Source organism: Nomascus leucogenys, chromosome 8, assembly GCF_006542625.1.
Source record: "Nomascus leucogenys isolate Asia chromosome 8, Asia_NLE_v1, whole genome shotgun sequence".
NCBI lineage: Eukaryota > Metazoa > Chordata > Mammalia > Primates > Hylobatidae > Nomascus > Nomascus leucogenys.
This window is the reverse complement of record NC_044388.1, coordinates 42,942,795-43,011,899: the sequence shown is the minus strand read 5'-3', so window position 1 is coordinate 43,011,899 and position 69,105 is coordinate 42,942,795. Positions and strand designations below refer to the sequence as shown.

At 45.8% G+C, this 69,105-nt stretch overlaps 2 protein-coding genes and 1 non-coding gene across 4 annotated transcripts; 1 reads left to right on the top strand and 2 right to left on the bottom strand.

Moving 5' to 3' along the window:
- The first annotated feature begins 11,918 nt into the window (after positions 1-11,918).
- On the top strand, positions 11,919-19,947 carry STAR (steroidogenic acute regulatory protein). Its single transcript, XM_030817112.1, has 7 exons — positions 11,919-12,419; positions 14,512-14,625; positions 14,939-15,066; positions 17,136-17,294; positions 17,436-17,620; positions 18,277-18,370; positions 19,209-19,947. Exons 1-7 carry the CDS (start codon positions 12,356-12,358, stop codon positions 19,320-19,322), a joined length of 858 nt encoding a protein of 285 aa, XP_030672972.1. The 5' UTR covers positions 11,919-12,355; the 3' UTR covers positions 19,323-19,947.
- A 3,919-nt stretch (positions 19,948-23,866) lies between these two features.
- Positions 23,867-57,367, bottom strand: ASH2L (ASH2 like, histone lysine methyltransferase complex subunit). 2 transcript variants are annotated; one of them, XM_030817111.1, is made up of 17 exons: positions 57,129-57,367; positions 56,426-56,492; positions 55,721-55,866; positions 52,430-52,518; positions 52,064-52,158; positions 48,607-48,702; positions 47,888-47,983; positions 46,167-46,242; positions 45,421-45,438; positions 43,524-43,617; positions 41,778-41,995; positions 34,483-34,650; positions 33,990-34,183; positions 29,438-29,530; positions 27,750-27,848; positions 24,694-24,753; positions 23,867-24,605 (listed from the first exon to the last, which is right to left on the bottom strand). In XM_030817111.1, exons 1-17 carry the CDS (start codon positions 57,314-57,316, stop codon positions 24,498-24,500), a joined length of 1,905 nt encoding a protein of 634 aa, XP_030672971.1. In that variant the 5' UTR covers positions 57,317-57,367; the 3' UTR covers positions 23,867-24,497. The 2 variants fall into 2 exon arrangements, with proteins under 2 accessions (XP_030672971.1, XP_003269625.1); XM_003269577.4 differs by lacking the exon at positions 45,421-45,438.
- Positions 40,458-40,564, bottom strand: LOC115836435. The gene has a single exon (XR_004031519.1). It is a non-coding gene; the product is annotated as a U6 spliceosomal RNA (small nuclear RNA).
- Positions 57,368-69,105: the final 11,738 nt, after the last annotated feature.

Sequence of the window (69,105 nt, the reverse complement as noted above, 5' to 3'; positions counted from 1 at the left end):
GGTCGGGAGTTGAAGACCAGCCTGACCAACATGGAGAAACCCTGTCTCTACTAAAAATACAAAATTACCTGGGCGTGGTGGCGCACGTCTGTAATCCCAGCTACTTGGGAGGCTGAGGCAGGAGAATCGCTTGAACCTGGAAGGCAGAGGTTGCGGTGAGCCGAGATTGCACCATTGCGCTCCAGCCTGGGCAACAAGCGAAACTCTGTCTCAAAAAAAAAAAAAGAGATACAAATGTTCAGGTGTGAGGAGGGAGCTTTCAGCTGTTTCCCAGTTACTGGTTACTGCAGAAGACTCGTGTTTGAGAAACGACATCACGGTTGCTCTTGCTGCTGCTTTGCCCATGGCTATTCCAAACTAAGTCCCCATGAGACCCAACGTGTTCTTACGGTGGCTTGTTCTCCAGGTTTTCTGCTAATTTAATTAGGTGTTCTAGTCTTTTGAATTGAGTCTTGAGTATCTTACGTTCTCATCAAAAAGGAACATAAATGGTATTGTAGTGACTGAAAGCCCATAGTGAAGGCACTTTGTGTGATTGTTGAAGAGTAAGGATTGCATAAAAAGCTTAACAGATTTGTACTTGAAGAAGGAAGCATGGGCCGGGTGCGGTGGCTCACAACTGTAATCCCAGCACCTTGGGAGGCAGAGGCAGGTGGTTCACCTGAGGTCAGGAGTTCAAGGCCAGTCTGGCCAACATGGTGAAACGCCATCTCTACTAAAAATACAAAAATTAGCATGGTGGTGCATGCCTGTAATCTCAGCTACTCGGGAGGCTGAGGCAGGAGAATTGCTTGAACCCAGGAGGCAGAGGTTGCAGTGAGCTGAGATTGTACCACTGTAGTCCATCCTGGGCGACAGAGTGAGACTCCATGTCTAAATAAATAATAAATGAAAGAAAGGAATCGTGGTTTAGTAGACAGTAGGCTCAACTAGGAGTTAGTTAGGAGACGTCGTGTAAAATTGGCAATTATTGGCAGATGAGGCTTGAGTAAGTCATCCTCTGATTCTCAGTAATTTTAACTATGATTATTCCAGGTAGTTCCTTTTTATATTCTGTTAAGCAAAGATGTTATTTTCATAAATTTTATATCTAATTTGTATGTGTGTGATTTTTTATTTATTTATTTATTTTTTTGAGACAGAGTCTTGCTCTGTCGCCCAGGCTGAAGTGCAGAGGTGCGATCTTGGCTCGCTGCAACCTGCACCTCCCAGGTTCCCCGAGTAGCTGAGATTATAGGCACGCACGACCACACCCCTGTTTAATTTTTGTACTTTTAGTAGGGACGGGGTTTCATCATGTTGGTGTGGCGGGTTCCCGAACTCCTGACCTCAAGTGATACTCTGGCCTTGGCCTCCCAAAGTGCTGGGATTACAGGCATGAGCCACCACACTTGGCCTGTATGTGTGTGAATTATTTTATAGTATTAACATTTTATGAGCTAAGGGGTTTTTAAAACTGCCCAAAAGGCCTACAAACCATTTGACTTCTGAACTGTTCATCATTGGGCTGATTTTATAGTAGATAATTTATGAGGAAACTATTGCACTTAATGGCTTATCTAATGTTTTGCCCATAATCTTACTGTTTAATAGAATGTATTATTAACTAACCCACATAAAGAGAATAAATACCAACTTTTGAAAAACATGTCTGACTACAGTAAGATACTCTGAATTTCAGCAGAATGACAGCATCTGTTTTTCAGAGCCCCACTGCTTCAAAACGTGACACCTCCAAGAAATGTGAATTCATTACAGTTATCTTGTGTTTTCAACATCCATCAATTCCCACTGTAATGGCAAGAGTTATGATTTACTCTTAACGTTAAATTCCAAGAATTTCCAAGCCATGGCAAGGTTTCAGTCATTGTGTGTAATGTCTTGCCTTAGACCTTTATCATACAACCAACAGCCAAGACTTGGACCTAAAGGATGAAACTCTCCGGACTATCTGCAGCATTCTCAGTTCCTCGACTGCCCAGTGTGATGGTTTGCCCTCACCTTACCCAAGCCAGTCTTTGCAGATACTGAAAGCTAGTGCTTTCTTCCCCAACCATTGCTGGACTCTTGTATTATTAGGCTTCAGAATCAGTCCCATTTCATACTTCTGTTTTATCTTTTTTTTTTTTTTTTTTTTTTTTGAGATGGAGTTTTGCTCTTGTTGCCCAGGCTGGAGTGCAATGGCACGATCTTAGCTCACTGCAACCTCCACCTCCCGGGTTCAAGCAATTCTCCTGTCTCAGCCTCCTGAGTAGCTGGGATTACGGGCATGCCCCACCACGCCCGGCTAATTTTTTGTATTTATAGTAGAGACGGGGTTTCTCAATGTTGGTCAGGCTGGTCTCGAACTCCCGACCTCAGGTGATCCACCTGCCTTGGCCTCCCAAAGTGCTGGGATTACAGGCGTGAGCCACTGCGCCCAGCCTATGTTTTATCTTTAATAGTTTCTTCTAGGCCAGTGGCTCACGCCTGTAATCCCAGCACTTTGGGAGGCCAAGGCAGGCAGATCCCTTGAGGTCAGGATTTCAAGCCCAGCCTGGTCAACATGGTGAAACCCTGTCTCTACTAAAAATATAAAAATTAGCTGGGCATGGTAGCAGGTGCCTGTAATCCCAGCTACTCAGGAGGCTGAGGCAGGAGAATTGCTTGAACCCAGCAGATGGAGGTTGCAGTGAGCTGAGATCACACCACTGCACTCCAGCCTGGGTGACAGAGTGAGACTCTGTCTCCAAAAAAAAAAAAAAAAAAAAAAAAAAGGCCAGGCATGGTGGGTCAATGCCTGTAATCCCAGCACTTTGGGAGGCTGAGGCAGGTGGATCACCTGAGGTCGGGAGTTCGAGACCAGCCTCACCAACATGGAGAAACCCCTTCTCTACTAAAAATACAAAATTAGCTGGGTGTGGTGGTGCATGCCTGTAATCCCAGGTACTCGGGAGGCTGTGGTACGAGAATCACTTGAACCCGGGAGGTGGAGTTTGCGGTGAGCTGAGATCGTGCCATTGCACTACAGCCTGGACAACAAGAGTGAAACTCCATCTCAAAAAAAAAAAAAAAAAAGTTCTTCCAATTGGGGCTTCCCTTGAGACTGCTTTCAGGGTAGAAAAATAAATAAGGAAGATCTACCAAAGCCCCCTTTTTGGCCATCTTTTTTTCTGAAATAATTGAGTACAGCAACATATCTCTTACTCTTCTTTTTTCACCCTTAGCCCTTGACCTTCTTAGACTGCATGCTCTTAGCTAAGTTTAAACCGCAGTAACTGCTCCCTTCCCTGCTCTGATAAAATCCAAACAAGCTCTGGATACTTGGTGGAGCCAAGTACCCTCATACTGTCCATTATGGAGGCTCAGGGAAGCCAGGTCAGGATGAGTCCCAGTGATATCACAGGTGAAGAAGGCTGGAAAGTATCATTTTCCTCATAGGAATGTGAGTGGGCCAGGATGGGGAGGCCAAGCACAGTGCAGACAGCAGAAGGAGTAGGCCAGGAGGCAGAGTAGGCACTCCTGCCCAAGATGACTGACTGCACGTGGCCCAGAATTTCTTTTTTGAGTGGACTAGAATAGAAAATAGAGTGCAGGTGGCTCACGCCTGTAATCCCAGCAGTTGGGGAGGCCGAGGTGGGTGAATCACTTGAGCTCAGGAGTTCGAGACCAGCCTGGGCAACATGGCAAAATATCATCTCTACCAAAAATACAAAAAATTAGCCAGGTGTGGTGGCATGCGCCTGTTGTCCCACCTACTCAGGAGCAGACTGGGTGACAGTGATACTCCGTCTCAAAAAAAGAAAAAAAAAGAGGCCGGGCGTGGTGGCTCACACCTGTAATCCCAGCACTTTGGGAGGCCGAGGTGGGTAGATCACCTGAGGTCAGGAGTAAGACCAGCCTGACCAACATGGAAAAATCCCGTCTCTACTAAAAATACAAAATTAGCAGGTCGTGGTGGCACATGCCTGTAATCCCAGCTACTCGGGAGGCTGAGGCAGGAGAATCGCTTGAATCTGGGAGGCGGAGGTTGCAGTGAGCCGAGATCGCACCATTGCACTCCAGCCTGGGTAAGAAGAGTGAAACTGTCAAAAAAAAAAAAAAGAAAGAAATCAAAGCGCATCACACATAATAAAGTTAGGCCATGTGTGAAACTTGTTATCTGCATGTATGCAGATATTGGAGATGTAAAATAAATTTGTTACTGTGGCTGGCTGTCAGAAACATTTGAAAAATACTACCTTAATTTATAGTAAATTTGTATGTGCTTATTTCAACTAGGAAGGAAAAGAGTATTTGCATCCATTGAGGTACAGAAAAAAAAATTTAAGTCCACGTTCATTTTCACATCTTTCTTCTCAACTCCTGAAAATCACCTGTGCCCTGGATGGGGCTGAATCCGTTGATCTCTGGGCTTAACACATGCTATTCCCCGAAATCTGCATGACTCCTTCTCTCACTATCTTCAGATCGCTATCACATTCCCCTCCCTTGACTGCGCCTTTAAAATAGCACCCCTGGCTGGGTGCAGTGGCTCATGCCTGTAATCCCAGCACTTTGGGAGGCCGAGACAGGCGGATCACCTGAGGTCAGGAGTTCGAGACCAGCCTGGCCAACATGGTAAACCCCCATCTCTACTGAAAATACAAAAATTAGCCGGGCATGGTGGCGCACGCCTGTAATCCCAGCTACTTGGGAGGCTGAGGCAGGAGAATCGCTTGAATACGGGAGACAGAGGGTACAGCGAGCTGAGATCGCACCACTGCACTCCAGCCTGGGCTACAGAATGAGACTCTGTCTTAAAAAAAAAAAAAAATTAGCTGGGTGTGGTGGCAGGCGCCTGTAATCCCAGCTACTCGGGAGGCTGAGGCAGGAGAATCGCTGGATCCCAGCAGGTGGAGGTTGCAGTGAGCCGAGATCACACCACTGCACTCCAGCCTGGGTGACAGAGTGAGACTCAGTCTCAAGAAAAAAAAAAAAAAAAGCACCCCTACCCCCATCTGTAACTTTCCAGCTTTTCACCCTAGCAAGTATTGCCATCTGACACATATTTTACCTGTTTACTGTCTGCTCCCCTCCCTCACTTGAATGTAAACCCTTAAGGATGGATTTCTGTCTTGTTCACTCTTGTATCCCCAGCATCTAGAATGATGCCTAATGTGCATTAAGTCTCAGTATGTATTTGTTGAATTGAAGGATGGATGGATGGATGGATGGATGGATGGATGGATGGAAGCATGAAGTAAGTTCAGGCTGACTTACCAATATGCTTCAGAGACCAGTACGACCCCAAAAGGTGAAGACAGCTGGAACCACTGAGCAGCCAGGAGTGGGATAATTAGTAGTGATCAGTCCTTACATTGAATATGGAGATGTTCCCCTACTGTGGAGGCAGCCTTTAGTGCAGGCCATAGCCCTTCAGGTGTGAAGAGTTTGGAGGTAATTGGTGTTAAAAAAAATTCTAAGACCCGGCGTGGTGGCTCACGCCTGTAATCCCAGCACTTTGGGAGGCCAAGATGGGCGGATCACCTGAGGTCAGGAGTTCAAGACCAGCCTGACCAATATGATGAAACCCCATCTCTACTAAAAATACAAGAATTAGCTGGGCATGGTGGCACACGCCTGTAATCCCAGCTACTCGGGAGGCTGAGACAGGAGAAATGCTTGAACCTGGGAGGCAGAGGTTGCAGTGAGCCGAGATCGTGCCATTATACTCTAGCCTGGGCAACAAGAGTGAAACTCCCTCTCAAAAAAAAAAAAAAAAATATCTGGAAAAGCGTCCTAGGAAAACATGGGGGTGAGGGTTGGACAGGGAGCTGGGTGCCTGTCAGCGTTGCTGGAAATAAAGATTTTCTTCTACCTGTTATCCTCCTAATTGCCCTCCAGGCAGATGTGGGCTGCAGTGCCCACCCCCATCTTGCATGTCACCCTATAGGGGTCCTGTGGATAATGGGAGCAAGAGACTGCTTTAAGGGTGCTTGATTTTACCAGTTAAGCTGGTCCTGTATTCACCTAAGTGGCCAAAGATCAAAAGTTAATTTTCCAGCCAAGCGCGGTGGCTCATGCCTGTAATCGCAGCACTTTGGGAGGCCAAGGCAGGCAGATCACCTGAGGTCAGGAGCCCGGCCAAAATGGTGAAACTCTGTCTCTAATAAAAATACAAAAATTAGGCCGGGCGCAGTGGCTCACGCCTGCAATCCCAGCACTTTGGGAGGCCGAGGCAGGCGGATCACGAGGTCAGGAAATCTAGACCATACTGGCTAAGACGGTGAAACCCCGTCTCTACTAAAAATACAAAAAATTAGCCGGGCGTGGTGGCGGGCGCCTGTAGTCCCAGCTACTCGGAGAGGCTGAGGCAGGAGAATGCGGTGAACCCGGGAGGCGGAGCTTGCAGTGAGCCGAGATAGCACCACTGCACTCCAGCCCGGGCGACAGAGCGAGACTCCGCCTCACAAAAATAAATAAACAAACAAACAAACAAACAAACAAATTGGCGGGGCGCGGTGGCGGGTGCCTGTAATCCCAGTTACTCAGGAGGCTGAGGCGGGAGAATCGCTTGAGCCTGGGAGGCGGAGGTTGCAGTGAGCTGAGACCGTGCCACTGCACTGTAGCCTCGGCAACAGAATGAGACTCTGTATCCAAAAAAGAGAGAGAGACAGAGACAAAAGAAGGGAAAAGAAAAAAAGGCCTCAAAGCCTGTTGCTTTGGAAACCCAGAGAACTGAGTGATGTCACCGCCCAAGTACGTAGCTGGGGCCAATAGGAAGAGAGAGGGCTCACTGCTGGGCAGATCTCAAGGTCCGGAACCCAGAATGCCTGGGAATCCATCACCAAGGCACAGTTTTTTTTCTGGTCAGGTTTACTGAGGTATAATTTACATAAAATAAAATTCAGCCTTTTTGGTGTGGAGTTCTATAAGTTTTAACAACTGCATATAGTTATGTAACCACTATCACGATCAAGATACAGAATATTTTCATCACTCCTGCCCTGTGTATTTAACTCTTTCCTCCTTTCCAGCCCCTGGATAACACTGATCTATTTTCTGTCCCTATAGGTTACAGTGGCAATGAATTCAAAATGTTCTTAAAATGGTGTGTAGGTCAAATTAAATATTGTGAGGGCTAAATTCAGTTTGTTCTTCTGGTTTAGGTGATTACAAAAGAACAAATGCTCTATGTTCTCTGCCAAAATTCCTGGGAAAGGAAATCGAAAGTCTGGCTTACCTTCTTGAAATGATGGGTGAGGGGGGAAAACAAGAGACTCCAACAGAATTTAAAGTTGAGTAAGCATCCATCACCCTAAAATTTATTGACTGCTAGATAGTAGCCAGGCATATGCTGAGATGCAACTATTAGCCCCACTTTTCACAGAGAGAGACAGGAGATTTTAAAAGGTTAAGCCATCCAGGCCTGGTGGCTCATGCCTGTAATCCCAGAGCTCTGGGAGGCGAGGCAGGAGGATCGCTTGAGCCCAGGAGCTGAAGACCAACCAGGGCAACATAATGATATCCTGTCTCTACAAAAAATAATGAAATTAGCTGGGCATGGTGGTGCACATCTATAATCTCAGCTATCTGGGAGGCTAAGCTGGAAGGATCTCTGAAACCTGGGAGATTGAGGCTGCAGTCAACTGGGATTGTACCACTGCACTCCAGCCTGGGCAACAGAGCAAGACCTTGTCTCAAAAAAAAAAAAAAAAAAAAAAGGCTGGCACAGTGGCTCATGCCTATAATCTCAGCACTTTGGGAGGCCAAGGCGGGTGGATCCCAAGGTCAGGAGTTCAAGACCAGCCTGCCCAACATGGTAAAACCCTGTCTCTACTAAAAATACAAAAATTAGCCCAGTGTGGTGGTGCATGCCTGTAATCCCAGCTACTTGGGAGGCTGAGGCAGGAGAATCCCGGGAGGCGGAGGTTGCAGTGAGCCAAAATCGTGCCATTGCACTCCAGCCTGGGTGAGAGAGCAAGACTCTGTTTCAAAAAAAAAAAAAAGTAAAACAGGGAGAAATTGGCAAGAGTCTTATTGATACTGTGATAAACATTTATCAAGGTGGGGCCAAAAGGTAAAATATTGGATCTTTTTTTTTTTTTTTTTGAGACGGAGTTTTGCTCTTGTTGCCTAAGCTGGAGTGCAATGGCCAATGGCGCAATCTCGGCTCATCACAACCTCCGCCGCCCAGGTTCAAGCAATTCTCCCGCCTCAGCCTCCCGAGTAGCTGGGATTACAGGCATGCGCCATCACGCCTGTATTTTTAGTAGAGACGGGGTTTCTCCATGTTGGTCAGGCTGGTCTCGAACTCCTGACCTCAAGTGATCTGCCCACCTCGGCCTCCCAAAGTGCTAGGATTACAGGCATGAGCCACCACACACGGCCTCTTTTTTTTTTTTTTTTCCAGACGGAGTCTTGCTCTGTTGCCCAGGCTGGAGTGCAGTGGCCCTATCTATCTCAGCTCACTGCAACTTCCGCCTCCTGGGTTCAAGTGATTCTCTTGTCTCAGGCTCCTAAGTACCTGGGATTACAGACACCTGTCACCACGCCTGGCTAATTTTTATATTTTTAGTAGAGATGGGGTTCCACCATGTTGGCCAGGCTGGTCTTGAACGCCTGACCTCAGGTGATCCGCCCACCTCAACCTCCCAAAGTGCTGGGATTACAGGCATGAACCACCATACCAGGCCAAAATATTGGATTCTAATTAAAGAGTAGGGTGAGGAAAGGCACAGAGGACAGCCTCTGAGGGGAGACTGCACTGCAAGTATCCCTGGAACAAAGGAAGTATGCACGGAACGGATGACAGCAGGCACCACAGGGGGAGCTGAACACTGCTGGGTAGAATCCAGGTGAGAACTGGAATGGCCAAATAGGAATTGTGCTAAGAATTCTGGACTTTATCTTGTGAGGTATTGATGTATTGTTACCTCATTTAAACCTTATAACTAACCTGAGAGGATGAAGAAAATAAAAAGAGGCTGGGCGTTGTGGCTCACGCCTGTAATCCCAGCACTTTGGGAGGCCGAGGCCACATGGAACAGCCCAAGCTCCCCCTGACAGCCAGCTCGCAGCTCTCAGAGTCTCCTCCAAGCTGCTGGACATCTGCTCTACCTGGGACACCCTCACCCCATCAACTCTCTATTTTCAACCCCCTCCACAAACCTAGCTAACTCCCAATCATACTTTCCAGAAGACTTCCATAACACTCCTCCCTCCTTCCCCCGTAGAATTAGGGGTTCCATCATCTCTACTTCCAAAACACCTCATCTGCCCTACGACTGTCCATACTGGGTCTGTGGTTCAACTCGTATCGTCCTAACTTTATTTTTTTTTTTGAGACGGAGTCTCGCTCTTTCATCCAGGCTGGAGTGCAGTGGCGCGATCTCGGCTCACTGCAGGCTCCGCCCCCTGGGGTTCACGCCATTCTCCTGCCTCAGCCTCCCGCGTAGCTGGGACTACAGGAGCCCACCACCTCGCCTGGCTAATTTTTTTTTTTTTTTTTTTTTTTTTTTTTGTATTTTTAGTAGAGACAGGGTTTCACCGTGTTAGCCAGGATGGTCTCAGTCTCCTGACCTCGTGATCCGCCCGCCTCGGCCTCCCAAAGTGCTGGGATTACAGGCGTGAGCCACCGCGCCCGGCAATCGTCCTAACTTTAGAGCCACATAGAGACATTCAGGAAAGGACTGTTAAATGAATGGAGGGAGGGAGGGGAGGGAGGAAGGAAAGAAGGAAGGAAGGGAGGGAGGAAGGGAGGGAGGGAGGGAAGGAAGGAAGGAAGGAAGGAAGGAAGGAAGGAAGGAAGGAAGGAAGGAAGGAAGGAAGGAACCAACCCCCTTTTCTGCTCCAAAGCCCTGGCTCTCTCGCCTAGCCTGGGGGCCTTCCTCTCCAGCACGGCACATCCACACCACCTGAGCTGGCCTCCAGGCTCTCCTCCCCCATGGCCTGCCATGGTCATCTGGCCTCCTTTCTTGGAAGCTCTGCCCTCATCAAAAAGCAGAGCCAGATACAGATGGTCCAGAACCAGAGGAAATTCCCAGACCTCTCTCGCCACTTTACTGCTCAGAGGGATGGAGAGAGTTAATGAGTCATTCTGCCTGCAAAGGATGAGGAAGAGAGCCTTGGCCCTTGCAGAGGTCACCGAGCACCACCTCCCAACCGCCCCCCCGGGAGTCAATGGCAGCCTCTGACATCAGCCACAGCCATAGGCTCTATCCTCCGTCTCCCACACCACCTCCACCCCTTTCAGAATGGCCATAATTCTCCACAGGAAGGCAGCAGCAGGGCCTTGATCATCATCTGCATGGCCTGTCTCATAATAACCGCCTCCCCCCTCCCCCAACCTCGCTGAGGCAGGCCTGCAGGCACACATGTGCAGGAGGGGCACATGCCCCAGCAGATCAGAGGGAGGAGCCGGGGGAGCTGGCACCCCACCTGCCCAGCTCATCCACTGCACCTCCTCTCTGAAAGGTAGAGGGCCTAGGCACAGGCTGGCGACAGGGGAGAGGCCCTGCTATCTTCCTTGGGGACTCTCTGAGGGCTGGAAACAATGCCTTCGGGCAGGTTTGCTGAGTCTAAAGATATACCTGCACCCCTAGCTGCTTTCCCAGTTGGTCTCTCAATAGAGGAGAAGCACACCAGGCACAGTGGCTCACTTTGGGAGGCCAAGGCAGGAGGATGGCTTGACCCCAGGAGTTCAAGACCAGCCTGGGTAACATAGCAAGACCCCATCTCTATTTTTAAAAATTAAAAAAAAAAAAGTTTTAATAGAGAAGGAGAAAGAGTCCCCTGTGTCTCTGCTGGAGGTGAGTGCTGAGGGTGGGGACAGCGTTTAAGGGGGAAAGTGGACCCAGCACCTGCCTTGGGGAGATAATTCCACAGAAGAGACAAGCAAACACACACAAACCATTCAACAAATCAGGACCAGAACTAAGCCCCTCAAGTGATACTGACAGTAAGGGTGTGGTGGGAGGAGCCAGCATTCCAGAAGACCAGGATGGTCTAGGAAGGTTTCCCGGAGGAGAAGATTTTGAGGAAGGGGCCGAGTGCCTCTGGGCAGCCTCTGCTCACAGGATTCCCCGACTGCATCACTGGGGTGGAAATCGGGGGCCAGGGGTGTGACTCCCCTGTTCCATATGGGCTCCAAGTGCCAGGCCTGGCTCTGAGCAGATCCTGTCCCTTTCACCCTGTCTGGAGTCAGGGAGACAGCGGGAGTGCATGGGGCCCCGGCACTGCTCCCCATTTTTAGGGCTCCCCTCTGCCTGTGTGAGGTGGTGGCAGGACACAGAACTCCCTCACACAGGGAGCAGGGCCTGGGCCAGGGGCAGTTCCAGTATGAGTTTTTCCACTCCCAATATTCTTGCCCAGTGAATCTGGCTTAAAAGCAGCCTCAAGGTCACTGTAAAGGGAAGAGATTCCGTCAGAGCCCAGCACGTGCTGCGCCTGGGTGAGGGTGAGTGGGAAATGCAGAGGCCTCGTGGGGCCTTGCTCAGCCTGACAGGGCCCCTAAAGTGCAAAGACTAGGGTGAACACCCCAACGCCCTGTCTTTTCTTTTTTTCCTTTTTTTTTTTTTTTTTTTTTTGCGACGGAGTCTCGCTCTGTCATCCAGGCTGGAATGCAATGGTGTGATCTCAGCTCACTGCAACCTCCACCTCCCAAGTTCAAGCAATTCTCCTGCCTCAGCCTCCTGAGTAGCTGGGATTACAGGTGCCTGCCACCTCGTCTGGCTAATTTTTTGTATTTTTAGTAGAGACGAGCTTTCACCATGTTGGCCATGCTGGTCTTGAATGCCTGACCTCAAGTGATCCGCCCACCTCGGCCTCCCAAAGTGCTGGGGTTACAGGCGTAAGCCACCGCGCCTGGCCAAGGGAAGTTTTTTTCTTTTTTTATTCTTTTCTTTTCATTTTTTTTAAATTTTTTTTTAACACAGGTTTCTGAGCCTCAATTCCAGATCAGCTGAGCCTGGAGTTTCTGAAGACAAGGGCTAGAAATCTGCACTTTAAACTCTTGAAAACCACTGTGTGCCTTCATCTAAGCTGCCCCTGCTTCTCTCCCCTCCATCCCTCCAGCCTGGCCCTGTCCTCCCCACTCTCCCCTGCACCCTCCCCCGCCCCACACTCCCCACAAACGGCCAAAGCAGCAGTGTGAGGCAATCGCTCTATCCTTGACCCCTTCCTTTGCACAGTGAGTGATGGCGTTTTTATCTCCTGATGATGATGCACAGCCTTCAGCGAGGGGCATTTAAGACGCAGAACACCGAGTCCAGGCTGCAGCTGCGGGACTCAGAGGCAAAGCTTGAGGGGCTCAGGAAGGACGAAGAACCACCCTTGAGAGAAGAGGCAGCAGCGGCGGCAGCGACCCCACCACTGCCACATTTGCCAGGAAACAATGCTGCTAGCGACATTCAAGCTGTGTGCCGGGAGCTCCTACAGACACATGCGCAACATGAAGGGTGAGCGCTGCGGGAAGGAGGCAATGAGGGGTTGGCCAGCTCTCAGCGGATGAGGCTTAGGCCACCCAATTCTGATCCTAATTGTGCCTCTTACTGGGTGAACCTGGGCAAGTTTCTTCCCTTCTTGAATCTCAGTTTTCCCCTCGGAAGAAGTGGGCTGGTTACTAAGATGTATCCCTTCCAGATTCTATAATTTCTGGTCTCCCCTCTAGGACTCCAATCTTTTTTTTCTCCTTTTCTTTCATTTTTATTCTTTTTCTTTCTTCCTTCCCTCCTTCCTTTCCTTTCTTCCTTCCCCTTTCCCTTCATTCGTTCTTTTTTTCTTCCGCCTTTTCTTTTTTTTGTTTGAATCAAGGTCTCTGTCACGGAGGCTGGAGTACAGTAGAACAATCATAGCTCACTGCAGCCTCAAACTCATGGGCTCAAGCCATCCTCCCACCTCAGCCTCTTGAGTAGCTGGGACTACAGGCATGCACCACCACAACCAGCTAGTTTTATTTATTTATTTTTATTTTTATTTTTTTTAGAGACAAAGTCTTGCTATATTGGTCACGCTGGTCTTGACCTCCTGGACTCAAGGGATTCTCCCACCTTGGCCTCCCAAAGTGCTGGGATTACAGGTGTGAGCGTCCACACCTGGCTTACTTTATTTATTTTGAGACAGAGTCTCACTTTGTTGCCCAGCCTGGAGTGCAGTGGCACGATCTCGGCTCACTGCAACCTCCGCCTCCTGGGTAGCTGGGATTACAGATGCATGCCACCACGCCTGGCTAGTTTTTGTATTTTTAGTAGAGACAGTGTTTTGCCACGTTGACCAGGCTGGTCTTGAACTCCTGACCTCAGGTGATCCGCCTCCCAAACTGCTGGGATTATAGGCATGAGCCATGGTGCTCGGCCTATTTTATTTTTGAGGCAGTCTCGCTCTGTCGCCTAGGCTGGAGTGCAGTGGCGCTATCTTGGCTCACTGCAGCCTCTACCTCCCAGGTTCAAGCAATTCTCCTGCCTCAGCGTCCTGAATGGCTGGGACCACAGGCGTGCACCACCATGCCTGGCCATCTTTCTTGAACTATTCCGGACTTTGCCTTCCTTCAGAGCTGGACAAGGCTTGTAGCAGGGGTGCACAGGAAAGTCTTGCCCACAGTGGCAGAGTAAATATTAGACTTCACTCCCACAGGCAAAAAAAGATGGAGGAGAAGAGAGATAGAGGAGTAAGACAGGAGGGCAAGGTAAAGAGAGAAGCCGGTGGGGCTGGGAAGACTGGTTATCATTGAACAGCCAGGAAGGGGCAGAAACCAGCTACAAGAGGCCACTTTTGTAGAGCTGATTGGCATCCAAGGTCATTTGAATCAATCCCCTGCTGCCACTGAAGGGTACACAAGTCAATCTAGACACGATCTTTCCAATTACACTGGATTGAATTAGCTACCTTTAGAGCGAGAAGCCATGCTTAGTGGTGGCAGTGTTGGTGTTGTCCTCACTAGATGGACAGGACTTCCCTGGCCCAGAATCCAGGGGCACACAGAGTAGCTTATGCATGCAAGCACACAGACTCATGGAAGCACAGATTCATGCAAGCACACAGACCTCATGCAAGCACAGATTCATGCAATGCAAGCAGATTCAGGCAAGCACACAGACCTCAAGCAAGCACTCAGACTCATGCAAGCACACAGACCTCATGCAGGCACAGACTCATGCAGACACACAGACTCATGCAAGCACACAGACTCATGCAAGCACACAGGCCTCAGGAGTTGTCTTCTCCTTATGAAGCAGGATTTTTCTGGTTGCTTGAACACAGCTTTTTCCCTTTTTAGGGACAGAAACTCCAGCAGGCTCTGGTATAACCCATCTCCAGGCAGGGCCAGGCCTGACCACCCCAGATGGAAGGCAGATTTCTGGACTCTGGAGCACTGCAGTGGGAGTTGGGGGCCTGGCTCTAGTTCAGGTCCCTGCTAGAATCCTGTGTGCTCCTGAGCAAGTCACTTCCCTCTCCAAGCCAACTTACTCATTTGAGACAAGATGAGGGGGTGGAATGGTCCATCTCTAAGGGGCTTTCCAGCTCCTAGACAAGGGTTATTCCCTTCTGCAGGGCTGAGGCAACAGGCTGTGATGGCCATTGGCCAGGAGCTGAACCGGAGGGCCCTGGGGGGCCCCACCCCTAGCACGTGGATTAACCAGGTTCGGCGGCGGAGCTCTCTGCTCGGTAAGTGCTGAGGCTTCTGGGATCCTGGTGCTGCTGGCAGGAGGTTCCCTGGAGGGTGATGTGGTGCATGTGGCTTTGGCTCCCCTCCTGCCCTTCCTTCATTTTGAGAGGACGTTCCCGGCCTAGAGTTCCTCAAGGCCAGATCCCTCTCCGGTCACCTGTGGCGGCTGTGTCTAACTCGACCAGCAGGCTGGCCCCTATGGCTTTAGTCCGGGCTCTTCAGAGCAATGAGCAGACCCAGAGCTCCAGGGATGAGAGCTGGTGGAGGCTGGGAGATGAAGGAAGCTCTGTCTCTCCTCGGCTGTGTATCCAGGTTCTCGGCTGGAAGAGACTCTCTACAGTGACCAGGAGCTGGCCTATCTCCAGCAGGGGGAGGAGGCCATGCAGAAGGCCTTGGGCATCCTTAGCAACCAGGAGGGCTGGAAGAAGGAGAGTCAGCAGGTAAGCATGGGGCAGAAGCCTGTGGTTCCTCCATGCTCCACTGCCATCCTCAAGGCCAGCTGGAGTTACTGTTCTTCCCAGAATTCCTGTCTCATGCAGCAGTCACTGGGTAGCAAGTGGTTTTATCTTGAGAACTCTCCTTTCTCAATAATATATCCTCAGAAATGCCCTTCCCCCATAAAAGACACCCTGGAGAGTCCTGTTTGAGAAACACTATTCCTGTGTCCTTAGCTACAGAATAGGATTGCATTGTGCACCCACTTGGCAGAGACCATGCAAGGGGGACTCCAAGTGCCTCATCGCCCTGGGTCAGATATCCCAACGACGCCAAAGTGCACTGTCTGTGCTGTCAGCCCACCTGTGGCTGGGCTTGCAGGGATGATGTGGGCTCACCCTAAAACAGGCCTGGACTAGAACACAGAGTGGCCCACGGCCTTCTGGGGTTCTCTGCACTTGAGCACTGACCCATCACTGGGGACAGTAATCAGGTTCACGGTAAAGGTTGGTGGCTCTGTTATGGAGATTTTGGTGGCTTTACCTTCAGCAAAAGCTGACATGCTGCCCACTACACAAAGTTCAGGTAGAACCCCTCCTTCCCTAAGTTCTCAGAGTAACAGAGTTAACAGACTACTAGTTTGGGAGTCAACTGGGACTTAGGTCGGCACTGCTCTTAGTTAAGGGTCCCTGGGCCAATCACTGACCTTCTCTGTCCCCACATTTTTCTGGTGTGGAATGAGGTATTGAACTAAAACAAATCTTGAAGATCCCATTCAACATTCTATGTATCCACTTAAGCTGGTGTAAACCACTTTTCCCACTCCCAAGTTTCTCTCTTGGGATCTCTGAGCTTCTGAAGTCAAGTAAGAGTCTTTTCAGTTGGACCTACCCATACCACCATCATTCGCCACCAAGACAAAGGGTCCAGTGGGGCTGGGTGCAGTGGCTCACGCCTGGAGGCTGAGACGGGAGAATTGCTTGAGCCTAGGAGTTTGAGACCAGCCCGGGCAACACAGGGTGATCTCATCTCTACAAAAAATTTAAAAATCAGCTAGGTGTAATGGTGCATGCCTGTAGTCTCAGCTACTTGGGAGGCTGAGGCAGGAGGATTTCTTGAGCCTAGGAGGTTGAGGCTGCAATGTCCCATGATTGTGCCACTGCACTCCAGCCTGGACAACAGAGTGAGACTCTGTCTCAAAAAAACAAACAAACAAACAAAGTCTTAAAAAGGGTCCAGTGGCAGCAGGTAACTTCCACCAGTTGTCAGCAGATGCACAAGGCCATGGCAACAATGATTACCTACTCTATCTTAGGACAGTTCCAGGCTTCCTCGTGCTCAGCTTGGAGTTCCTTTGCTGTTCCCCTCCCCACCTTGCCTTGTATTGCCTATGAGACCTAGGCTATGAATATATATATATATATATATATATATTTTTTTTTTTTTGAGACAGAGTCTCACTCTGTCGCCCAGGCTGGAGTGCAGTGGTGCGATCTCTGCTCACTGCAACCTCTGCTGTGCAGGTTCAAGCGATTCTCCTGCCTCAGCTTCCCAAGTAGCTGGGATTACAGGTGCCTGCCACCATGCCTGGCTAATTTTTTTTTTTTTTTTTTTGAGACGGAGTCTTGCTCTGTCGCCCAGGCTGGAGTGCAGTGGCGCAATCTCGGCTCACTGCAAGCTCCGCCTCCTGGGTTCACGCCATTCTCCTGCCTCAGCCTCTCCGAGTAGCTGGGACTACAGGCGCCCGCCACCACGCCCAGCTAATTTTTTGTATTTTTAGTAGAGACGGGGTTTCACCGTGGTCTCGATCTCCTGACCTCGTGATCCGCCCGCCTCGGCCTCCCAAAGTGCTGAGATTACAAGCGTGAGCCACCGCGCCCGGCCATGCCTGGCTAATTTTGTAGTTTTAGTAGAGACGGTGTTTCACCATCTTGGCCAGGCTGGTCTGGAACTCCTGACCTCGTGATCCACCCACCTTGGCCTCCCAAAGTGCTGGGATTATAGGCGTGAACCACCGTGCCCGGCCAAGAATATTTTTGTCTAACCACCTTCTGGGGGCTCCTTTCTCTGACAGGACAATGGGGACAAAGTGATGAGTAAAGTGGTCCCAGATGTGGGCAAGGTGTTCCGGCTGGAGGTTGTGGTGGACCAGCCCATGGAGAGGCTCTATGAAGAGCTCGTGGAGCGCATGGAAGCAATGGGGGAGTGGAACCCCAACGTCAAGGAGATCAAGGTGAGCAAAGTCCAGGTGCGGGTGGCAGGGGCCCAGGAGAGCCCAGTGTGAATGCTGTATCAAAGAGAGGACCCCTAGCTGTGGGGGGTGCTTGGCCCAACATAGGCTGAGTCGTGATTCTGGTTCCCCATGGCCTGGTAGGTCCTGCAGAAGATCGGAAAAGATACATTCATTACTCACGAGCTGGCTGCAGAGGCAGCAGGAAACCTGGTGGGGCCCCGTGACTTTGTGAGCGTGCGCTGTGCCAAGCGCCGAGGCTCCACCTGTGTGCTGGCTGGCATGGCCACAGACTTCGGGAACATGCCTGAGCAGAAGGGTGTCATCAGGTAATACGGGCAGCAGGCTCCAAACCCCCCTCTTCTAACACAGGCCTGCAGGTGTGCACCCAAGCATGTAGACTGCATCCCCAGCTCAAAGAAACCAACCCTTGGTGCACCCATGGCTTCCTTCTACGAAAGAAGATACTTTTTACTTTCGGTAAAAAGAGGGACAAAGACACGATAGGCCCTACTTGGACAGCCAGACAGCTTGTCATGACCCTCCCAGAAAGTTTAAGAACCTTAATAATTTTCTGAAGCATGGGGCAGGGCTGAGGTTCAGCTGGTACGCTCAGACACAGCTGTAATGTAGACTAAAATATTGAAATAATCCATACCACTCAGTACACCATGGCCTCCTGAATTTCCCAAGGCCCCAGCCCAGCCACCAGCCTGAATCTTTTCCCTGACATCCCAGTAATCCAGGAACTAAAGGGCACAAGAGGCCTCAGGGGCTGCTCCAGCTACAAGCAGCCTTTATTCTGACGAGCTGGTAACTGTGCCAACTGCCAAATAATTACCCTTTGCAAAGGGCACTTCCCTGATGAGACTTAGAATTCTAAGACAAGGTACCGTAGAAACGCATATCTGCGGTACTGGTGTAAGCAGCCAGTGCAAGAGAGAACTCGCAACTGTCCTCCTGACTTGACTTCTCCATTTGCCAGGGCAGAGCACGGTCCCACTTGCATGGTGCTTCACCCGTTGGCTGGAAGTCCCTCTAAGACCAAACTTACATGGCTACTCAGCATCGACCTCAAGGTGAAGGGCATGGGAGGGGGACCCGGGGGGCAGGCGGTAGTGAGAAAAACAGGCTCTTCCCATTCCCCCATGCTGCAGAAAGAATCCTCTTCTATTCTGATAGAATCACAGGCTGTAAGACAGGGAAGGGCCTTGAGTGATGGCCTAATTGCTACTCTACCATCTCCAAAGCCTGTGATGGCTCCCTCTTGTCTTTTTTTTTTTTTTTTTTTTTGAGACTGAGTCTCATTCTGTCACTCAGGCTGGAGTGCAATGACATGGTCTCAGCTCACTGCAACCTCCGCCTCCCGGATTCAAGCGGTTCTTCCGCCTCAGCCTCCCGAGTAGCTGAAACTACAGGCGTGTGCCACCACACCTGGCTAATTTTTGTATTTTTAGTAGAGACGGGGCTTCACTATGTTGGCCAGGCTGGTCTCAAACTCCTGACCTCGTGATCTGCCTGCCTCCCAAAGTGCTGGGATTACAGGCGTGAGCCACTGCACCTGGCCCTCTTCTGTCTCACAGCAAACTTCAGCTCTTATATGTAGTTACCATTTTAGAAAGAAGGAAACTTAGGTCCAGAGATCTGAAGGGTGAAAAAGGCAATATAACTTGTTCAGGGTCACACAGCTGGGAACACCAGGCTGAAACATCTTGTTGACCAGTCGTGTGCTTCTGAAAGTCATGACAGCAGAGCAGCAATGCAGTCCTCCTGCCCTTGACCGGGCAACTCCAAGGCTGCACCTATTAACAGAGCTCGAAGACCAAGCCCCTGGCAGCCTGTTTGTGATAGGGTGCAGAGTGTCAAGAGTGGGCCAAAACCCACAAGATGGCCAAATTCTCCTACCTCCTACTGCAGGGGTGGCTGCCCAAGAGTATCATCAACCAGGTCCTGTCCCAGACCCAGGTGGATTTTGCCAACCACCTGCGCAAGCGCCTGGAGTCCAGCCCTGCCTCTGAAGCCAGGTGTTGAAGACCAGCCTGCTGTTTCCAACTGTGCCCAGCTGCACTGGTATGCACGCTCATCAGGAGAATCCCTGCTGGAAGCCTGCAAGTCTAAAATCTCCATCTGGCGACAGTGGATGGGTGGGGTTCGTGTTTAGAGTATGACACTAGGATTCAGATTGGTGAAAAGTTTCTAGTACCAAGAAAACAGGGATGAGGCTCTTGGATTAAAAGGTAACTTCATTCACTGATTAGCTATGACATGAAGGTTAAGGCCCCTAAAATAATTGTAAAACTTTTCTTCTGGGTCCTTACGTACCCACCTAAAACCATCTTTAAAATACTAGTGGCTGATATGGGTGTGGGGGATGCTAACCACAGGGCCTGAGAAGTCTTGCTTTATGGGCTCAAGAATGCTATGCGCTGGCAGTGCATGTGCACAAAGCAGAATCTCAGAGGGTCTCCTGCAGCCCTCCGCTCCTCCCGGTCGCTGCACAGCAACACCACAGAACAAGCAGCGCCCCACAGTGGGTGCCTTTCAGAAATATAGTCCAAGCTTTCTCTATGGAAAAAGACAAAACTCATTAGTAGACGGGTTTCCCTATTGCTTCCATAGGCACCAGTCAGAATAAAGAATCATAATTCACACAAAACATCAGTCTGTGTTTTAATATTGTACTGTTAAAAAAAATCTATGCAGCTGGGCGCGGTGGTTCACAACTGTAATCCCAGCATTTCGGGAGGCTGAGGCGGGCGGATCACAAGGTCAGGAGATCAAGACCATCCTGGCCAACATGGTGAAACCCTGTCTCTACTAAAATACAAAAAATTAGCTGGGTGTGGTGGCGCACACCTGTAGTTGTAGCTACTTGGGAGGCTGAGGCAGGGGAATCACTTGAACCCAGGAGGCGGAGGTTGTAATGGGCGGAGATTGTGCCACTGCACTCCAACGTGGGCGACAGAGTGAGACTCCGTCTCAAAAAAAAAAAAAAAATCTATGCTAGTAGATTACAACTTCACACTAGAGGAGTTCTGGACAAAGCTTTTAATTAGTCAAACTAAATTAATCAGGCTCATTAAAAGGAAAGGAACTACTGGGAAATTATGCAATTCAATAATTTAGACTCTTACCAGGATCTTTCATAAAAATTTAATTTCCATAAGCATAACCTAAATGAGTTCTTAAAGAATTCTATAAGCAATAGCTGATTAATGGGCCCTGGAAGATGAAGATTATAACTGTTTATTTACCTAATTAAAAGGGAAAGCAGTGCCAAATATGAGAATAAACAATATTAGTTAACATTTCTGTTACTTATGATGCCAATTAGTAGTAAGATAATTACACAGCTGTTAACTTTGTTTGGGGCTGGCAACTTCTCTGCTTAAACAGGCTAAAAGTTTAGTATTCTGGGAGAAGTGGCTGGAAGAAGGGGTAATATGGTGAAAGCAAATTCCCTTTCCCAGGAGTCAAGAGAATTTATGTGAGGTGGCTCCCGCCTGTAATCTCAGCACTTTGGGAGGCCAAGGCAGGCGATCACCTGAGGGTGGGAGACCAGCCTGACTAACATGGAGAAACCCCGTCTCTACTAAAAATACAAAACGAGCTGGGTGTGGTGGCGCATGCCTGTAATCCCAGCTACTTGGGAGGCTGAGGCAGGAGAATCGCCTGAACCCGGGAGGCGGAGGTTGCAGTGAGCCAAGACTGAGCCACTGTACTCCAGCCTGGGTGACAGAGCGAGGCTGTCTTAAAAAAAAAAAAAAAATTACACACAACACACACACACACACACACAGACATTGGGATGGAAGGCGGGTAGAGAGGATGAAAAAAATCACCATTACCACCTGAAGCTTTTCCATTCTTGTTTAAATAGCATTGATGATTTGCACCATTTGGAGATAGAGCTCTGGCTTATTATAAAACAGGAGCTGGGCACAGTGGTGCCTACCCACAATGCCAGCTACTCTGAAGGCTGAGGTGGGAGAATTGCTGGAGGGCAATTTGAAACGAGTCTGGGCGAGATAGTGAGACCTCATCTCAAAAAAAAAAAAAAAGAAGGAAAAAACAAAGGAGTTGATGAAACCAAATTATGACAAACTAAATTAAAAAATTAAAAAATAGCATTATTGGGAACACTGGTATTTACTGAGGTATTAAAATTTTACAACCAGTAAAGGTATTTATTATAATTTATTCAGATTGTTCCTTAGTTTATTTCTGGCATGGATAAAATTATTGTTTATCTAGGAGCCTCAGAGTTGAGAAAGGATAGTTGTAGAGAAGTATTTCTAAAATGGAATTATGATCCACTACCAGCTAAGAGAAAATAGTTACTTGTTTAAAGATACCTTAAAGCAACATATATTCTAGTTTCAAGAGAACAGGCTGACAGTCAAGAAACAGGCTTTTAACAAACCCACTGGTTTGCTGGATTCTAATTGCCTCCTTCAAACTATGTAATTGTGTCTTTCTGGTTTCTGTGGAGATATTTTCCCACTTGTTTAATTTTACACTGGAATAAAACAAGTTGTCACTGTTGATCTGATTACAGAAACTATTTTATATAGGACTCTGTGAAGAGTAGATATTCTCTGAGCCCTTCAAATGAACTGTATTAAAACACACACACTTTTGAAGTTTGAGAAGAACATCATTATCTGTAACCTTTGATTTGTGAAAATAAAATATATACAAAAAGCTAATTTTATAATTTAGATGGAGAGTGGGTATACAACTTATATGTGGTAATTTATATTACAAAGAGTTAACATTCAGCTTCCTCTAAATAACACCACCCTCATTTTCTTGGAGTCCCTCAAGCTCCGATGACCTAGAAGCTTTATAACCAGGTCTGCCCTTGAAGACCAGCTCATGCATTAATAGGTGTCTAGGGCTGAGCCTCAGCCTCCAATCACACTTGACCTGTACAGGCTTTCCTGTTCAGAGATATGGAGTGGCCAAATCAAAGTGTCCGGGTGATTCATCAGGAGACAAATACATCAGTCAATGCTACTACGTTAAAATACCAATATTGTCTTGACGTGTGGGAACTCTCTTAAACAGGAGAATGACAAGATATTCAGAAGAGCCACAGGCATAACATGGTGATTCTGCAGCAGCATGTCACCCTCCACATGGTGAGCCACTCTACCTATTAACCGAGGTAGAGCGGTAAATGCAGGAGAGACTTTGGGCAATCCTGGGAGGACTGTCTTTGCCGTAAGACTGATGTATTGAAAAAGGAAGACAGGCCGGGTGTGGTGGCTCATGCCTGTAATCCCAGCACTTTGGGAGGCCGAGGTGGGCAGATCATGAGGTCAGGAGATTGAGATCATCCTGGCTAACACAATGAAACCCCGTCTCTACTAAAAATACGAAAAAAAATTAACCAGGTGTGGTGGCACGTGCCTGTAGTCCCACCTACTCAGGAGGCTGAGGCAGGAGAATTGCTTGAAGCTGGGAGGTGGAGGTTGCGGTGAGCTGAGATTGCGCCACTGCACTCCAGCCTGAGTGACAGAGCGAGACTCCATCTCCAAAAAAAAAAAAAAAAAGAGAAAAAGGAAGATAAGGAAACTATATAGGAATCCAAAAGGAAGGGTTTTTTTGTTGTTGTTGTTTTTTTTTTTTTTTTTTGGACACAGGGTCTTGCTCTGTCGCCCAAGCTGGAGTGCTGCGGTGCAAACATGGCTCACTGCAGCCTCGAACTCCTGGGCCCAAGGGATCCTCCCACCTAAGCCTCCAGAGTAGCTGGGACTACTGGCATGTGTCATCACATCTGGCTAATTTTTTGAGAAGGGATCTTGCTATGTTGCCCAGGCTGGTCTTGAACTCCTGGTCTTGAGCAATCTTTCTGCCTTGATGTCTCAAAATGCTGGGATTATAGGTGTGAGCCACGGTGCCTAGAAGGCTCATTCTTTTTTTTGAGACAGTCTTGCTCTGTCGCCCAGGCTGGAGTGCAGTGGCACGATCTCAGCTCACTGCAACCTCCGCCTCCCGGGTTCAAGCAATTCTCCTGCCACAGCCTCCTGAGTAGCTGGGATTACAGGTGCCCGCCACCACGCCCAGCTCATTTTTGTATTTTTAGTAGAGACGGGGTTTCACCATGTTGGTCAGGCTGGTCTCAAACCCCTGACCTCGTGATCCGCCTGCCTTGGCCTCCCAAAGTGCTGGGATTACAGGCGTGAGCCACCGCGCCCGGCCTAGAAAGCTCATTCTTACATTTCAGTCTTTAATAGTCGGAAAACTGCCCTTTAGCCATCAGCTCAGGGCAAAGGAAGATAAGCAAGACAGGAAACCACCTGCACATATATCAACATCCACGTTCCAAGGGAAGACCAGGAGGGAGACCATTAGCCCTTTGAAACTCTTGTTCATCTCCTGAAGGTGGCAGATTTTCACAGGAAAGGGGGTGGCTGATTGGCAAGAATGGGAGCAATAGGAAAGCGGCCAAAACACAAGTCAGAAATCCGGCTCTTCCTCCCAGTGCCAGCTCCCTTTCTCATGCTGCTTACATTTCTGAACACTGTCACCAAGAGGCACCCAACCTGAAGGGAAGCGAAGTGTCACACAAACTTCAAAACAAGTTTTATTTGGGAAGTTTCTCATTTTGTTAAAGCTGCAAGCAAGTTTCTTTCACAATTACACTTCTAGAGATCTAGTAGTTTTAGGAATCTCAGTGTTCAAAAGTGTATTTCAAAATGAACAAAACCAAACCCACACCAAAAGGAAATAGCGTTTAGATTGGTTTGGAATGTATAGCCATTGATTTCAGGTGTTCTCAGAAACAGGCTACCATTTCCTTGGAAAACAAGTGGGATGGAGTCAATGCCCACAGAAGGAAATGTCTTTTAAATAAGTTAGTTACTCAGATAATATTATTCACTCCTTAGAAAATATAGTAGGATAACAAGTCACAGCTGGCAGGGTATGCAGTACAGCACCGATTTCACAGGGGGCTTATGCAATCCTGGAGTCAGCGGTTGTTGGCTTATGGTACACAAAATAAGAGCAGTCACTGGAAGTGGGGAGAAAATAGTGAAAGGCAGGCAGTCTCCCACAGTCCTACCCAGACTTTTAACTTGCTAAAAGGAGAGGCTGTGTTTTTAGCATCTTTGGGAGAACATTTGAGACAGTTCAAAAACAAAAACAAAACCCCCAGTATTATTCCCAGAAAGTCCTTGACAGAAAAGAGGGACCTGGTCAGGGTTCCCACGGGGGACTGCGCCTCCCATCCACTTCTGTCTCCACATGATACAAGACGTCAGCCAGGGTGTGCTCTACCACGGCACCCCAGCCCATGTCACTCATCTGCAGGAGGAATGAGAAACAGAACACGGTGACTACAGCAGCCATGGCGATGCTGAGGACACATGCAGCCATTTGTAATGTTACTCACAGGGCGGTAAGTGAGATCCTTCGGAGGATACTTGAAGCATGGTCCAAAGTTAATGGAAACCTGGAGCGAATTCAATTCAAGCAGACATGGAAAAAATGGACAAAAAAAATTGGAAAAGTTAATTTGACACAGGAAATTTTCACTTTAAACGTGGCTACAATACTCGGGGGATAAATGGAACAAATGAGATATATATTAAATATTACTAAAAGTGGTCAACATCCTGATGTCCATCAAGAATTAGGTAACTAAAACCGATCTGTGTTGATTTCTGTTGTCAAAGAAAAATAAAAATTCAGGATCCCAATTTGCTCTGTCAAAAGGAAAAAATTAAGCTGAAAGCTGAGTCATGCAAGAAACTGCCTTTCCTTTTGTTGCTAAGCAGACACCTACAGATAAAAGGTTAAATATCCCCACAGGCAGCTACTTTATGTTCACCTTACCTTATGTGAAGTGCCGATTTACTGGGCACGAGATGAATACATAATTGACTTTCCCTTATCTGCTCCTTTTCTCTTGCAACACATGGATGACCATACTCTCCTACTTTCCCCTCCAGCCCACATTTCCCCTTTATTTTACTTTTTTTTTTTTTTTTGAGACAGGCTCTGACTGTTGTCCAGGCTGCAGCGCAACAATGCGATCACGGCTCACTGCACCCTTGACCTCCTGGACTCAGGGGATCCTCCCACCTCAGCTTCCCAAGTAGCTGGGACTGCAGGCATGTACCACCATGCCTGGCTAATTTTTTGTAGAAAGGGGGTTTTGCTATGTTGCCCAGGCTGGTCTCGAAGTCCTGGGCTCAACTGATTCTCTTATATTGGCCTCCCAAAACGTTGGGATTACCGCCGTGAGCCACCGTCCAGCCCTTTTTCTTTTTAAAATTTTTAAGCCCTCAAATTCATCCTTGGAGAAAGGCACAGACCACAGACTGTTTCTGTGATTCTGTTTTTTTCTTACGGGCAGGTCCTTAACTTTGGCAAAATAAACTTCTAAATTGATTGAGATCTGTCTCCGATAGTTTTGGTTTACACTGTTTAAAGATTTCCCTTTTTTTTTTTTACCTGCTTCAATGGTGCCTACAGACAGACTAAAAGTACATGGAAATCTTCATGCATTAACTTTTCTTTTTCTTTCTTTATTCAGACAGAGTCTTGCTCTGTCACCAGGCTGGAGTGCAGTGGCATGATCTTGGCTCACTGCAACCTCCACCTCCCGGGTTCAAGCAATTCTCCTGCCTCAGCCTCCCGAGTAGCTGGGACGACCAGCGCGTGCCACCACGCCTGGCTAATTTTATTTTATTTTTTGAGACAGAGTCTTGCTCTGTTGCCCAGGTTGGAGTGCAGTGGCATGATTTCGGCTCACTGCAAGCTCCACCTCCCGAGTTCATGCCATTCTCCTGCCTCGGCCTCCAGAGTAACTGGGACTACAGGCGCCCGCCACCACGCCCGGCTTTTTTTTTTTGTATTTTTAGAGAGATGGGGTTTCACCGTGTTAGCCAGGATGGTCTCGATCTCCTGACCTCATGATCCGCCCGCCTCGGCCTCCCAAAGTGCTGGGATTACAGGTGTGAGCCGCCGCGCCCGGCCAATGCCTGGCTAATTTTTGTATTTTTAGTAGAGATGGGGTTTCACCACATTGGCCAGGATGGTCTCAATCTCTCGGCCTCCCACCAAAGTGCTGGGATTACAGGCGTGAGCCACTGTGCCCAGCACCCCCTCCCCATTTTTTTTTTTTTTTTTTGAGATGGAGTCTCACTCTATTGCCCAGGCTGGAGGGCAGTGGTGTAATCTTGGCTCACTGCAGCCTCCATCTCCCAGGTTCAACCGATTCTCCTGCCTCAGCCTCCCCCGTAGCTGGGATTACAGGCGCGTGGCCACCACATCCGGCTAATTTTTATATTTTTAGTAGCAACGAGGTCTCACCACATTGGCCAGGCTGGTCTTGAACTCCTGACCTCTGCCTGCTTCACCCTCCCAAAGTGCTGGGATTACAGGCATGAGCCACCGCGACTGGCCTAACTTTTCTTTTTTTTTTTTTTTTTTTGACACAGAGTCTCGTTTTGTCATCCAGGCTGGAGTAGTGGCATGACCTCAGCTCACTGCAACCTCCGCCTCCTGGGTTCAAGTGATTCTCCTGCCTCAGCCTCCTGAGTAGCTGGAATTACAGGCATGTGCCACCACGCCCAGCTAATTCTTGTATCTTCAGTAGAGATGGGGTTTCGCCATGTTGGCCTGGCTGGTCTTGAACCCCTGACCTCAAGTGATCCACCCACCTTGGCCTCCCAAAGTGCTGGGATTACAAGCGTGAGCCAGTGCACCCGGCCCCAACTTTTCTATATATCTGTATCTGTCTACCTATCTATCTACCTACCTACCTATATATTTTTAAAACCAACAGGCCCTAATGATAGTACCCTTCTTCATGTTTGGATCATATTTAAAAAAAAAAAACTTGCCAGATGTGGTACCTCATGCCTCTCTGTAATCCCAGCACTTTGGGAGGCTGAGCTGGGAGAACTGGGAGAACTGCTTGAGCCCATGACTTTGAGACCAGCCAGGGCAATGTAGTGAGATCCTGCCTCTACAAAAACAAAAACCAAAAAATTAGCACACCCCAGCTACTCAGGAGGCTGAGGCGGGAGGATCACTTGTGGCCAGGAGGTCAAGGCTCTGGTGAGCCTATGCAACAGAGTGAGACACTGTCTCAAAAAAAAAAAAAAAATCAATGTAAGCAACAATGACTAATAATGGTGAGTTATCATGACATCCCAGGAGGATTTGTGTATGTGTATTTATATCCTTCCTACTGAACGGTAACACCACACCACGTGCTCAGGGGAAAAGTATGGCACACACGAACTGCAGGACCTTTTTCTATCCAGCAAATACTCCCTAAGATGCCCAAACTGTTTTTGGACTAAACTAATGGTAGCAACACATGCGCATGCCACTCAGGCTGCTTGGATTTCTTTCCAGCACTCAGTAACTTTGTCATCGCAACCCATTCATCTGCTTCCTTCAAGTTTTGCTCATGGGATGGAAACATGTACGTACCGTGCAGCTCTTGTACAGTGAGATGGCTGGAAAGTAAACCCCCTCAAAAATATCTTTGTAAGCCACACCTTGATTGACACCATTTTTATAAAATATTATCTGAAACAAAAACCATGATTTTACTTCAGAACCGTAAAAAAGAACAAACAAAAAAAGAACTCTCTAGGAAAATATATTAGAAGTGCTGCTGCCAGACTGCTAATCACTCACCCAAGAACAGTACATAACTTGTGTAATAACAACATCTTCAATTTTTATAATACTTTCGATTTTTCAAAGCATGTTAATATGCACTATTTAGGCTTCTTTATTTCTTTTTTGGGACAGGGTCTCACTCTGTGACCCAGGCTGGAGTGCAATGGTGTGATCTTGGCTCACTGCAGCCTCAACCTCCTTGGCTCAAGTGATCCTCCCACATCAGCCTCCCAAGTAGCTGGGACTACAGGCATACACCACCATATCCAGCTAATTTTTAAAATTTTTTTATAGAGACAGGATCTCACCATATTGCCCAGGCTGGTCTCAAACTCCTGGGTTTTGTTTTCTGAATTCCTGTGCTACATATACCAAACAGTTCTATATTTTATTATTCATTGCATTGTATTTATAAAAGTAAGCTGGGAGGCTGAGGAGAGAGGATTACGTGAGGCCAGGAGTTGAACACTAGCTTGGGCAACATAGTGAGACCCCATCTCTACAATTTTTTTTTTTTTTTTTAAAGTAAGCTGGCCTTCCATGGACTCCTTGGGACCACACCTGTTTAAGCATGCTTATTTATCAATTCCTTTCCCTTGAGTCAGTTGTCACTTCTGCTTTTTCACTTTGAAGTTCTCTAAGACTCTTATGTCACATCTCTGAATCCCCATGTTCCTCCTTTCTCTCCCAGAATGACACTGAATATTCTCTCTTGACCGCTTCAGTTCTTCAGAAAAGGCTGCCTTCTCTTCCCAGCAAGAGGGGGCTTTCTGGTTATTGCATCTTTGGATCTAATAATTGTTTCTCTTTAGTATTTCTTTCCTAAAAACAGCGGAAACTCTAGTTTCTTTATTTCACCTACATCTCCTTCTATTAGTGTCCTGGGTGGCTTCACAGCATTAGCATTTTTATGAAAAAAATGTTTCCAGCTTAACTTTCTTCCTCTCCATCCCACTTCCCTTTTTATTTTTGGCCCTTGTGGCTGGCCCAGATGTGCCAGCCTTTCTCTGGCTGTGCTATGACCTTGGGCAGACATGTTTCCAGCAACCCCGGAAGCGGAGGCAGAGAAGGTTCTGAAGGACACTGAGTGAGACGTTACAGCGCCTAGTGCCCCTGGGCCACACCACAAGGTCTACTCTCCCACTCCAGGTTCCCTCCCTTTGGACTTGATACCTCCTCTGATAAAGAATAAAGACACTGGACTTGCTTCCTCAGTCTCTTGTAGATTTCCCATCAGGCCACTATTTTTATACACTTTTCTCTACAGAGTGATCCTGAAAGAACAGGGTCATGTCTCTAACAGCAGCAGCAGCCACGGTGCTACATAAAGAGCAAAACACAATAAGCAGAGGGCGAGCTTGCCGCTGGCCAGTGGGGCTACCAGACGCCCCTTCATTCCCCTTTGGGCCTCGTGTTCCTCACTTTTATAATGAAGGAATGGGTCCTAATCCTCAAGGCCTTATGACTCTAATGTTCTTACGGCCATGACTCACCTCACTATGGGGAGTCTGCTTCAGGCTCTTCTCTGCTTTATCCACAAAGTCTTTTTCCTCAAAATACAAATAACTCTTGAATTTTATCAAAGCCTTGAAAACCAAGAAAGAAAAAAAGGCACAATAAAGCATCAGCTCCATCACCATGAAAAAAACGCATCTGCACACAAATAGTGTTAACCCTTTGAGCTCTACAACAGATATTAAAAATCTTTGCAGTTGAGTTTTGCTAGATTTTGAACTATTATACACTTCTTAAAAAATACCAGATGGCACATGTTTATTAAAACATTTTCAGTAGGCCTTTAGTAAGAAACGTGAGAAAATACATAATACATACACACTTACCACAATAAAAATACCCATAAAAGTGGCTAAATTCACACATCTTTTCCAATAATATCACTGAAAGAAATGACAAGTTTATTGAGTCTATAATCTCTTATTCTTTATTTTTTTTTTTGAGACGGAGTTTCGCTCTTGTTGCCCAGGCTGGAGTGCAATGGTGTGACCTCTTCTCACTGCAACCTCTGCCTCCTGGGTTCAAGCAATTCTCCTGCCTCAGGCCCTCGAGTAGCTGGGATTACACCACACCCGGCTAATTTTTTGTATTTTTAGTAGAGACAGGGTTTCACTATGTTGGCCAGGCTGGTCTCAAACTCCTGACCTCAGGTGATCCACCCGCCTTGGCCTCCCAAAGTGCTGGGATCACAGGCGTGAGCCACCGCACCCAGCCTATTCTTTTTTTTTTTTTTTTTTTTTTGAGACAGTCTCACTCTGTCACCCAGGCTGGAGTGCAGTGGTGTGATCTTGGCTCACTGCAACCTCGGCCTGCCAGGTTCAAGCAATTCTCCTGTCTCAGCCTCCCAGGCAGCTGGGATTACAGGCATGCGCCACCACACCCGGTTACTTTTTGTATTTTTAGTAAAGACGGGATTTCGCCATGTTGGCCAGGCTGGTCTCGAACTCCTGACCTCAGGTGATCCGCTTGCCTCAGCCTCCCAAAGTGCTGGGATTACAGGTATGAGCCACCGCACCAAGTCTACAATCCCTTATTCTATGAAAATATTTTGAAGGTCACCTTCTTCCCCGTCCTAGTTTCCCATCTTTTCCCACAGGTGGTCTCTGGGTCACCTCTTTCTTACTGGTTCTTAAGAGTCTATTTAACTATTCACTTCCAGAGAAATATATGACTTTAATTTAAAAAATTTCAATTTCTTAACATATATTTGTATTAAACATGGTTAGAAAAGAAGAATTCCCAAGATACACAAGCATATAAAATGAGAGTCTCTCTTTCTATGTCCCTTATACCCAGTTTCCCCTGCAAAAAGTAATCACTGTTCCAATGTCCTGGTATCCTTCCAGAGAATCTAGGCATATATTGTCTTCAAAATTAAAACACACACATGTGGCCGAGCGCAGTGGCTCAAGCTTGTAATCCCAGCATTTTGGGAGGCTGAGGCAGGCAGATCACGAGGCCAGGAATTTGAGACCACCCTGGCCAACATGGCACAACCCCGTCTCTACTAAAAATATAAAAATTAGCTGGGCGTGGTGGTGCATGCCTGTAATCCCGGCTACTCAGGAGGCTGAAGCAGGAGAATTGCTTGAACCCAGGAGGCGGAAGCTGCAGTGTGCGAGACTGCATACCACTGCACTCCAGCCTGGGTGACAGAACGAGACTCTGTTTCAAAATAAAACACCAGATAAACATACAGAAAAAAAAAAAAAAGCCCAAAAAGCCATACAAATGGTAACATATTATAAGCTTTGTCTTGCATCTTGAGTTTTTAACTTGGCAACTACATTAGAGACCATTTTATCATCAGTATATATATGGCTTTTGAATAGATCCGTAGTATTCTGTCGTGTGGACATGTCACTGAAAATTATTTATTTATTTATTTTTGAGACAGTCTTGCTCTCTGTCGCCCAGGCTGGAGTTCACTGGCATGATCTTGGCTCACTGCAACCTCTGCCCTCCAGGCTCAAGCGATTCTCGTGCCTCAACCTCTTGAGTAGCTCAGATTATAGGAATGTGCCATCACACACAACTAATTTTTGTATTTTTTTGTAGAGACAGAGTTTTGCCATGTTGCCCAGGCTGGCCTCGAGCTCCTGGCCTCAAGTGATTTGCCTGCCTTGGCCTCCCAAGCGTGGAGCCACAGTGCCTGGTCAAAAAAAAATTTTTTTTTTTTTAATTAAAGAAAAAAAAATTTTTTTTGTAATGTAAATGAATCATTGAAAAAACTCCTACAGAATCCTTTAAGTGCAGACCTCTGTGTTCTGTAAAACCAGGCATTAGTGTGGTATACATTTAAAGAGTTCCAGGAGGCAGGATGGTACAGTAAGAGTCACTAGTGTGATATAATCAATAAAAATGAGACCGTAGGCTGCTTATTATCAGAATAAACTCAGAGTATTTCCACTATCAAATTTAAAGACTTACTCTAAAGCTATGATAACCAAGACACTGTGATACGGGCATAAAGGACAAGAAATAGATCACTGAAATACAGAGCTCTAAAGTAAACCTTTCCTTAACACAAACATCTGATTTTCAATAAAGGCATCAAAGAAATCCAGTGGAGAAAGGAAAGAGTAACATACGGTGCTGGGATAATTGTGTAATCATATGCAAAAAAAATTAATTTCCATACTATATATAAAAATCTGGTTGGGCACAGTGGCTCATGCCTGTAATCCCAGCACTTTGGGAGGCCGAGGCGGAAGTTCAAGACCAGCCTGACCAACATGGTGAAACCCTGTCTCCACTAAAAATACAAAAATTAGCTGGGTGTGGTGGTGGGTGCCTGTAATCCCAGCTAATCGGGAGGCTAAAGCTGGAGAATTGCTTGAACCCATGAGACGGAGGTTGCAGTGAGCCAAGATCACGCCATTGCACTCCAGCCTGGGCAACAGAGCGAGACTCCATCTAAAGAAAAAAAAAAAATTAATCCAAGGTAAATCAGACACCTATGTGTAAAAGCTAAAACCATAATGTTTTCAAAGGAAAACATGGGAGAGTATCTTCAGACTGGGAGTAGCCAAAGATTTTTTTTTTAATTCATGGAAAGAAATAAGTATAAAAGAAAAATTTGATAAATTAGATTTCATAAAAACTAAAACTCTGGTTCCTCGGAAGACACTATTAAGTGCAGTGACTCATGCCTATAATTCTAGCACTTTGGGAGGCTGAGGCAGGTGGACTGCTTGAGCCCAGTAGTTCAAGACCAGCCTGGGCAACATGGAAAAAAAAAAAAACAAAAAACCCTGTTTTAACAGGCAAAATATTTGAAGAGAAACTTCACAAAAAACATGTGAGTGGCCAAAAAGCACATGAAAAATGCCCAGTATGTCATCAAAGACATGCTAATTTAACTCACAATGAGATACTACTATACACCCATCAAAAATGGCTAAAATTAAGTTGACAGACAATCACAAATGTCAGCAACTAAAACCCTCATACATGGTGGGAAAAGAGTTTGGCAAATTTCTTATAAAGCTAAATATGTAACTATCCAATGATCCAAAAAGACTTGTACATGAATATTCATAGCATCTTGTTCATAGTAGCCCCAAACCTGAGACGGCCCAAGTGTCTCTCAGTAGGAAAATGCATAAACACACTGGGGCACATTCATGCAATGGAGTACTACCCTGCACTGAAAAGGGTGCACAGATATATGCAGCAAAATGGATGAGTCTCAAAAGCCAGATATAAAAGACTACAGACTGCATGAGCCCACTTAAGTTCAAGAAGAGGTAAAAATTAAAGTATGGTGGGAAAGAAAGTTAAAACAGTGGTTGCCTCTATGTGGGGGTGTGGACTAACTGGGAAAAGGCATGAGGAAACTTCCTGAGATGATGGTAAGTGTCCACATCTCTTTTTTTGGGGAGTGCAGTGGTGTGATCACCGCTCACTGTAACCTTGAACTCCTGGGCCGAATGATTCTCCCATCTCAGCTTTTCAAGTAGCTAGGACTATAGGCACCCACTGCCGTGCGCTACTAACTTTTTTAGTCTTTTGTACAGAGGGGGTCTCGTGCTGTTACCCAGGCTGGTCTTGAACTCGTGGGCTCAAGTGGTCTTCCCAGCTTGGCTTTCCAAATTGTTGGGATTATAGGCGTGAACCATCATGCCTAGTGGATCCTACATTTCAATAGTTTAGGTCAAACTCAAAAAACTCAGTGAATGTACACTTAAAATTTGTGTACTTCATTTTATATAAATTTTGTATCAAAAGAATGAATTAAACAGATTGAATTCTAGCTTATGTATCCTGAAGTACTTAGTGGGAAAGTGTCCTGATGTGTGTCATTTTCTCTGTAGTGCACTAAAAAAAGACGAATGATAGATGGGTAGAAGAATGAATGGATGGCTATTTGTGCACTGATTGTTACTGTTATTCTGAAAATGTCATAACAGGTTAGGAAAAAACATGAGCCGTAGGTCAGCTCCTAAGAGATCACGCAAGCCACAGTGATAAGCACTGGTTGCCACAGGTCTTCAAAGCCAGGAATCTGCCGGGAGAGGACAAACTCACCTTATCTTTGTATGTATCTGGCAATGACTTGGCTGTCTCTGTGTCTTCAGGGAGATTAATATAAAATCCCAGGACGTCTCCCTGTCCATAGCCAGAAGAGTAGTGTTTGCCAATGGACTGGTGGAACTTGGTTCCCTTTTTGCTCCGCCAAGAATAGCTAAATTTATCATAACCTAAAGGAGCTTGAAGGTTACCTGTCCCAATAAAAACATACACAGGAAGTCAGAAGATTGCAAGTCAAATCTAGTTTGTTGAAGGAAAAAGATCCTATTTCTTTTTATGTTTTTTGGTCAATTTTGTAAAATTGCTTAAAAACTTTCTCACAAGCAAAGAATTACAAAAATATCCCAGGAATAGCAAACCAGCTCAACCCTCAGGAACTGAATTCTATGCTCACAATCTGGTAAACCCAACAGCCTTGAAGCCTTAGCCCTTGGCCAGATGGTCTATCCTCTCTATCTGCTGTGATGTCCATATTAAGGCCCCAGCTTACCCAGGGGCTGGGACCAACCCAGTCTGGCAGCGGTATCTGGTGGCATCTCATCCACGGTGATTTCAAAATACCAGGCACCTTTCCGTACTCCGTGAGAGGCCCTCACCATAGAGTAGCCCTTCTCTCCAACCACAGTCAGCCGGTCATCTGAGATCTTTAACTGGGGAGCTGTGGTGACAGAGATTAAAACAAGGCCTGCAACTTATTTGAGGTTCTTGGGGACAATTGCCACAAAAACATTAGTCCAATAAAACAAAATTTAAAAATCACGAATATCAGGTCAGGTGTTTGAAATATTAGTTGAGGAGTTTAAAAATCTCAGCATAAGATACTGGCAAGGAATGAGAAAGGAACAAAAAAGAGAAAGTTGTTAGGTTACCTGATTTTTATTACATGTGATTATCTTTTTTTTGAGATGGAGTCTCGCTCTGTTGCCCAGGCTGGAGGGCAGTGGTGCAATCTCAGCTCACTGCAACCTCCACCTCCCGGGTTCAAGCAATTTTCCTGCCTCAGCCTCCCGAGTAGCTGGGATTACAGGCGCGTGCCACCACGCCCAGCTCATTTTTGTACTTTTAGTAGAGACAGGGTTTCACCATGTTGGTCAGGCTGGTCTTGAACTCCTGACCTCGTGAGCTGCCTGCCTTGGCCTCCCAAAGTGTTGGAATTACAGGCATGAGCCACTGCACTTGGCTTTTTTTTTTTTTTTTTTTGAGACGGAGTCTCATTCTGTAGCCCAGGATGAAGTGCAGTGGCACGATCTTGGCTCACTGCAACCTCCACCTTCCAGGTTCAAGTGATCCTCCTGCCTCAGCCTGAGTAGCTGGGATTACAGGCGCCCACCACCATGCCCAGCTAATTTTTGTATTTTTAGTAGAGATGGGGTTTCACCATACTGGTCAGGCTGGTCTCGAATTCCTGACCTCAGGCAATCCACCTGCACTGACCTCCCAAAGTGCTGGAATTACAGGCGGAGTCACTGAGCCCACTCTACATGTGATTATCGTTAAGACATCTGATTGATATTAATTATATTGCATATTCCCTCAAATATAACAAACCAATGGTGATGAGTTTGGAACTTAATTTGAATAAATTTTCATTTAAAAGATTTAACTTTTTTTTTTTTTTTGAGACAGAGTCTCACTCTATTACCTGGGCTGGGGTGCAGTGGTGTGATCTCATCTCACTGCAACCTCTGCCTCCCGGGCTCAAGCAATCCTCCCACCTCAGCCTCCCAAGCAGCTGGGACTATAGGCATGTGCCACCATGCCCAGCTAATTTCTGTATTTTGTTTTTTTGTAGAGATAGTGTTTTGCCATGTTGCTCAGGCTGGTCTTGAATTCCTGGGCTCAAGGGATCTGCCCATCTTGGCCTTCCAAAGTTTTGGAACAAAGTGTTGGAATTACAGGTGTGAGCCACCACACCCGTCCTTTTTTTTTTAGAGCCAGGGTCTTGCTCTTACTCAGTCGCACAACCACAGCTCACCACAGCCTAGAACTCACGGCCTCAGGCGATCTTCTTGTGTTGGCCCAAGTGGATTACAGGATTACAGGTATGAGCCATTGTGGCTAGCCTCTTGACTAGTTTTTGTTTTCGTTTTTTTTTTCCTTGAGATAAGGTCTCATGCTGTTGCTCAGGCTGGAATGCAGTGTTGTCATCCTGACTCACTACAGCCTTGACTTCCTGGACTCAAACAATCCTCCTGCCTCAGCTCCCAAGTAGTTGGTACTACAAGCGCTACCACACCCAGTTAATTTTTTGTAGAGACAGGGTTTGGCCAAGTTGCCCAGGCTGTTCTCAAACTCCTAGACTCAAGCAATCCACTCTCCTTGGCCTCCAAAAGTTCTGGGATTACAGGAATGAGCCACTGCACCCGGCCTTAACTGTTTTAAAACAATTTCAAACTTTCAAAGAATAGTAGAGTCCTAGTGTGTGCTTCACTCAGTTTTCCCAAATGTTCACATCATGTGTAATCATAACATAATCATCAAAACCAGAAAATTAACAATAATACTATTAAATAATCCATGGACCTTCTTAAAATTAAGCCAATTATCCAAGTAAAATCCCTTTTTCTGGCCCAGGTTCTAATCCTAGATTCCACATTTCATTTAGTTGTCATGTCTCCTTAGTCTCTTCCAATCTCAAACAGTTCCTTAACCTTTCATAAGCTTGACGCTTTGAAGAATATTGGTCATTTGAGTTTGCAGAATGTCCCTCAGTTACATTTGTCTGGTGTTCTCTCTTTTTTTTTTTTGGAGATAGAGTCTTCCTCTGTCATCCAGGCTGGAGTGCGATGGTACAATCTCGGCTCACTGTAACCTCTGGCTCCCGGGTTCAAGCGATTCTCCCACCTCAGCCTCCCAAGTGGCAGGGATTACAGGTGCCTGCCATCATGCCTGGCTAATTTTTGTATTTCTGTAGGGATGGCGTTTCACCACGTTGACCAGGCTGGTATCAAACTGCTGACCTCCGGTTATCTACCCACTTTGGCCTCCCAAAGTGCTGGGATTACAGGTGTGAGCCACTGTGCCCGGCCTGGCGTTTCCTCATTTTAAGGTCAAGGTTATTGTTATTTTTACTCAGGAACTCCAATGAGGTAATGTTGTGCCCCTCAGTGCATCGCATATGCTATCAAAATAGTGATGTTCACTCTGATCACTTGATTAAGATGATGCCTGCCAGGTTTCTCCACTGCTAAATGACAATTTTCCTTTTGTAATTAATAAATATCTCAGGAGATGAAACAGTATTTAAGACAATCAAGGAAATCTGATTATGAACTGAATTTGGATGATAGCAAGGAATTATTTCGGTTATAAAAGAAAATATCCGCTTTTTTTTTTTTTTTTTTGAGATGGCATTTCACTCTTGTCGCCCAAGCTGGAGTGCAATGGCGCGATCTCGGCTCACTGCAACCTCCGCCTCCCAGGTTGAAGAGATTCTCCTGCCTTAGCCTCCCGAGTAGCTGGGATTACAGGCATGAGCCACCAGGCCTGCAATTTTGTATTTTCAGTAGAGAAGGGGTTTCTCCACGTAGGTCAGGCTGGTCTTGAACTCGACCTCAGGTGATCCACCCGCCTCAGCCTCCCAAAGTGCTGGGATTACAGGCGTGAGCCACTGCGCCCGGCCCCAATAGCCACGTTTTTAAAGAGATGCATAGTTTTTAGTGTACATAGGGTGATAGATATATTTTTTTAATTCAGAAAAAGAGAGACAGAGAAACAGATAAAGCAAACATGGCAAAATCTTGAACTATTAAAATCTGGGTGAAAAGTGTACAAGGTATCGCTATAGTTTGGGTATTTGATCCTCCTAAGTGCAGGTTGAAATTTGATCCCAGTGTTGGAGGTGGGGTCTGATGGGAGGTGTTTGGGTCATGAGGGCAGATCCCTGAAGAGCAGATTAATGAGGAATGTGGGGATGTGAGTTTTCACTCTATTAGTTTCTGAGGAGCTGGTTGTTAAAAAAAAGCCTGGCACCTCCCTCCCTGTCTTGCTTCCTCTCTTGCCATCTAATGCCTGCTCCGCTTTGCCTTCTGCCATGAGTGGACATGCCTGGGATCCTCACCAGAAGCAGGCGCTGGTGCCATGCTTCTTTTAGCCAAATAAACCTCTTTTCTTTACAAATTACCCAGCCTCAGGTCCTCCTTTGTAGCAACACAAAGGGACTAAGACAGGTATTCACTGTAATTCATCTCTCTACCTCTGCATATGAATCTTACTTTATTACCAGGCCATTATGTGAGATAAGGGAGCAATCTAAATAATCAGGGGAGAACCCCATGACTTCCACAGAAAGAAAAAATGACAAAAGGTGGGAAAGAATTTCGAGGCTTTGTAGGCTGATTTTAACAGGGAAGGTTGAGGCTGCAGTGAGCCATGATTGCACCACTGCACTCCAGCCTGGGTGGCAGAGTGAGACCCCATCTTGAAGACAAACAAATAAACAATGAGGCCAGATGCAATGGCTCATGCCTGTAATCCCAGCACTTTGGGAGGCCAAGGAAGGAGGATCACCTGAGGTCAGGAGTTCAAGACCATCCTGGGCAACACAGTGAAGGAGACTTTGTCCCTAAAAAAAATAATTAAAATTTAGCTGGGTGCACTGATGTGTGCCTGTAGTCCCAGCTACTTGGGAGGCTAAGATGGGAAGATTGCTTGAGCCAGGAGGTCGAAGCTGCAGTGAGCTGAGATCGCACCACTGCACTCCAGCCTGGGTGGCAGAACAAGAACCTTTCTAAAAAATAAAATAAAATAAAATAATTGCATGGAGCAAAGACTATATAGCACACTGCTATTCATGTATGAAAAAGGAGATAAGGCTGGGCACAGTGGCTCACACGTGTTATCCCAGCACTTTGGGAGGCTGAGATGGGCAGATCACCTGAGCTCAGAAGTTTGAGAACAGCCTGGCCAACATGACAAAACCCTATCTCTACTAGAAATACAAAAATTAGCCACGGGTGGTGGCACACACCTGTAGTCCCAGCTATTCGGGAGGCTTCAGCATGAGAATTGCTTGAACCAGGGAGGTGAAGGCTGCAGTGAGCCGAGATCACGCCACTGCCTTCTAGCCTCAAAAAACAAATCAAACCAAAAAAACCCAAAAACAAACAAAAAAGGGAGATACAAGAATATATACATGTACTGTATCTGCTCATTTGTGAAGAAATACAGGAAGGATAAACTAGAAACTAGAGTGTGGGTGGGAAGAAGGTGGAAAAAAGAGAGTGAGAAGGGCATTGTAGGGGTGATGAGGGAGTGACATTTTGTAAACCATTCTGTACAGCTCTGATTCCCAGAACCATTGTAATGTTTCACACATCCTCACTCCAAACATACATACACACAAATGATCAACATGTGGGAGAATCCAAAATGGCATCAAACACTAGCAAATGAACCTAACTTAACTGGACATGACCACACTAAAGGAAGTGGGGAAGAAAAGAACTAATCTAAGTTACCAGTACCTTGGACTGAGTACGGCAAGGCTAAAGACAAAAAGAGCTATACATAAATGCTATAATCTACTTACTAAATGTTTTTCCCAGGGATTAGAAATTCTGAAACTGGCTGGGTGTGGTGGCTCACGCCTGTAATCCCAGCACTTTGGGTGGCTGAGGTGGGCAGATCACGAGGTCCGGAGTTCGAGACCAGCCTGGCTAACATGGTGAAACCCCGTCTCTACTAAAGATACAAAAAATTAGCCAGGCGTGGTGGCACGTGCCTGTAATTCCAGCTACTCAGGAGGCTGAGGCAGAAGAATCGCTAGAACCCGGGAGGCAGAGGTTGCAGTGAGCGGAGATTGTGCCATTGCACTCCAGCATGGGTGACAGGGTGAGACTCCAACTCAAAAAAAAAAAAAAAAAAAAAGAAATTAATTCTGAAACTACTTCATGTGCATATTAAATATGAACAAGGTCAAGAATGGTGGCTCACTCCCCCAAGACCCTGGGAGGCTGAGGCAGGATGACGGCTTGAGCCCAGGAGTTTGAGACCAGCCTAGGCAAAATAGTAAGACCCCACCTCTAAAAAATTAAAATTAAAAAACCCAGGTAGGTGTGGTGGCGTGTGCCTGTGATCCCAGCTATTCAGGAGGCTGAGGCAGGAGGATCGTTTGAGCCCAGGAGGTTGAGGCTGCAGTGAGCCAGGACTGCATCACTGCATACCAGCCTGAGTGAGACCCTCATCTCTATAACAAAATAAATATATTGAAATAAAGTAAATATACTGTAGATAATTATCTATCTAATTATTCACATTTCCCACTGTTGGAGAAAGACGTTACAAATAAGGAGGAAGGCTGTCATCCCAGGTATCAATATAAATTGTTATGTGTGTACGTGCAGGTTTGTACATACACACGTGCACTTCCTAACTCTGACCACTGAGGGAGTCTAGAAGCAATGACGCCTAGTACAGCACACCTAACACCTAGATATTAATTGCTATTTGTTGATTACTTAAAAAAAAAATAAGGAACACTTCACGAATTTGTGTGTTATTCTTGCACAGGGGCCATGAATCTTCTCTGTATCATTCCAATTTTGGTATATGTGATACATGGAAGTGAGCACCTAGATGTTATTTCTAAACAACATGCTCCAATCAAAGGAACCAGGGCTCCGTGAAGAAGTAGGCCTGGGGCACAGAAAATATAAGATTGGCCAGGAACACCTTTTGATGCCTCAAAGTAAAGACATTTTGTTTTTTTTTAAAAAGATGTGGCTTATCGAAAGAACACAAGAACCAACTTCTTGAAGAAGCTCCTACTTGCCAAAGCTGGAATAATTTAAACAACAAAATAATCAAAGTATTGGATTATACTCCCTGAAATAAAGTAAATATATATGAGTCCATACTGATATAAATAATCAATTAATGGAAAAGGGAAAGAGGAAATCGAAAATCATCAAACAACACGGTCATAATTGTTGCAGACAATATCCACTGATGGGTACCAAAATTAGTGAATATAAGTTTAAAAACAAACAAGATATTTGCATAGATAGACTCGATGTGTTTTTGCCTAAGACATTTATTAAGTATAAAGGGAAAGACAGTAGTTTTTTACAGTGGAGAAAGCTAGCAGAATCACCTTAACCAAATGATCACGGTTAATGTAACCAATAAGACCTACTGACATCATGAATCCCATGAGATGATGCTATAAGACATTGTTCCTGTGTTATTCTTCCCCAAACTGCCTAACTTCAGTCTAATCATGAGAAAACATCAGACAAATCGTCACTGAGGAATATTCAACAAAATAACTGATTAAAACACTTAAAAAATATTATAGTCATGAAAGATAAACAATGGCTTTGGAACTGTTAAAGACTACAACAGACTAAAGAGAAATAATTAAGTGTGAATGGAAAAACTGGTAAAATTGAAAGGTCGTCTTTCTCTAGTTGTGTTGATAATATTTACCAATGTTAATTTCCCAGTTTTGATAACCGTACTATGGTTTTCTAAGATATTATCATTAGGAAAAGCTTGATGAGAAAAAAAAACTTATTTCTGGCAACTTTACTGCAAGTTTAAAATTAGTTCAAAATAGAAAGTTTTAAAAAACCATAGATATATATATATATTATATATATATATAAAATGGCTGGAGCTTATAGGAAGGAACAGAATTTCTTGCACATTCTGGACGAATCTAGTCAGAGATGGGGGTGAGGCAGTGGCAACAGACTGAGATGTACACCTAATTCTAGACTGACAGGCTAATGACGGCAGTTCAAAGTAACCCTGCATCCATATGATCTCCAATACTTTACATACCTCGATCATGTAGGGCTAACAAAACCCGTTCATACAAGCAGGCTCTGTAGAGGTCTCCAGGAATAGGTTTTCCTGCCCAGCAGTCAAGTTCCAGCTTCTCGGGGTCAGGGGCGTGGGGATCAGGCTCAGCTAGAATATACCGATAGCCATCTTTGTTAAACGGGTGTTCCAAGGGGTAGCCATGAGGGGGAAGGCGCTGAGCAGAAAACAAAGGGTCACTGCAGAAAGGAAAAAGTAAAATCAAGAAACTAAAACCCCCTCTAGCTCAAATGCATTCAACTGTGTAAGAAAGGCCTCTGGTTTATTTCAGCTAGAATACATGCAACTTCACAGCAAATACTTCTCATTACTCAAATAGGTAACTCTGCCCTCTTCAGGCAAAACAAGGAAGTGAAAAGGATTAGCTTTATTGAACAAGGTAGTTTTCGTTAAATTACTTGTAGATTGTGGGTATCCTCCCAGGGGTCTTTAAACATGAATTGATGTCTATGAAACTGAGCTGGTACATTATTGGGGGGGAGGGAGAAGAGGAATGGGGGTGATTAGGGTGATATTCTTCAGTATACTGATTATTATAAAGTAATGAACAGAAGCTCAGAGACATAAGCACTTGCTATCTTGCTAATCTAAGTAAATAACTTGTGCAGTGAGCCGAGATTCCATCACTGCACTCCAGCATCGGTGACAGAGCAGAACTCCGTCTCACAAAAATATGTAAATAAATAAGCAACCTGGATTTCATCACCTCAGCATTAGACAAAGGGAAGGGAAAAGGCATGAGAAGGGAGAAGCAGAAAGTTAAGGAGCTAACATTCAACACTGGTTTCACTCCCTCCCCACCTATCCTTTCTCAAGTCTCCTTAACAGAACTTCACTCCCTAGGTTCCCCAGGCTTATCACCAGGAGACACTATCCTTGTTACCACAATAAATTTTGTACTGACAAATGTATAAAACACGATACTTAAACTTGGGTTTGTTTCTTTTTTTTGAGACAGAGTTTCGTTCTTGTGGCCCAGGCTGGAGTGCAATAGCGCGATCTCAGCTCACTACAACCTCTGCCTCCTGGGTTCAAGCAATTCTCCCACCTCAGCCTCCCGAGTAGCTGGGATTATAGGCACGTGCCCCCAGGCCCAGCTAATTTTTTTGTTTTTTGTTTCAGTAGAGATGGGGTTTCACCACATTGTCCAGGCTGGTCTCAAACTCCTGACCTCAGGTGATCCACCTGTCTCAGCCTCCCAAAGTGCTGGGATTACAGGCATGACCCACCGCGCCCAGCCTGGGGTTATTATTTTTTTGTTTTGCTTTCGAGACGCAGTCTCACTGTTGCCCAGGATGGAGTGCAGTAGCATGATCTTGGCTCACTGCCACCCCCCTCCCAGGTTCAAGCGATTCTCCTGCCTCAGCCTCCCAAGTAGCTGGGATTACAGGCGCTCACCACTACACCTGCCTAATTTTGTATTTTTAGTGGAGATGGGGTTTCGCCATGTTGGCCAGGCTGGCCTTGAACTCCTGGCCTCAAGTGATCCACCCTCCTTGACCTTGCAAAGTGCTGGGATTACACCCATGAGCCACTGCGCCCAGCCTCCAACCTGGGGTTATTTTGTCCCTCAAAGTGCTCAAGGTTTGGAAAAAATGGACAGGCTTTTTAACCTCCAACCCTTGAACTCTCCTCCCTCTGCTGGACTTTCCCAGCACCAAATAATACTTAAATAGTGAAGTGGGGTGGGGTGGGCACTCTCCCCACCTCCGGGCCTTCTTGGTGGTCCCTGTGGTCCCTCCATCCTGCTGTTTGCGCTTGGCTCCTCGTCCTTTTCCACTGCTTCCTGCTGCAATTCCCCCTTTGAAGAAAGGCAGATCACTTTCAATGAGCCACAAGGGAAGCACCACGTGGATACTGAAATTCCATAGGGACCAAAACACCCAGTGTGCATTTGTGTAACACCACAGGAGGATTTCCTTCCAAAGGCATATTGGATTTCACCCTAGTTTTGAAAGAATCTACTGAGCATCTCATAGCCTGGGAACACCAGGTTCTGGCAATAAGCTCAAATAAATCCAGCACTATGATGGTTGAGTTACAGTTTCAACCTTTGTTCCTAATAAACTGCAACTATTAGTATACTTTCTCAGGGCATGACACAAATGCATTTTCACTCATTCAGATCACAAACACCCACAGCTAAAAAGAATGAAAACAACTGTATGGGTACATTTTTTTTCATCCAAATTAATACAAACACCCATAAAGAGAATACCCTCACTGTAAGTCGATGTTCACTTGCTTGAACTACACAGTATAGTCCATAAACATCATAAAAGCACAGTATCTGCTAAAGCATTGAACCTGAATATCCAACAAGACAAAATACATCCAACATGGAAAACGGAAACAGAAGTACTAAAAAGGTGTTTCTCTCCAGTACTGCTAGATCTCCATCGTGGTTGCACATGACACAAATAAGAAAGAAGGCTTTCAATTTGCTAGGCAATTTTTAGTTCCATACCCATTCGTCAAATACAACATTTATTAAGATTGTGCCAATGCACTAAAATTCAGGTTAGATTAACCTGGCTTGTAGAACTAAAAGCAATTAATAGGAATAGACAATTTACATATTTTATACAAAAAATTTAGCTACATACTAAAGCCACAAGGAAGATTACCTTGTGTATTTCTGAAATAGGTACTTTGAAATTTTTGTCCAGTTCAAATTCCTCTCAATTAGTTTTATTTTTCCCTCTTCCAGGAAATGTCCCTGAACTGCAGGAAAACACCTTTACATAAACAACTGCAGAGTACTAAATCTTAATTTGGGGCAAGCTTGGGAATTACTAGCAGTTCTGCTGCAATAAAAAGGATCAAGACATTGAAGGTGGGTCATATTCTGCATATACAGGACCAGATTTTTTATGCAGAATTTCCTTTGGTGAACATCTCAGATGTTATTCCTATTTTTCATAAAAGTTTAATGTTAAACTGCTGCAATGTCATCATCTCTAGTTTGAGCAACCATAATCAAAAAACAATTAAATTTTTGTTTTTGCTTTTTTGAGACAGAGTCTTGCTCTGTTGCCCAAGCTGGAGTGCACTGGCACGATCTCGGCTCACTGCAACCTCTGCCTCCTGGGTTCAAGTGATTCTCCTGCCTCAGCCTCCCAAGTAGCTGGGATTACAGGCGCCTGCCACCACGCCCGGCTAATTTTTTGTATTTTTAGTAGAGATGGGGCTTTGCCATGGTAGCCAGGCTGGTCTCAAACTCCTGGCCTCAGGTGATCTGCCTGTCTCGGCCTCCCAAAGTGCTGGGATTACATGTGTGAGCCACCTCGCCTCGCCACAATTACATTTTTAATTGTCATTTGCATTTTGATTATTTTAAGAAGTTTCAGATCCATCCAGAACAGAGCAAACAGTACATAAGTGGGGTGGCTGGCCATGTTAGGCAGAATATGACAACATACAAGCTCTTAAATACTAACATCAAACTCAACTACTGTTTCATATTAAGTGCTATTGCCACCATTTTCATAATGCTTCAAATTATGTAGTTTTTAGCTTCTACCATAGCTTAGCAAAAAGCATTTTTCCAAACCACAAAATACTTAAGTCTGACAGGCTGAAAGAAGACAGTGGAGGAATTCACCTCCAAAAGTGGCTCCACCTGTAAGAACAGAAGTGGCACCATGTATTTGTCAAATTTTAACAATTAAAAGGGGAAAATATGTTGTAAAAAGGTAACACACTAGCTATTTCCAACCCATCTTAAAATATTAGTAACAGTAGAAATGATCAGATATTTAAGACACGAATACTCCAAAAGACAGGTTAATGATCCCATATATCAGATGAACAGCTAAATATCTCTCAGCCACCCCAACTCTTATTAAGATAACCATTAGTAACGAGGGGTTTTCCCGCTATTAGATGGGTTAACAGAAGAACAGGCTGCAATGCGTGGTTAATATAGAAATGCTATCATGTGAATGAGCTGAAGTTTCAGGGCAAGAAAAATTAGAAGATGGGCACAGGAAATCTGTTAAAAGTAACAGCTGAATTGCAGAAAAAGAGTGGAGAGGAGCTGAATCTTTCTAAATGTAATGTTGGTTATAAGGATACAGATATAAACACAGCAAATCTGACCTTGAAATGGTTCCTTGTTTTATGCTAAACCTGTCTCACTCAAGACCAAACTGTCTTGTAAAGTGACAAAAAGTTCTCCTTTATTACCATCTGCCAAATCCTTGGCTAGCTCCTAAAAACTGAGTTTGAACTATAAAGGCATTTTAGTAAGTATCCAGGTTAAGGGTCAACCCAAAGAATGGCCAGTTCTAGGCCCAACTGGATTCAATAGCTTCAAATATTTCAGCAATGAGATATGTAAACACTTACCATTTAAATTCCCACTAGTAGACACAGCACTGCTCTGTTTTTGGTTGTCATAAGCAGGACCAATGTTACTAAGGTCCTGCAAAAATATATCCAATTAAAAAAGGAGTCTATGTAAGTCAGTCAATCTGGATGCTCATAAAACAAGAGAATGCTAACAAAATGGGAAATAAAATTGACAATTCTTTTTTTTCTTCTGAGATGGGGCCTCACTCTATTGCCCAGTCTGTAGTGCAGTGGCGCGATCTCGGCTTACTGCAACTTCTGCCTTCCAGGTTCAAGCGATTCTCTTGGTTTACCCTCCCGAGTAGCTGGGATTATAGGCGCACACCAACACGCCTGGCTAATTATTATTATTATTTTTTTTTGAGAGAGTTTCACTCTTGTCACCCAGGCTGGAGTGCAGTGGCGCGATATTGGCTTACTGCAACCTCTGCCTACCAGGTTCAAGCGATTCTCTTGCCTCAGCCTCCCGAGTAGCTGGGATTAGAGGCGCCTGCTGCCATACCCAGCTAAATTTTTGTATTTTTTAGTAGAGACGGGGTTTCACCATGTTGGCTATGCTGGTCTCAAAACTCCTGACCTCAGGTGATCCACCCGCCTTGGCCTCCCAAAGTGCTGGGATTACAGGCATGAGCCACCATGCCTGGCCTAATTTTTCTATTTTCACTAGAGATAGAGTTTCGCTGTGTTGGCCAGGCTGGTCTCGAACTCCTGACCTCAAGTGATCTGCTCGCCTCAGCCTCCCAAAGTGCTGGGATTACAGGCGTGCGCCACCACACACAGTCTGAAATGGACAATTCTAAACAATGAAGCTTGCAGGGTCCCAAACTTGGGTGTTTTAAGGACCAGCAAGCACCCTTGCAAGTATGTGTGAGGTAGGCCAAGTGTAAGGATCAGAATAGTTTCAGAATGGCGATAAATGGCAATTAATCGATCAACTTGGGTAGAGGCAGGAGAGGGCACAGGGCAAACCAGAGTGCCTAAGCCCCATTCACTCAGCTCCTGTGGGAATTCAGGCCCCATGCAGTCAGATGTTTACATTTTACAAGACAGAAATCTAAATTTCTATGTGAAATCTTGCATTTTCTTTTTTGAGAGACAGGTCTTGTTATATTGTCCAGGCTGGTCTTGAACGCCTGGACTCAAGCAATCCTCCTGCCTCAGCCTCCAAAAGTGCTAGGATTACAGGCATGAGCCACTGCACCCGGCTGAATCTTCCATTTTCAAAGCTGGCAAATCAAACATGTAAAGACACAGCTTTAAGATCTGACATTCTGATTTGCCAAATGTGAACCCTGCTGTTGAACAAAAAACAGCAATTTTCGTTTGCCTGTTATGTTAGATATGCAACACAAATTCTTCATAACAAATTCTTTTCACAACAAAGATGTTTTTAAGAGCAAAATTTAAGATGGCAGGAAGATTAGAAGTAATTTGAAATAGCATTTTTACATGTTACAAGTGAGGAAACAAGTTAAAAAGTGATTTGAAGAAATTCATAACATTTTGGGGAAGACCCACAACGAAAACACTATAAAACACTGGTCTCTTGGTTGAAGGTAAGTACTTTCATATCAGTCACTATTTTTTTGGAGTCTACCATGCTATGTGCATATAATGGCAGTGTGTTATGTGGCAAATATACAAATGTAAACAGAACCTGATTACCTATACCTGAGTGGCTTAAAATCAAAAAGAAAATGTAAAACATATTAATGTACCTGATCCAAAAGTCCAAATTTGGGGTAATCTTCTTCTGGGTCTTTACTCCCTGGATCTGGGTGTTCCTTTACCAAGAATACATCTCTTTCTTTACTCTAAAAAGAAGCAGTGTTTTACTATTAATGAACATTTTATACTTAAAAGTATGGAATTAATAATCAACCAGCAACTCTAAAAGTCAGTTCCTAGTTGCAGTGTCCAAAAAAGATAGTATCGTTTTTCCTTCTAAGAAATAATCAGTGACCATCAAAAAATTCAAACAACAGAGAAACACAAAGAATGCCCAAGTTTTTCATAATCCTCACCTATCCTTCTATCTCACAAAGATAAGCACTGTTAACAGCTTGCTGTTGACTTCTCCCCAGTGCTCTCTTTAATTTTAAGGACACTATTGCCTATAACATTTTTTTTAATAGAAGAAAAGAAATGGTCTCTAATTTCAATACAAAATTATTCTTGGAAAAGTACTGTGGACAAAAGTTTCAATACATAAAACCAGGTGTCTGCGGGCAATGTTCACCTAAGACAATAGGCATCTCACTGATTCTCTGTGTGAAAACCACTAAAATTCACAATTAGCTGTATCTCACACTCAAAGATTTAACATTAAGTTGTTCTAATTTTATCATTTCACAATGAGACAATAAAATATTATTTAATTCTTACAAAAAACAATGGTTTTTTAAATGTCAAGTCTAATAAATTTTAATCCACTTACCATTGTTTTAACAATGTTATTTGGCCAAGTCATTTTCCCAGGTCTCTGTCTGGTTGTCATGCACTCCCAGTATTTATCAATAAATGGTATAATATCCTAATTTTTAAAATAAATTAAGACTATTACTGCTGCAGTCAAAGATATGCTGACAAAGAAAGAAAACAGCATTTTTCAAAGACCTTGTTAGAATCAAGAGAAAAACCCATGTTAGCTTTTCCCCCCATGGTGTTATACAAGGTTTACATGTTTGTCTTTTAATCTCTGAATATTTCATTGCATACACACAATATACAGATTATGGGGATTTCCACAAGTATAAACAAACCTTAGCCATGTAGGGCTTACACTCCAGTTGGAGAGAAAAGCTCTGTCACAGTCCCTTGGTTGTCAATTGGAAGATGACTCCTAAATTATTCTCTCTTGAACTCCTATTTCTACCAGCTGAGACATCTCTATCTGGACATCCTAAAGGGACCTCAAACTTCTTGTGACTAAAATGGAACTTGGTATCTTACCTCATAAATCTGCTTTTCAGATTTCTATTCTTGCTCCTGATAACTTAGAACCAGTCATCACCCCAGAATAAGCTAGACACAGTAAGAGTTGTCCTTGACTCTTCTCTCACAATTTTTACACCTAAACGCTCACCAAATAAATTTTAAAATTTCAGAAATGTCACTCCAATCACGACTCCCTTCCATCCCCACTGCTGTGACTGTGGCTCTCACCAACTCCTGCTTGAGTGACTGAAACGACTTTTGACCTTCATCTTCTGGCCTCCTATTTAGATAATCTTCAAAAGTACCACCACCAGAGTTAGCTCCATGACAACTATCTTTACTAAAAGGAACCAGGCAAAGTACAAAGAAAGCCTGGAATATTTTGTTGTTCCAGAAAGTAAGGAAGAGTTCAAAAACGGATGGAGGAGTATCAAAGAATTTCAGGAGTCAGTCCGATAGGGCTACAATGGTTGAATCTGGGACAACCTGAGGGTCAGAAATAAAAAAATCCAACAAGAGCTGGGCGTGGTGGCTCACGCTTGTAATCCCAGCACTTTGGGAGGCTGAGGTGGGCGGATCACTTGAGGTCAGAAGTTTGAGACCAGCCTGGCCAACATGGTGAAACCCTGTATCTACCAAAAAATACAAAAATTAGCCAGGAATGGTGGCATGCACCAGTAGACCCAGCTACTCAGGAGGCTGAGGCACGATAATTGCTTGAACCCAGGAGGCAGAAGTTGCAGTGAGCTGAGACATCGCACCACTGCATTTTAGCCTGGGTGACAGAGCCAGACTCCGTCTCAATTAAAAAAAAAAAAAAAATTCCAACAATGGACTATAACACACTGATTTTTAAAAAATAATCCACAGTGATATTTAAAAGGGAAAAAAAAAGAATGAGGGAAAGTTATTTACAGAAGACTTACAACCAAAGAATGTATTCTGATTTACAACCACTACTCTAACAACTGATTCGGGGTTGGATAATCAATGGTGGCTAAAAGGAGTAGGAGAATAAAGTACTCACATAATCTCCATGTATGGCTTAAGGATTACTTAGCACAAAGATAAAAATGCTCCCTCCTTAACCAACTAGTCAAATTTAGGATCACTAATAATAAAACAAACCAATATCTTTTATACCTCTTGACGTGACAGTCTAAAACACACATGATACTTATGTAATATTCTTGCCAAAAATGTTTAACACATGGCCAGGCACGGTGGCTCACAACTGTAATCTCAGCACCTTGGGAGGCCAAGGCCGGTAGATTGCTTGAGCCCAGGAGTGTAAGACCAGCTTGGGCAACATAGTGAGACCCGTCCCTATTAAAGCGGAAAAAAAAAAAGTTTAACCTGAACCTAATCATGAAGAAAGTCAAATGCAAATTGAGGAATATCATGCCAAACAACTGCCTAGGCACTTTAAAATTTTTAATTCATTAAATCCATAAATAAAGGGGCTGGGTGTGTTGGTTTATGCCTGTATTCCCAGAGGTTTGGGAGGCCAAAGCAGGAGGATCACTTGAACCCAGGAGGTCAAAACCAGCTAGTGAGACCACATCTCCACAAAAAATTTTTTTAAACTAGCTGGATGTGGTAGCATGAGCCTGGAATCCCAGCTACTCAGGAGGCTGAGGTGGGAGAATAGCTTGAACACAGGAGGTTGAAGCTGCAGTAAGCCGGGACTGTGCCACTGCACTCCGGGCTGGGTAATAGAGCAAAACCCAACTGAATAAAGCAATTGTTTTATTAATAGATTAGAGACAAAACAGTCATTACAACTAAATGTAATGGTTGATCCTGACCAGATCCTGGATAGAGAAAGTAGCTATGGAGGAGGATATTATTAACACAAAAATAATCCTGAGAAACTACAAATATGAACTATAAATTAGTGGTACTGCACCAATGTTAAATTTTTTTATTATGATCATGGCATTGTGGCTGTATAACAGAATATTGGGTAAAGTATACCCACAATGTAGTCTCATACAGCTTAAGGGAAAAACAGATATATAGGGAGATAAAACAAATGTAGCAAAATGTTAACTGGCAAATCTAAGAAGAAATGGGCCGGGTGCAGTGGCTCACACCTGTAATCCCAACACCTTGGGAGGCTGAGGCGGACGCATCACTTGAGTACAGGAGTTCTACCAGCCTGGGCAACGTGGCAAAACCCTGTCTCTAAAAAAACCCTAAAAACTAGCTGCGTGTGGTGGTGTGCACCTGTAGTCCCAGCTACTTGAGAGGCTGAGGTGGGAGGATCACCTGAGCCCCGGAGGTCAAGTCTTTGGTGAGCCGTGATGGTGTCACTACATTCCACCTTGACAATTTCCAAAATAATTTTGGAAAAAATAAACTAAAAAGATGCCACGTGCAGTGGCTCACACCTGTAATCCCAGCACTTTGAGAGGCCAAGGAAGGTGAATTGCTTTAGCCCAGGAGGTCAAGGCTGCAGTGAGCCACGATCACACCACTGCACTCCAGCCTGGGTGACAGAGGGAGACCCTCTGTCAAAAAAATCAGAACAGGCCAGGTGCGGTGGCTCACACCTGTAATCCCAGCACTTTGGGAGGCCAAGGCAGGTGGATCATGAGCTCAGCTGGAGACAAGCCTGGCCAACATGATGAAATCCTGTCTCTACTAAAAATACAAAAAATTAGCTGGGCGTGGTGGCGCATGCCGGTAATCCCAGCTACTCGGGAAGTGGAGGCAGGAGAATCTCTGGAACCCAGGAGGCAGAGGGTGCAGTGAGCTGAGATTGCATCATTGCATTCCAGCCTGGGCAACAGAGCAAGACTCCATCTTGAAAAAAAGAAAAAGAACAAGGTAATCACTGAATCCACTGTCACATATTCATTAAAAACTGGGAAGAAAGTACTTGTTAGGGAGTATATTTAGAAGTTCCACCTAACTCTTTAGTATAATTCCAATTACATTAATTCCACCTCTACCTTATCTTTGGAGAACATTGTCTTTGGATGTTCATCCTGTGTTCGGGACTGCCATGTCAGGTTGGCCAAAGCACTAAGGCACATTTCCTTCAAGTCTATCAAAAACAAAAAGGAAGAAACAGTTATCTGTAGTACTACATCTCTACTACCAAGGGAATACTCAATAAGTGGTCCAGAAAATAACAATTACAGCAGCAAAATGGAGTCATCATGTGACCTGAAATGGGCAATTGCAATTATTCAGAGCTAAACCCCAACTGAACTTATACCAGCTACTAGGCAAAGGTCTCCTGATTCTGCTAAGCCCAGATCCCTTTTCTTTTCCAGTGGATAATCGTCTTCAAATACTCCAGAGTTTGTTCTTACTTGCTTGCTTCCGGAGGAAATAGGTATTCCCACTGTGATGGCAGACATTGCAATGAAAACTGTAGTTGGTCATGAAAGGTAGACAGGATCTGCAGAAGAGCCAAATTATACAAATTAGTGAACTTGGGAACACACACACTTTTTTTTTTTTTTTAAAGACAGGGTCTCACTCTACCACTCAGGCTGGAGTGCACTGGTACAATCATAGCTCACTGCAGACTTGACGTTCCCTGGCTCAGGTTGATTCTCCCACCTCAGCTCCCCAAGTAGCTGGGACTACAGGCATGAGCCACTATGCCCAGCTAATTTTTGTATTTTTTTATGGAGTCAGGGTTTCGCCATGTTGCGCAGGCTGTACGCTTCTTTATGAGAAGTTAACATGAATCCATTCCCCTCAGTGACAGGTAAATTAAAATGTTAATATGTTAACATAGTCTTAAAATGTAAAAAGGCTGTCAAAACCAAAACAGGGCTCATATTTTTTATAAATACCTGGATTTTTCTGTCACAAAAGTTAATAAGACCTTAACCGTTATACTGGACAATTCACCATCTAGAAGGTTCTCACTGGTATCTTGTTAAGTTTATTTTTTGAGCACCTAAAAAGAATATGCCAGGCCAGCTGTAGAAGAGGACAAAGTAGTCTAAGGTTTATCTCTATGGTGTCAATAATGTGGTTGGAAAGGGCAGGCAGAATGTAAGAAAAAATGAATTAAAAACGTAAATAACTAGGCCAGGCACAGTGGCTCACGCCTGTAATCCCAGAACTTTGAGGGGCCAAGGCGGGTGGATCACCTGACATCAAGAGAAGACTTGCCTATTTGAAGGCAAGAGAGGAAGAGGCCAGGAGGGGAAAGACAATATGGCAGAGACGGATGCAACAGAGAAGAGAAACATAGTAGTGATGGCACAGGATGACAGGAAAAGCACAGGAGTTTAGTCTTGCAAAGGGCAAAGTAACAGAAGGACAGAAGACCTTTAGTATAAATGGCTTAAGCTAGAAGAGAAGAAAACAGAACAAAGGTTTATCTTGGACTCTGAAACTAGCTTAGGGTATCCTCAGAGAAGACTAACAAGCATTTACCAACTATTGCTACCCTCATGGAATTAAGAAACATTCTTACAAATGTTAAAGCTAAGTTTCCTTACCTTCACTTCTCTGTAGAACCTCTTCTGTTAAACAGACTATTGTGATAAGCTCATTTACAGAAGACAAAGCCTCATACTAAAGATAGGTAGGTAAGTAGTTATCTTAATTTAAATACAAACAGGTGTAAAGAGCAGCCTTTTTCATACCCTGCTAGCTCACATTCTCTATCTCAGTTGTAAAAGATAATCCATCCCACCTAACTGGGCTTTATTTTTCTTTTCTTTTTTGAGACAGGTCTCACTCTGTTACCCAGGCTGGAGTGCAGTAGCACAATCATGGCTCACTGCAGCCTCAACCTGCAGGGCTTAAGCAATCCTCCCACCTAAAGCTCCTGAGTAGCTGGTACTACAGGTGTGAACCACCATGCCCAGCTAATTTTTTTCTATTTCTCGTAGATACAGAGTCTCACTACGTTGCTTAGGCTAGTCTCGAACTCCTGGGCTCAAGTCATTCTCCTGTCCCGGCCTCTTAAAGTGCTGGGATTACAGGTGTGAGCCACCATGCCTGGCCTTTTTTTTTTGAGACGGAGTCTCACTGTCACCCAGGCTGGGGTGCAACCTCTGCTTCCCGGGTTCAAGTGATTCTCCTGCCTCCCGAGTAGCTGGGACTACGGGGGCGCACCAATGTGCCCAACTAATTTTTGTATTTTTTTTTTTGGTGATGGGGTTTCACCATGTGGGTCAGGCTGGTTTCAAACTCCTGACCTCGTGATCAGGCTGCCTTGGCCTCCCAAAGTGCTGGGATTACAGGCGTAAGTCACTGCACCTGGCACCCCCACCTTTTTTTTTTTTTTTAACTTGATACCATGGATAGGATCTAACTGGGCTTTAGATATAACTTTTCAAATTCAGTTACAAACTGTTGTCTCCAAAGCTACCAAAACTTTGAACTGTGATTTGATTCTTCCTTGAATTCCTCCCAGTTATCTCTTTAGTAAATTTCCTTTCCTAAACTGTCTATCCAAACAAATTTTTCTGGCAAAAGTGGCCCTAATCTTAGGCCTCTCTAAGAGACCAGGCTTGCTTAGCTAGTGTGTGTTCCCAGCAGATGTTGCTACCAAGATCAATTATTTCTTCCTGATCCTTCAGTATTTTTCTTTTTAAAAACACTCTTTCCTAAATCACAAGTCACATGTTAATTGAGACATCAGCATTTCTAAAACCCACTTTAACCTTTTAATTAGAAAGTATACAACAGATTATAAAGGAAAGCTGGGTGTGGTGGCTCATGCCAGTAATCCCAACACTTCGGAAGGGTGAGGCAGGAGGATCCCTTGAGCTCAGAAGTTCGAGGCTGTAGCAAGCTGTGATCCTGCCATTGCACTCCAGCCTGGGCAGCAGAGCGAGACCCGGTCACAAGAAAAAAACAAGAAAACATATATCTATATACACACACACACACACACACACACAACATATATATACATATGTGTATTTCTTCACCATCTCACCCAAGGTGGATTAATTTCAGGATAGTGCAGCCTTATTTTTAGATAGTCTTTTATAAATGTATTAGTATAATACAAACCATAAAGAACATTACAGAGAGCGAGCAGTACAATTATTCCAATAGACAGTGAGTCAGTATAAGGAAAAAAGTCTTTCATTCTCAATCACAATATGATTTTAATTCACTAGAAGAGGTACATGATTGGAAATAGGTTTGCTGAGGGGAGTAGACAATATACCTAAAGGAGTGAGTCAGCAGCAATGAGAAAGGAAAAAAAGGATGGTTCAGGCATAAAGAGCATGGGTCATCTCAAATTTTGGACAACAGGCTTTACCCACATATACACTAATCCTTTCTGAAAAATCCAAAACACCAACACAAGGTTTATATAGTCCTAAATTTGTTTATATAACACTTTGTAATTGCATTTTTTTTTTTTTGTCTCCAAACCAGGTTGTCAACTCAAAAGGAAGGGCAATACCCACCATTGTGTCTACCAGGGCTGTTCCCTCAGTAAGCAGATAACATGCTAAGGGAATTAAAACAATTCCTGATTCAACATCCTACTTGCTGAATAGGGGTTAGGAGACACAGGAAATACTCTGCATTTATTTTGCCCACAAACTAATTGTTGAGCATGTTCAGATTTATTTTACTGAGCAATTCTCACAAAAACTATGAAAAGTACTCACGAGGTATCTATGCCAAATGTGTCAGCCGTGAACCATTTTGTACAAATCCCACATTGTAGCTCTACCTCACCCAACTGTCGGCCATTTTCTTCATCCACGGAGCCCGCCTGAGTATCCATCACCTCTGACGTATCCCCAGCACCTTCCTGTGTCAGAACAATTCGACAATCAAATCAGTTGACTTGAATGTATTTTACTTTATTTTTTTAAGAGACGGGGGTCTCCCTATGTTGCCCAGGCTAGTCTCAAGTAATCCTGCGGTCTCAGCCTCCCAAAGTGCTGGGATTACAGGCATGAGCCACCGTGCCTGGCCTGAATGTATTTTTGATTCGCTTAAAAATGTAAAAACAAGGCCGGGCGCGGTGTCTCACGCCTGTAATCCCAACACTCTGGGAGGCTGAGGCGGGAGAATCACCTGAGGTTAGGAGTTCGAGACCAGCCTGGCCAACATGGTGAAACCCCGTCTCTACTAAAAAGACAAAAAAAGTAGCCGGGTGTGTTGGCAGGTGCTGTAATCCCAGCTACTCGGGAGGCTGAGGCAGGAGAATCGCTGGAACCCGGGGGGAGGAGGTTGCAGTGAGCCGAGATCGCGCCACTGCATTCCAGCCTGGGCGACAGAGCGAGGCTCCGTCGCAAAAAGAAGAAGAAGAAGAAATAATTTAAAACAAACCCTATTTTGTCTTGCAAACAACTAAAAATACTTACTAGTGTATCTTTTCCATTAGATGATTCTGTCTCCAAGCCACCGCTTACATCGACCAAGTTTGCCTCCCTATAAGATAATGAAAGCGCTCAAGTAAGAATTCTCAAGACAAACCTCAAAATGGCTATTCCCAAAGATGATGATCAAATTACAGCCGAACTTCATACTCCTGCAGCTTTTTCAGCTAAGCCTGATCTCAGACTGGATGCCCAAGGTACTGTCAGGATACTGAGAAGGTGGACATGTCAGACAGTCGCGGACCCACGGAGCACAGGGAAGCCTAACCGGCCTTTACAGACAATCTACCTGGGTTAGTTGGTCCTGGGAGAGGTTCAAAGAGAGGCAGCTCTCCCACCCTGTTTTCAGAGTGACCGTTACTTCTTCCAGTCTGGCACTGCAAAGTGGTTTCTTTTCTGGAATATGTGAAGGCCTCCCGTTAAAGTGTGAGCTACCAGCTTCCTGCCAGGGTGCAAGAATCAGAGATAACGACAGGAGCCTCAGCTCCCACTGCCCGTGAAAGGTGCGGAAGGGGCGTTATCCGAGATATGCTTGAGAGGGGACGGGCCAAGCAGCGCAGAGGCAGGGCGAGCCATTGGCGGCGGGGCCTGGGTTCGCAGGGGGCGGGCGGCAGGGCTCCAGGAGCCGCGGGATTCGCGAGGGGCGGGCCTCCCTCCCGCGTCCTCCTCTGGCCGCAGGACCTCTTACCCGCCTTCAGCCTCCCCGGAACTGGGCTCAGCTGTCGGAGCAGCAGAGGTCCCCTCTCCAGGAGGAGCCGCTGCTCCCGCTGCCACCGGCTTCATCTCCCCGTCTTCTGCCCCTGTTGCATTTGCGGCCGCTCCTGGGCCAGGCCCGGCACCCGCTTCCTGGCCAGGTCCTGCTCCTGCCGCCGCCATCACGGCCACCCCTGGACTTCTCGCGAGAATACTCTCTTCTCTCGCGCGCGTTGCTGTATGACGCTATAGCCTTCAAACAGGAAAAGCCCGCGGTGCGTCCACCGCCTGTCTGAGGAAGCCTAACTCTAGGACCGCTTTAAGGCCAGGCGCGCGGGCAGAGGTGGGCCGGGCTCCCGCGCCGGCGGTGGCCGCGGGCCTGGCAGGCGGAAGGTGGAGGAAGCTAGATGATTAGTGGGGCTCTCTGGAGGCCTTCCTTTCGAGTCAGGGACTGACACGGCGTATTTTCGTATTCCCGCGCAGAAGAGGATCCTTGAGAGCGCTGGCCGTGCCGCCAAACGTTCTCACCACCGAATGTGGGAAACGTCTTCCTTGGAGTCTAGCACACCCTGCCCGCCCCGGATGGAATTTGGTTTTCTGCGCAGGGTCGCCCCTTGGAGCCCGTTTCCAGATGACCTTAAGAGGGAAGGGAATCTAGGGAGGCCGATTCCAGGGGCGAGGATGGAGAACCCAGGCCGGGCAGCCGAGGAGCTGCGTGGGCACTAGAAGCGGCTCGCCGCTTCCTAGTGTGAGAGGCGGAAAGCGAAGCCCGGGGGTTCGCCGGAGCACTTGGAATGTAGGCAAGTTTGGTGCCCAGCGAAAGGAAGAGGTGTGGACTGAAAGTACGAACTTGCGAAGTCATCAACTGTAGCTGGTGGCTGGCATCAGTGGAGTGAGTTGAGTCTTTCAGAGCCATGGTCTCCAAACTCGAGAATGCAAACCTCTTAAGAATGTTGCGACCAGGAACGTTTTCAGGACACCAGTGTTTATCCTATATCCTAAAATGTTGCCTAACGATAGATATACTCTTCTCCCGCTTTACACAAGAACGGCGCACCCCTCGCCAATCCTCAGTCTAATCTTACTGTGATGTGTCCACCGATAGCGTAGGAACCTCTGGGCCACTGGACGCCATGGGAAATACGTAGATACTGATTTCCCAATTGGTTCTCAATTATTGGTTTTCAACAAAATTGAAGACGTAACTGAGTTGCCAGGTGACATTTTTAAAATTGGTGATAAATACTGAAATCAGGAGTTGGTACTCCAAAAAGAAGCAGGATGCTTGCTCTAAGTATCTGCTCCCAAATACATAGTATTGTAGCAGTTTTAACATATGGTCGCAAAATTTTGTGTTTTGTTGTTGTTGTTTCTTTGAGACAGAGTCTCGCTCTGTCGCCCAGGCTGGAGCGCAGTGGCGCGATCTCGGCTCAACTGCAACCTCCACCCCAGGTTCAAGCGATTCTCCTGCCTCAGCCTCCCGAGTAGCTGGGATTACAGGTATCTGTCACCACGCCCAGCTAATTTTTGTTAGTAGAGGCGGGGTTTCACCATGTTGGCCAGGCTGGTGTCGATCTCCTGACCTCAAGTGATCCACCTCGGCCTCCCAAAGTGCTGGGATTACAGGTGTGAGCCACCGCGCACGGCTTTTTTTTTTTTTTTTTTTGAAACGGAGTCTCGGTTTGTCGCCCAGGCTAAGTGCAGTAGCGCGATCTCAGCTCACTGCAACCTCCACCTCGCGGTTTCGGGTTCAAGCGATTCTCTTACCTCCCGAGTTGCTGCGACTACAGGCACGCGCCATGACGCCCGGCTAATTTTTGTATCTTTAGTAGAGACGGGGTTTCACCTGTGTGGTTTTTTTTTTTTTTTTTTGAGACAGAGTCTCGCACTGTCGCTCAGGCTGGAGTGCAGCAGTAGTGCCATCATACCTCACTGCCACCTCAAGTTCCCCGGGTAAAGCAATCCTCCTGCCCTAGCCTCCTGAGTAGCAGGGACTATAGGCACGAGCCACCACGCCCAGCTAATATTCTTTTTTTTTTTTTTTTTTTTTTTGAGACGGAGTGTTGCTTTGTTGCCCAGGCTGGAGTGCAGTGGTGCAATCTCCGCTCACTGCAAGCTCCACCTCCCGGGTTCACACCATTCTCCTGCCTCAGCCTCCCGAGTAGCGCGCCCGCCACCGCGCCCAGCTAATTTTTTGTATTTTTAGTAGAGACAGGGTTTTGCCGTTTTTTAGCCAGGATGGTCTCAATTTCCTGACCTTGTGATCCACCTCCTCGGCCTCCCAAAGTACTGGGATTACAGGCGTGAGCCACCCCGCCGGCACGCCCAGCTAATTTTCTTTATTTTTAGTAGAGACAGGGTCTCATCATGTTGCTCAGACTAGTCTCCAACTCCTGAGCTCAAGCGATCCTCTTGCCTGGGCTTTCCAGCGTGTTGGGATTACAGGAGTGAGCCATCATGCCTCCACACAAATTCTTTAATACCCCCCCTCCCCTTGATTGTGTGGGCTGGACTTAGTGACTTGCTTCTAAATAATAGAATGTAGAAAAAGAAAATAATATGGCCAGACGCGGTGGCTCACGCCTGTATTCCCAGCACTTTGGGAGGCTGAGGCAGGCGGATCACCTGAGGTCGGGAGTTCAAGATCAGGCTGACCAACGTGGAGAAACCCCGTGTCTACTAAAACTACAAAATTAGCCAGGCGTGGTGGTGCATGCCTGTAATCCCAGCTACTCAGGAGGCTGAGGCGGGAGAATCGCTTGAACCCGGGAGGCGAGGTTGCAGTGAGCCAAGATCGCACCATTACACTCCAGCCTGGGCAACAAGAGTGAAACTCTGTCTCAAAAAAAAAAAAAAAAGAAAGAAAGAAAATAGTTATTTTTATTTTTTATTTATTTTCTTCTTCCTCTTGGTAGAAAATAGTAATTTTTACGGTGCAGAAATGGGCAAACACACCACCTTACCCAAGTGGTCAGGTTAATATAACCGGTTAAAAATTGTAGGCCAGGCACAGTGGCTTATGCCTGTAATCCCAGCACTTTGGGAGGCCGAGGCAGGTGGATCACGAGGTCAGGAGATCGAGACCATCCTGGCTAACAAGGCAAAACCCCATCTCTACTAAAAATACAAAAAATTAAGCGGGCGTGGTGGCGGGCGCCTGTAGTCCCAGCTACTTGGGAGGCTGAGGCAGGAGAATGGCGTGAACCCAGGAGGTGGAGCTTGCAGTGAGCGGAGATCGCACCACTGCACTCCACCCTGGGCGACAGAGCGAGACTCCGTCTCAAAAAAAAAAAAAAAATTATAAGTATACCCCCTGATATGCAATGAGATGGCAACTTCATCTCTTTGGTATTCCCCAAAATCCATAATCCAAGTCTAATCAAGAGAAAGCATCAGATGAATCCAAGTTGAAAGACATTCCATAAAATATGTTGGCTGGGTGCAGTGGCTCATGCCTGTAATTCCAGCACTTTGGGAGGCCAAGGCAGGAGGCAGGAAGATTGCTTGAAGCTAGGAGTTCAAGACCAGCCTAGGCAACAAAGCAAGACCCTGTCTCTATACAGTTTTTTTTTTTTTTTTGAGACAGAGTTTTGCTCTTGTTGCCCAGGCTGGAGTGCAATGGCGTGATCTTGGCTGACTGCAACCTCCGCCTCTGGGTTCAAGCGATTCTCCTGCCTCAGCCTCCCAAGTAGCTGGGATTACAGGCATGTGCCACCACACCCAGCTAATTTTATAGTTTTAATACAGACGGGGTTTCTCCATGTTGGTCAGGCTGGTCTCAAACTCCCGACTTCAGGTGATTTGCCCATCTTGGCCTCCCAAAGTGCTGGGATTACAGGCATGAGCCACTGTGCCCGGCCGAGGTAGATCCTATTTCTAAAACAAAAACAACTATCAGGGCCCTGAAAGACTAAGAAAGGGCTGAGAAACAGATTGGAGGAGGTCAAGGAGATATGAAACTAAACGTAATGTGGGATCCTGGGACAGAAAAGGAGATTACTGGAAAAACTGGCAGATCCAAATAAAATTTGAAGTTAAATTAATAGTACCATAACAATGTTAATTCCTTTGTTTTGATCAATGTGTTATGGCTATAAGATGCTAACATTAGGAAAAGCCAGGTTAAGGGTATAGGAGGAATTCTGAACTATCTGTGACTCATCAGTCAATCTAAAATTATTAGAAAAGTAAAACTTTAAAAAATTAAAAATTAATACTTCATTTTTTTCTCTTTTTTTTTTTTTTTGAGACAGAGTCTTGCTCTGTCATCCAGGCTGGAGTAGAGTGGCACGATCTCATCTCACTGAAGCCTCCGCCTTCTGGGTTCAAGTGATTCTCCTGCCTCAGCCTCCTGAGTAGCTGGGAGTACAGGCACATGCCACCACGCCCAGCTAATTTTTTGTTTTTGGAGACAGAGTTTCGCTCTTGTTGCCCAGGCTGGAGTGCAGTGGCGTGATCTCGGCTCACTGCAACCTCCACCTCCGGGGTTCAAGCGATTCTCCTGCCTCAGCCTCCCGAGTAGCTGGGATTACAGGCATGCGCCACCATACCCAGCTAATTTTGTGTTTTTAGTAGAGATGGGGTTTTTCCATGTTGGTCAGGGCTGGCCTGGAACTCCCAACCTCAGGTGATCCACCTGCCTCGGCTTCCCAAAGTACTGAGATTACAGGTACCCGCCACCACACCGGGCTAGTTTTTTATTTTAGTAGAGACGGGGTTTACGGTGTTGGCTAGGCTGGTCTCGTACTCCTGACCTCATGTGATCCACCCACCTCGGCCCCCTAAAGTGCTGGGATTACAGGCGTGAGCCATCATACCTGGCCAGAAAATTGAAACTTAAAAAAAAAAGCTGTTAGTGGTAGATCACCATAATCTGACATAGAACTTTTTTTTTTTTTTTTTTTCGAGACTGAGTTTTGCTCTTGTTCCCCAGGCTGGAGTGCAATGTGAGGGTCTCAGCTCACTGCAACCTCCACCTCCAGTGTTCAAGAGATTCTCCGGCCTCAGCCTCCTGAATAGCTGGGATTACAGGCATGTGGCACCACACCCAGCTAATTTTTTGTATTTTAAGTAGAGATGGAGTTTTACCATGCTGTCCAGGCTGGTCTGGAACTCCTGACCTCAGGTGATCCACCCGCCTTGGCCTCCCAAAGTGTTGGGATTACAGGCATGAGCCACTGTGCCTGGCCCTGACATAGAACTTTGAAGGAGTTCAGAGAATTGAGTTCCATTGCTTCATAAATCCTGGGTGGGAAAATGCTAATTTATGTAAAGAAAAGTTGTCAGCTCTTATATCTATAAAAATGAAAAATGCTGGGTGTGGTGATGCATGCCTGTCCCAGCTATTCGGGACAGGTAAAGTGAGAGGATCTTGAGTCCAAGAGTTGGAGGCAAGCCTGGGCAACATTAATGCAAGCAACATGGTGAGAAAAAGTCTCTTAAAAAAAATGAAAAATAGGCCAGGCATGGTGTCTCACTCATGTAATCCCAGCACTTTCGGAGGCCGAGGTGGGCGGATCACAAGGTCAGGAGATAGAGACCATCTGGCTAACACGGTGAAACCCTGTCTCTACTAAAAATACAAAAAAAAAGAAAGAAAGATTAGCCGGGTGTGGTGGCACGTGCCTGTAGTCCCAGCTACTCGGGAGGCTGAGGCAGGAGAATCACTTCAACCTGGGAGGTGGAGGTTGCAGTGAGCTGAGATCGCACTGCTGCACTCCGGCCGAGGTGACAGCAAGACTCAGTCTCGAAAAAAAAAAAAAATAGTAATCGATGCTAAACCTCTCATTCTAGCAATAATGATACTTATTCATGAACATATGAATTGAAAAAATAAATGCTCGGTCCCATTAAGAATTACAGCTTCAATAAAATTTTGACTTTTATATTTAATTATCAATATATAGACTACATTTGATCAGTTGTATACTAATAATTATATTCCCAGCCAAACACTGGCTCGTGTCTGTAATCCCAGCACTTTGGGAGGCTGAAGCAGGAAGATTGCTTGAGCCCAGGAATTCGAGACCAGCCTGGGCAATATAGCAAGACCCTCATCTCTACAAAAAACAAAATATTAGCCAGGTGTCGTGGCTTTAGTCCCAGCTATTTGGGAGGATCACTTAAGCCCAGAGAGGTCAAGCTACAGTTGCACCACTGCCCTGCAGCCTGAATGACAGAGTGAGACCCTGCTTCAAAAAAAAGAAAAAAAAAAAAAACTTGCTCATATTTTTTGTTTATTTTTTTTGAGACAGGGTTTTGCTCTCTTGCCCAGGCTAGAGTGCAGTGGCACGATCACAGCTCACTGCAGTCTCATCCCCCCCAGGCTCAGGTGCCCCCTCCACCTCAGCCTCCCAAGTAGCTGGGATTACAGATGTGCACTACCATGCCTGGCTAATTTTTCCATTTTTTGTAGAGATGGGGTTTTTCCATGTTCCCCAGGCTACTCTCAAACTCCTGGATGGGGAGATATGTCCACCTTGGCCTCCCAAAGTGCTGGGATAACAGGCATGAGCCACCGTGCCTGACTTACATATTTCTTGAATGGATGGTGACAGACATAGAAATCACTACAATAGAAATATTTTTTAAAGTTTTATTTAACAATGCTAATGTTTACAATCCACATGAAATCCTTTGTAACTAAACTTACAATGATAAATTCATGCAAACAAAATTTTGAAGACCATTAATTTAGAACAATGTCTTTCAAATGTTTTAGCCACAACTCACATAAATACATTTTGCAATGACCCAGTATACACATGATTTATACTTGAAGCAAAAGATTATTAAGCATTCTGCACTTTGTATTATGTCTTTTTTTCATGCCATTAGTGACATACTAAATTGATTTGGTGACCCCAGCAATATGAAACACTTATGTAACATGCTTTCAAATGCCAGTGGTCTGGGGATTGAACCCCTGAGTGGCACCTACATTTTTTTTTAAGTCACCTGGTTTCACTCTGTTACCCAGGCCATACTGGAACTCCTGGGGTCAAAGGATCCTCTACCCTCAGCCTTTCAAGTAGCTAGGACTACCAGTTCATGCCACTGTGCTAGCTTGGCACTTATATTTTAAAAGTCATGAACAATTTTAGCTAGAGAAGTTTCAGGGTAGGGGCAGAATCCACATTATAATGGATTGAGAAATGAATGGAGGGATGGAAGTAGAAATAGCTGTGTAGACAAATTTCCAGTTTTGTGTTCCTGAGGCTTTTTTTTTTCTTTACTTTTAATTTTTTTTTTAAGACGGAGTCTTGCTCTGTTGCCCAGGCTGGAGTGCCACTGCGTGATCTTGGCTCACTGCAACTTCTGCCTCCTGGGTTCAAGTGATTTGCGTGCCTCAGCCTCCTGAGTAGCTGGGAATATAGGTGCATGCCACCACTCTCTGCTAAGTTTTGTATTTTTAGTAGAGATAGGGTTTTGCTATGTTGGCTAGGCTGGTCTTGAACTCCCGGCCTCAAGTGATCCACCTGCCTTAACCTCCCAAAGTGCTGGGATTACAGGCGTGAGCCACTGTACCCGGCCTGCATTTTTTTTTTCCATAAACGGGAAAACCCTGGTGAAATATGGCAAAATGTCAATGTCTGTTAAATCTTTGTTCACTACATGGTTCTCTGTACTTTTTAAGTATGTTTGAATAGTCCCTAAACAAATGTTTGGCTCTGATGGAGAGAAAACAATTGGATGATAATTGGGAAGGGAGTGCAGGATTGGGGGACAGGCTAATGAAAGTTTTATTCATCCGTAGGGAGCCAGAGGTTGAACATATAGGAGAGAAGATGGTTGATGGAGCAGCTTTCTAAAGAAGGTGAGGGAGTAATTGAGTCAGCTGGCAGAGTTGGAAAAGTTAGTCTTTTTTTTTTTTTTTTTTGAGACGGAGTCTCGCTCTGTCGCCCGGGCTGGAGTGCAGTGGCGCAATCTCGGCTCACTGCAAGCTCCGCCTCCCGGGTTCACGCCATTCTCCTGCCTCAGCCTCTCCGAGTAGCTGGGACTACAGGCGCCCGCCACCACGCCCGGCTAATTTTTTTGTATTTTTAGTAGAGACAGGGTTTCACCGTGGTCTCGATCTCCTGACCTCGTGATCCGCCCGCCTCGGCCTCCCAAAGTGCTGGGATTACAAGCGTGAGCCACCGCGCCCGGCCTGGAAAAGTTAGTCTTGATCTGGAGGAGGCAATCCCATTTATTGCCTGAGACTGGAGGAAAGAAGGAGAATAGAAGAAGGATATCATTTGGTATTATTATTATTATTATTATTTGAGACGGAGTTTTGCTGTTGTTGCCCAGGCTCGAGTGCAGTGGTGCGATCTCTGCTCACTGCAATTTCCGCCTCCCAAGTTCAAGTGATTCTCCTGCCTCAGCCTCCCAAGTAGCTGAGATTACAGGCGGCCACCACCACGTCCAGCTAATTTTTTGCATTTTTAGTAGAGACAGTGTTTCATCATGTTGGCCAGGCTGGTCTTAAACTCCTGACCTCAGGTGATCCACCTGTCTTGGCCTCCCAAAGTGCTGGGATTACAGGTGTGAGCCACCGCACCTGGCCCATTTGGTGTTATTATAGGGAACAGGAGACCAAGGGAAAATACTGGACACTGGAAGGCCTGGCTGAGCTTGGAGGATGCACACCTGCTGGGGCGTGGATTTCTGTCTTCACACTTTCCTCCATCTGCACCAAGCTACATAAGAGTCACAGCGAAGATGAACGGAAACATGCATCTGAGTTTTTGGTTTTGCCAGGCAGGTAAGAGTCAGGGCCAGGATAAAAGGGAATCAAAGATAAGAGTGAGAAAGTTCAGATGATTAACCGTGGCATCAGAGAGAGCTGAGGGACAGGAGGAACTCAGGACCCAGAAGTCCAAATGAGGAGGGAGAGCCGGATGCTGAGAGGCTGAGGAGACAGAAGGCAGTATTTGAGTTTCAAGGTTTTAGAATTCCTTGCCTCTTCCCCACAGGTAGCTCACCTGTGGATAAAAGTAGGCAAGGCTGCAATAGAACGAGACCTCTTAACTTCTGGAATTCAAAGCAAAGCATCCAGCCTGGGGCAGTGGCTCATACCTGTAATCCCAGCACTTTGGGAGGCCGAGGCGGGTGGATCATGGGGTCAGGAGATTGAGACCATCCTGGCCAACATGGTGAAACCCCATCTCTACTAAAATACAAAAAATTAGCCGGGCATGGTGGTACACGCCTCTTGTCCCCGCTACTTGGGAGGCTGAGGCAGGGGAATTGCTTGAACCTGGGGGGCAGAGATTGCAGTGAGCCGAGATCTCGCCACTGCACTCCAGCCTGGTGACAGAGCATCTTAAGACTCCATCTTAAGAAAAAGAAAAACAAAAAGAAAAGAAAAGCATCCATCAAAACTGGGTCCTGGCCAGGCATGGTGGCTCATGCCTGTAATCCCAGCACTTTGGGATGCTGAGGCAGGCAGATCACCTGAGATCAGAAGTTTGAGACCAGCCTGGCCAACACGGTGAAACACCATCTCTACTAAAAATACAAAAAATAGCTGGGCATGGTGGCACATGCCTGTGGTTCCAGCTACTCAGGAGGCTGAGGCGGGAGAATGGCTTGAACTCAAGAGGTGGAGTTGGTTGCGGTAAGCCGAGATCACACCACTCCGGTCCAGCCTATGCAACAGAGTGAAGCTCTGCTTTAAAAAAAAGAAAAGGAAAAAAACAAAAACAAAAACTGGGTACCTTCTCATGATAAGGTTAATGAAAATCACTACCAGAACACCAGGTTGGAAGTTTAGGACGGCCAAACAGGAAAAACATATTTTTAGGAGCTCTCTCTCCAGTAACTGCTTAATTCACTCAGTTTACCAGAAAGCTGATTTGATGCAGCTGCCAACTGGAGGGTAAATTATTCTACCGTGGTGAAAATGTGGAGGCCATTCTCACATCCTCAAATATAGTATTCAGAATGCTCATAATTATGATTCCTGAGTAGTGGAATGATAAAGATGGTGTTTTTTCTTTTCTCTGTGTTTTCCAGTTGGTTTTGTTTGTTTGTTTGTTTGTTTGTTTTTTAAGAGACAGGGTCTTACCCTGTCACCCAGGCTGGAGTGCAGATCATGGCTCACTGCATCCTCAACCTTCTTGTCTCAAGCAATCCTCCCGCCTTAGCCTCCTGAGTAGCTGGAACTCCTAGCACGTGCCACCATTCCTGGCTCATTTTTCTTATTTTTTGTAGAAATGGAGTGTTTTAGTGTGTTCTCATGCTGCTAAGAAAGATATACCTGAGACTGAGTGGTTTACAAAGGAAAGACGTTTAACTGACTCACAGTTCAGCATGGCTGGGGAGGCCTCAGGAAACTTACAATTATGGCAGAAGGGGAAGCAAACATCCTTCACATGGCGGCAGCAAGGAGAAGTGCCGAGTGAAGGGGAGGGTGGGAAAGCCCTTATAAAACCATCAGATCTCGTGAGAACTTACTCACTTCGCAAGAAGAGCATGGAGGTAACCACCCCCACGATTCAATCACTTTCCACCATGTCCCTCCCATAACGTGGGGATTACAGGAACTACAGTTCAAGATGAGATTTGGAGGCCAGGCACAGTGGCTCACATCTGTAATCCCAGCACTTTGGGAGGCCAAGGGGGCAGATCACGAGGTCAAGAGATGGAGACCATCCTGGCCAACATGGTGAAACTCTGTCTCTACTAAAAATACAAAAATTAGCTGGGCATGGTGGTGCATGCCTGTATTCCCAGCTGCATGTGTGGCTGAGGCAGGAGAATCGCTTGAACCTGGGAGTCAGTGAGCTGAGATCATGCCACTGCCCTCCAGCCTGGCGACAGAGTGAGACTCCATCTTGGAAAAAAGAAAGTGGAGATTTGGGTGGGGACATACCCAAACCATATCATTTTGCCCCAGCCCCTCCCAAGTCTCATGTTCTCACATTTCAAAACACAATCATGCCTTCCCAACAGTCCCCCAAAGTCTTAGCTCATTCCAGCATTAAGTCCAAGTCCAAAGTGTCATCTGAGACAAGTCAAGTCCCTTCTGCCTCTGAACCTGTAAAATTAAAAGCAACGTAGTTACTTCCTAGATACAATGGAGGGTACAGGCATTGGGTAAAAACACCCATTCCAAATGGGAGAAATTGGCTAAACAAAGGGGCTACAGGACCTGCTCAAGTTTCAAATCCAGACTGCAGTCAAATCTTAAAGCTCCAAAATGATCTCCTTTGACTCCATGTATCACATCCAGGTCACACTTGCTGAGACCGGCTCGGTTGTGGAGACCCCAACCCAGTGGCACTAAGGAATAAAGACACAGACACAGAAATAGAGTGCAAAGTGGGATCAGGGGGCTAACAGCCTTCAGAGCTGAGTGCCTCGAACAGAATTTGACCCACCTATTTATTGACAGTAAGCCCATGATAAACATCGGTTCTGCAGTTTATAGATTAACTAAAAGTATTCTTTATGGGGAACAAAGGGACAGGCTCTGGCTTGTTATCTGCAGCAGGAACATGTCCTTAAGGCATAGATCGCTCATGCCATTGTTTGTGGTTTGGGAACACCTTGAGTGGTTTTCCACCCTGGGTGGGCCAGGTATTCCTTGCCCTCATTCTGGTAAACCAGCAACCTCCAGCGTGAGCGTCATAGCCATCACAAGCATGTCACAGTGCAGCAGAGATCTTGTTTATGGCCAGTCTTGGGACCTGTTCCCAGCAATGCTGATACAAGAGGTGGGTTTCCAAGGTCATGGGCAGCTTTGCCCCATGGCTTTACAGAGTACAGCCCCGCTCCTGGCTGCTTTCGTGGGCTGATGTTGAGTGTCTGTGACTTTTCCAGGCACACAGTGCAAGCTGTCACTGGATCTACCATACTGGGGTCTGGAGGACGGTGGCCCTCTTCTCACAGCTCTACTAGGCAGTGCCCTAGTGGGGATGCTGTGTGGGAACTCCAACCCCACATTTCCTTTCTGCTCTGCCCTAGCAAAACTTCTCCATGAGGGC

Coding starts and splice junctions, on each gene's coding strand:
- STAR (XM_030817112.1), top strand. CDS start 12,356: ATGCTGCTAGCGACATTCAAGCTGTGTGCCGGGAGCTCCTACAGACAC. Junction 12,420..14,511: donor ACACATGCGCAACATGAAGG/GTGAGCGCTGCG, acceptor TCCCTTCTGCAG/GGCTGAGGCAACAGGCTGTG. Junction 18,371..19,208: donor TACTCAGCATCGACCTCAAG/GTGAAGGGCATG, acceptor CTCCTACTGCAG/GGGTGGCTGCCCAAGAGTAT.
- ASH2L (XM_030817111.1), bottom strand. CDS start 57,316: ATGGCGGCGGCAGGAGCAGGACCTGGCCAGGAAGCGGGTGCCGGGCCT. Junction 46,243..47,887: donor AATTTGGACTTTTGGATCAG/GTACATTAATAT, acceptor ATATTTTTGCAG/GACCTTAGTAACATTGGTCC. Junction 29,531..33,989: donor CAGATACATACAAAGATAAG/GTGAGTTTGTCC, acceptor TTGGTTTTCAAG/GCTTTGATAAAATTCAAGAG.